Source organism: Salvelinus fontinalis, chromosome 13 (assembly GCF_029448725.1).
Source record: "Salvelinus fontinalis isolate EN_2023a chromosome 13, ASM2944872v1, whole genome shotgun sequence".
NCBI classification, from domain to species: domain Eukaryota; kingdom Metazoa; phylum Chordata; class Actinopteri; order Salmoniformes; family Salmonidae; genus Salvelinus; species Salvelinus fontinalis.
This window is the reverse complement of record NC_074677.1, coordinates 19,684,490-19,742,819: the sequence shown is the minus strand read 5'-3', so window position 1 is coordinate 19,742,819 and position 58,330 is coordinate 19,684,490. Positions and strand designations below refer to the sequence as shown.

At 42.7% G+C, this 58,330-nt stretch overlaps 1 protein-coding gene across 4 annotated transcripts; it reads right to left on the bottom strand.

The window, feature by feature from the left end:
* Positions 1 to 16,399: 16,399 nt before the first annotated feature.
* gabra1 (gamma-aminobutyric acid type A receptor subunit alpha1) lies at positions 16,400 to 49,098 on the bottom strand. Of its 4 annotated transcripts, none has more exons than XM_055941995.1 (10): positions 48,907 to 49,098; positions 46,452 to 46,551; positions 42,288 to 42,400; positions 40,976 to 41,043; positions 38,680 to 38,900; positions 37,787 to 37,869; positions 35,333 to 35,476; positions 32,250 to 32,402; positions 21,158 to 21,360; positions 16,400 to 20,657 (listed from the first exon to the last, which is right to left on the bottom strand). In XM_055941995.1, exons 2-10 carry the CDS (start codon positions 46,529 to 46,531, stop codon positions 20,331 to 20,333), a joined length of 1,392 nt encoding a protein of 463 aa, XP_055797970.1. In that variant the 5' UTR covers positions 46,532 to 46,551; positions 48,907 to 49,098; the 3' UTR covers positions 16,400 to 20,330. The 4 variants fall into 4 exon arrangements, with proteins under 4 accessions (XP_055797970.1, XP_055797969.1, XP_055797971.1 ...); XM_055941994.1 differs by lacking the exon at positions 48,907 to 49,098 and adding an exon at positions 48,161 to 48,878; XM_055941996.1 differs by lacking the exon at positions 48,907 to 49,098 and adding an exon at positions 47,057 to 47,076.
* Positions 49,099 to 58,330: the final 9,232 nt, after the last annotated feature.

Sequence of the window (58,330 nt, the reverse complement as noted above, 5' to 3'; positions counted from 1 at the left end):
ACTATTCATAAACTTGACTAAAAAAATACAGGTTGGCCATGAAATGAAAGATGCATTAGTTATTAATGCAACCGCTAAGTTAGATTTTTAAAATTAACGTTACTAGACATACAGTGTGCGTTACAGACAGACTAGTGCCGCAATAACTGCGTCACCATTTACCATTATTGAGTTTACATTTTTCCACATAAAAATGGAATAACATCATAAATAGCTCTTACTTTTCGACGAGCTTCCATCGGAATCTTGGCCAAGTGGTACCTTTGTCCAAAAGAATCGTTGCTTGGTTGTAAAACGTTGCATTCAACTTCTGATATAGCAGCTAACTATAGCTAACAATTGCTAACATTAGCTAACGTGTCCAAATCCTCAATACGCAATACTGAGGAAATTCCGAAAAATAGCAATATACTCGCATAATCTGATATAACTCGGTTTCAAATAGCTTCGTTATGATGTTTCTAACACCTATATCAAATTAAATTACAGACTGATATATCTAAAGTTCATTACTGAGCGCTCGAAAATGGCATGCCCAGGTCTCTCTCTGCGTAAAGTTCAACGTCGAAAAGATGGCGTACCTCACTCCTTGGTGTTTTATAACCTCTGAGAGATACCTAGGAAGCCCATTCCACTTCTCATTGGTTACTGACTTCCAGGGGAAGGCGGGTGCAGTTCGTGTCGTTCCATAGGATATACACACCCCTTTAAACTGAACTGAGATCAGAGCTTCGCTCTCAGACCTTCGCAAAACCTGTCATGGATTTCGCTGTAGAAAGAGTTCTGTTCCACTCAGAGGCATAATTCAAACGGCTATAGAAACTAGATAGTGTTTCCTATCCAATAATAACAATAATATGCATATTGTACGATCAAGAATTGAGTAGGAAGCCGTTTCATCTGTAGAGACAATTATGCTAATTTGAAACAGCACCCCCTATAGTCGCAAGAAGTTAAATAACATGTTATTCAATAAATCTATGTTTTGTTCGAAAAATGTGCATATTTCAGGTATAAATCATAGTTTACATTGCAGCTACAATCAGAAATTGCACCGAAAGCAGCCAGAATAATTACAGACACCAACGTCAAATACCTAATTACTCATCATAAAACATTTCTGAAAAATACATAGTGTACAGCAAATGAAAGACAGGCATCTTGTGATTCCAGCCAATATTTCCGATTTATTAAGTGTTTTACAGCGAAAACAAAATATAGCGTTATATTAGCTTACCACAATAGCCAGAAAGACATGCCATTTCCCAGTAGCAAAAGGTTAGCGATCGTAACAAACACGCAAAAGATATATCATTTTTGACTAACCTTGATATTCTTCATCAGATGACAGTCATATAACATCAGGTTATACATACACTTATGTTTTGTTCGAAAATGTGCATATTTAGAGCTGAAATCAGTGGTTACACATTGTGCTAACTTAGGTACTTTTTCCACAAGGTCTAAACAGCAACGATATTTTTCTGACACGTTTTCTGACACACATATTCTGACCAAATAGCTATTCATAAACATAACTAAAAAATACATGTTGTATAGGAAATGATAGATCCATTAGTTCTTAATGAAATCGCAGTGTTAGAATTCTAAAAAATAACTTCATTACGACATCCAGCTTCGGTATAGCTGAGTACCCAAACGTTGGGCGCCGACGACTAGTTCACATGCACGACAGATATATGAAATAGCATCATAAAATGTTTCTTACTTTTGCTGATCTTCCATCAGAATGTTGGACAAGGTGTCCTTTGTCAAGAACAATCGTTGTTTGGAATTAGAACGTTCATTTTCCCTCTTGAATTAGCAAGCGCGCTAGCCTAGTGGCACAAAGCTCTCCATGTCAACAAACGGAAGAGAACGGAACACGGCAAAACTCCCGAAGTTTTTTCAATTATCTGATGAAACTATATTGAAAAAACATATTTTACGGTGATATGGTCACATGTATCAAATCAAATCAAAGCCGGAGATATTAGTCGTCCATAACTGCAGCTAAACAGAAGGCAAATCCAAGTACCCTTTCGCGCCTCCAGAAAACAGGAAATGGGCGGACACGTCATACAAAGAGCCTGTATTCCACTTCAGACCAAGATAAACACTAAATTTCTTCTCTCGCCGCCCCTTGACATCCAGGGGAAGGTCTATGAAGTGCACGTATACTCTTACATATCATGCCCATTTATAGGCAGGAAGTAGAACAGAGCCCCAATTTCAGACTTTCCACTTCCCGGTCAGGAAGTTTGTGCCAAATGAGTTCTGTTTGACTCACAGATATAATTCAAACGGTTTTAGAAACTAGAGAGTGTTTTCTATCCAATAGTAATAATAATATGCATATTGTACGAGCAAGAATTGAGTACGAGGCCGTTTGAAATGGGCACCTTTTATCCGGCTACTCAATACTGCCCCTGCAGCCCAAACAGGTTAATTTGTTCTGCCCAGATGCAAATGCAGATGCATTGTTTTGTAATAAAACCTTTGATGGTGTCCCATAAAATCTGAGGATCATCGACTAAATGTTTGTTAATCGTTATGAGTTAATTCAATTCAGTTTCAAGTTGTTCACAGAAAGTAGGATTTTGTAGTGAGTAAACATTAAAGCGCCATCTTGTGTCTCTTTTAGGAGATTATAAAATGTGTAACTGGCAGTAGTAAGCATGATGATCAGATAGGCTCATATGTTGAATTTAGTTTTTCTTGATTAAAGAAAATAGAGGACTAGATAATAGTACTAAATGGAATGCAGAGAATATGTTGTGCCGTACGAATAGAAAATGTACTCTTTTGCTTTAGGGTTGTGAGCTCGCCAGGTATCAATGAGGTTGTAATCAGAGAGTATATGTTGGAGAGCCTTGGTTGTTTGTGGATTATAGTTGGTCTTATTAGATTTGTCCAGCATGGCCAGAATGGCATTCATGTCTGTCCCAATAACCAGTTGAATTTCATGTAAAACTAACAATATGCTGTTCAGAGAATCCAAAACTTAGGATCATATGAATTTGGAGCATACACATTAATAAAGGCAATTTTCTTCCTATTATGGATACATTTCAGGGAAGTGATACTGCCTTCCTAGTCTTCACCTTTACCAAGGTGTAACGGCTGTCCTCCTCTTCGGTATCCGAAGAGGAGCAGGGATTGAACCAAGGCGCAGTGGAGTTTGAATACATAATGAATTTATTGACAAGACGGAAAAACGAACACGAACTACACTTGAACTGATACAAAATAACAAACGACGTAGACGAAACCTGAACATAAACTTACATAACTAACACGTAACACTTACGGACAGGAAACATACTACATCGAAACGAAACGAAACGAACAACCGAAACAATCCCGTATGGTGTAAGACATAACACAGACACAGGAGACAATCACCCACAACGAACACTGTGACAACGCCTACCTAAATATGACTCTTAATTAGAGGAACGCCAAACACCTGCCTCTAATTAAGAGCCATACCAGGTAACCCAAAACCAACACAGAAACAGAAAACATAGAATGCCCACCCAACCTCACGTCCTGACCAACTAACACACATAACAACTAACATAAATAGGTCAGGAACGTGACATTACCCCCCCCCACAAGGTGCGAACTCCGGACGCACCAGCACAAAGTCTAGGGGAGGGTCTGGGTGGGCATCTAACCACGGTGGTGGCTCAGGCTCCGGGCGCGGTTCCCACCCCACCATAATCCATCCTAGCTTCCTCCCTCCAAGAATGTCCACCCTCTTTTTCCCCCCACAAAATCCTCTTAATAATCTACCTAATAAGGACAACACCGGGACAGAGAGATAAATCAAGACAGAGGGATAGATAAGAATATAGAGGTAGATGAAGATAGAGAGGGAGATCAGGATAGAGGGGCAACTCCGGACTGAAAGGCAGCTCCGGACAGAGAGACAGCTCTGGACTGATGGGCAGTTCTGGGTATCTAGCCTTTTCAGGCTGAAGGGCAGCTCATGGCTGACTGACGAATCTCGACGCTCATGGCTGGCTGACGGCTCTCGACGCTCATGGCAGGCTGACGGCTCTCGACGCTCATGGCAGGCTGACGACTCTCGACGCTCATGGCAGGCTGACGGCTCTCGACGCTCATGGCAGGCTGACGGCTCTCGACGCTCATGGCAGGCTGACGGCTCTCGACGCTCATGGCAGGCTGACGGCTCTCGACGCTCATGGCAGGCTGACGGCTCTGGCTGCTCATGGCGCTCTGACGGCTCTGGCTGCTCATGGCTCTCTGACGGCTCTGGCTGCTCATGGCTCTCTGACGGCTCGGGCTGCTCATGGCTCTCTGACGGCTCTGGCTGCTCATGGCTCTCTGGCGGCTCTGGCAGATCCTGTCTGGTTGGCGGCTCTGGCAGATCCTGTCTGGTTGGCGGCTCTGGCAGATCCTGTCTGGTTGGCGGCTCTGGCAGATCCTGTCTGGTTGGCGGCTCTGGCAGATCCTGTCTGGTTGGCGGCTCTGGCAGATCCTGTCTGGTTGGCGGCTCTGGCAGATCCTGTCTGGCTGACGGCTCTAGCGGCTCCTGTCTGGCTGACGGCACTAGCGGCTCCTGTCTGGCTGACGGCTCTGTAGGCTCATGGCAGACGGGCGGCTTTGCAGGCTCATGGCAGACGGGCGGCTTTGCAGGCTCATGGCAGACGGATGGCTCAGACGGCGCTGGGGAGACGGATGGCTCAGATGGCGCTGGGGAGACGGATGGCTCAGATGGCGCTGGGGAGACGGATGGCTCAGATGGCGCTGGGGAGACGGATGGCTCAGATGGCGCTGGGGAGACGGATGGCTCAGATGGCGCTGGGGAGACGGATGGCTCTGGCCGGATACGGTGCACTGTAGACCTGGTGCGTGGTGCCGGAACTGGAGGCACCGTGCTAATGACAAGCACCTTCCTACTAGTGCGGGGAGCAGGGACAGGGCACACTGTACTCTCAAAGCCTACTCTATCCCTGATGCGAGGTACCGGCACTGGTGACACCGGGCTGAGGACAAGCACATCAGGATTAGTAGGGGGAGAAGATACAGTGTGTTCAGGGCTCTGGAGACGCACAGGTGGCTTAGTGCGTGGTGCCGGAACTGGAGGCACCGGGCTAGATACACGCACTACAGGGAGAGTGCGTGGAGGAGGAACAGGGCTCAGGATACGCACTGGTAGCCTAGTGCGTAGTGTAGACACTGTAGGTACTAGGCTGGGGCGGGGAGGTGGTGCCGGAAATACCGGACCGTGGAGGCGTACTGGCACTCTTGAGCATTGAACGCGCCCAACCTTACCTGGTTGAATGCTCCCGGTCGCCCGACCAGTGCGGGGAGGTGGAATAACCCGCACCGGCCTATGTAGGCGAACCGGGGAAACCATGCGTAAGGCCGGTGCCATGTATGCCGGCCCGAGGAGACGCACTGGAGACCAGACGCGTTGAGCCGGCCTCATGACACCTGGCTCAATACTCAATCTAGCCCTACCAGTGCGGGGAGGTGTAATAACCCGCACTGGGCTATGCACTCGTACAGGAGACACCGTGCGCTCTACTGCGTAACACGGCGCCTGCCCGTACTCCCGCTCTCCACGGTAAGCCTGGGAAGTGGGCGCAGGTCTCCTACCTGCCCTTGGCCCACTACCTCCTAGCCCCCCCCCAAGAAATTTTTGGGAATTACTTACGGGCTTTTCGGGCTTCCGTGCCAGACGCGTTCCCTCATAGCTCCGGTTCCTCTCTCCGGTAGCCTCTGCTCTCCTCCGTGCCTCCAGCTCAGCTTTGGGACGGCGATATTCTCCCTGCTGTGCCCATGGACCTCTCCCGTCCAATATTTCCTCCCAAGTCCAGAAATCCTTGTTGCCCTGTCGAGCTTTCCCTTGCCTCCGCTGCTTGGCTCTGGAGTGGTGGGTGATTCTGTAACGGCTGTCCTCCTCTTCGGTATCCGAAGAGGAGCAGGGATTGAACCAAGGCGCAGTGGAGTTTGAATACATAATGAATTTATTGACAAGACGGAAAAACGAACACGAACTACACTTGAACTGATACAAAATAACAAACGACGTAGACGAAACCTGAACATAAACTTACATAACTAACACGTAACACTTACGGACAGGAAACATACTACATCGAAACGAAACGAAACGAACAACCGAAACAATCCCGTATGGTGTAAGACATAACACAGACACAGGAGACAATCACCCACAACGAACACTGTGACAACGCCTACCTAAATATGACTCTTAATTAGAGGAACGCCAAACACCTGCCTCTAATTAAGAGCCATACCAGGTAACCCAAAACCAACACAGAAACAGAAAACATAGAATGCCCACCCAACCTCACGTCCTGACCAACTAACACACATAACAACTAACATAAATAGGTCAGGAACGTGACACAAGGATTGTGATTTTTAGTTTCTGATGTATCGTTATGATTAAACCCTTAGTTTTATTTGGGGCTGATGAAAAAGCAACCAATTTGGTACAAATGGTTCTCTATTCCTTCCTTTTGGAGCAAATGTGTTTATTGGAGCATTGCTATGTCAATATGGTTTCTTAATTGAATTTGAAGATAGCTGGAATATTTGATAGGCGAATGTTGGCCTTTCAAATTCTAATCAAACACTTCATGAGAGCACATGAGCTCATATTGCGCAACATTTATATAGGGTATGCAATTGCGTGAGAAAACAGAGTGATGGCTTCTATTAAAAAGAGGAGGATTCCATCAGCTTTCTATAGGTTAGGCCTACCATATTTATATCTCAACTTTCCTAATATTAAGTGCATTGCTTGTCTTTAGAATAGGAGTATAGCCTATCTGGCTGGCACGAAAATTAACCACGGGGAAAGCATCCTCCATTTGCTATTTAAGTGCATAGATTACATGCATTTTTTTTTTACCTTGCTCCTGTTTTGATAAAGGTGCCTGATAATGGTCCATTCTAAATCAAAACACATTTCACACATATTATTTATTATATGTAAAAACAAGATTAAATCAAGAATAGTCTGATGAGTGACAATATTAGCCTATCACTTGTGAATTATATATTATCACTGAATGATGCCCAGCGTATGGCAAGAAACAATGCATACCTTTCTTTAGCAACTTTTTCAAATCATAGTCCCACACCTAGCCATAGGCCTATACGTTTTGATAAGGTTTGTATCACAACTAAAGTGGCCAAATAACTTCTTAAAATTAAGCACATTCATTTGCTTTACAATGTGTGTAGAGCCTAACTGGCATACATACGCAGCTCGTGAGTTTCAGGTTTGGGCTAGATCATTTTCACCATAAAAATGCACCTGATAATAAACGTATTACATGCATAATCGCATTAGGAACATTTGCTCTTATATAGTCTACTGCGGTGTGCACATTTCTGCACTTATAATATGAAGAAATAACCTAATAGTTTGTCAACATTTTAAGCTTAACATTCTGATCTGTTGCGTCAACCTCATTGGGTAAAAAAGTTTTTTTGTTGCTAGTGGTTGCTAGTGGGTGCTTCTACACCTGCATTGCTTGCTGTTTGGGGTTTTAGGCTGGGTTTCTGTACAGCACTTCAAGATATTAGCTGATGTACGAAGGGCTATATAAATACATTTGATTTGATTTGTATTAATTTGGGATCTATCGCATCCCACGTCTGTCACAGACTATTTTGGGAATATTTATTTCTCGCACAGAATAGAATAGGAAAACTTTTGTACTATGGAGGATAGTAGATTGACATAGGCTAGTGCTTTTGCTATTCGTTGGGCCTACTCATATTGTTGGCTGACGATTCTTCCAGAATCTTCAATATGCACCTCGGAATTGGATAAGGACAGTTGCATCCCCGACGTGTCTGTCATCACTTGTAGCCTGTGATAAAGACCCAATTATGTGACGGAGAGCCATGTGAGTGAGGGGTGCTTTGGGGCAGGCAGCACACAGGGAGAAGGGAATTAAAATTATTATATTCAGCCCAAGGGCACAATGGCCACTGGCCGTAAAAGGCATGGAATTTTTCAGGGGTAATTATGGCAACACATGGGGGATGCCCCCGGGAAATTCGAGGCATTGGGGCAGCAGGTAGCCTAGTGGTTAGAGCGTTGGACTAGTAACCGGAAGGTTGCTAGATCGTAATCCCCAAGCTGACAAGGTAAAAATCTGTCATTCTGCCCCTGAACAAGGCACTGTTCCTAGGCTGTCATTGAAAATAAGAATTTGTTCTTAACTGATTTGCCTAGTTAAATAAAGGTTAAATAAGTGAACTTATTGTCAAATTGTGAATGAGAGACTGATGAAGTGTGTTCAGCCTGAACAAAAAACTAAGCAGAGCCTTTCATGCTATTTTTTTCAAATCATCATTAGAGTCGCATCATGCAGCCTTAGAATGAATAAAAAATCTAAACATATACAGTAGCCCAACATTTCTATCACAACTAAAGTTACATAAATAACTCTGAATTAAGCTTCAACACCGAATATCAGCATGTGCACACTCCCTCAAATCGTTTGGAGAAAATATCCTTTCTATTTTATTCAGCTTTGTTCAATTGTATTCTTCATACTAAAAAATTATAGAAAATATAATAACTAAATTCTGAGCAAATATTGTGTGCTAAATGAGTGTAGCCCACAGCCATATGGCATATCCAGATCAGGACCTAACAACTCAGAGTATGCTATTCTGTTCTTCCGAAATAGACTACATTTTCTTCACGTCATGTTTCGTTAGACCTGTCTAAAATAAATAATGAATTTATTGTGAAGGTGTAGGCTATATTACATGGATTTATTAGACTCTTTAAAATGTACTGTAGATGTTCCAAAGGTCTGCATCAGTAACTTGTAGGCTCTGTGGAAGACAGGAGATGCCAAATGTGTTTATGTTAATTAACGGTCAATTAGACCTGCAGATATTTGCTTGACAGTCACCAATTGATTACATTTGGTAACCGCCACAGCCCTACACCTGGCACCTACTACCATACTCCGTTCAAAGGCATCTTTTATCTTGCCCATTTACCCTTTGAATGGCAATCCATGTCTCAATTGTCTAAAGGCAAAAAAATTGTTCTTTAACTTGTCTCCGCAGCTAATGAAGTGGATTTAACAAGTGACATCAATAGGGGATCATAGCTTTCACCTGGATTCACCTGGTCAGTGTACGTCATGAAAAGTGCAGATGTTCTTAATGTTTTGTATACTCATTGTATATTGCCATATTTAGCCCAAATGGATTCAATGTACTGTAGCCACACAAGAAAGCAGTCCCAGTACGTATGACACCTCCATATATGGTCCATTGTCCATTAGTTGGCATGGTGTCATCACTGTGTAAATGTCCTAGAACACAGGCAAAATAATTATAACAAGTTCAATGCTCAGCATCAATAGTTATATTGTTCTTTGTACCCAAACATGAGAGGTGTCCTCATCCTAGTCTTATACTGAGGGCAGCATCGTAGCCATAGGCTAGGCTGTGTGATTGTGCATGGATAGCATACCTGAATAATGAGCCAGCCATGGGGTACCATCTGTCAGCTTGTCCCCTTGTGTGTTGGGTTTGATGTGCTTCTCAAAGAAGTCTTGAGCCTCCTTGGCAGTGGAAAATGTGTGTGTTGTGTTTTGGAAGGTCAAGATTAGATTTGCCGGATGGATGAAGCCGCATCTTAGGTTTAGCTTGCGTCATATTTGACAGTTTGACGCAGTGTCCAAAGTGCCCCAATTACAGTGGAAATGATGTGGTTTTGCGAGCAGTTTGTAACTCCTTTTTTTTCTCCACATGAAAGCTCTCACTTGCAATTTAATGGAACTGTATGTTTTCTGATGCAAGCCAAACACATTTCAACTACCATCTGAGCAAATGGATTTTCGCACTGAAAACAGCGGAAGACATCTGAATTGGGATAAACGACTGGCACAAGGAAACTAAATGAATGTAATGCAATGATTGAAAAATAAGAACTTCTAATTATGTTACATAACTTCTGTTACATAAATGTAGCTGTAGCAGCCCATAAAAACAATATATCCTGGATGATAGAATTGCTTTTAATAAGGGGAATAGAGAGAGCAAAACAGAGGGAAAGAGCAAGGAGGGAGAGAGAGGATACACATGAGGAGGAGTTGGTGAGCCAGAATAACAGATTTTCCTTCGTCTTTAGTCATGTAAGCTCTGCTGTCGTGTTACACCTCCTCTGAGATGTGTCATATCATTCCCTGAGTATAGATGCCTGTGACATCAGCCGCATGCAGACACAAAGGCGGCAGGAAGCGGTGTAATGCCAAGGTCCTACGCCAATCTCCAGGCGGTTCTGTACACATGACAGCCAAATGAGTGGTAATCATAATGCGCGCCCAGTCTATTCCTTCCTATCCACATAGATGGTTATGTCAATCGACCATCAGAGCCAGAGTGATTTCCCACCAGTGTAAATATCATCAACAAAAATAGTGACAAAAATATTTGTCAAACACATATATTTTTTTAAAGACTAACTGACTAAATAGACCAAGAAAAAACTATACAATTATTTTTCATTTCTGTTAACTAAAAATGAGATAAGACAAAATGATCTCTGTGACTAAAATCTGAGAGCTTCTCAGTGATGAGCACAATTAATATTAACAGCACAGATGCGCAGCGCAGTTCTGTTCATCTGTTCAGCAGTAGGAAGGACTTACCAAACCCAGCACACACAGCCTACATTAGCTGGGAAGCTGCACGGGAGCAAGCGATGAGTGTGGTCAGACAGGCAGACAGGCTCCGCTCCGGCTCCGCCTCCGATTATACAGATTGCTCAGGTGACTCTCTTGCTTCCTCGTAGCTAACCAGTCACCACCAGCCTTCTAGTTAGCTACCTTCGCCTGGTTAAGAAGCACAAAATGCTTTACGAACTTAAAAACAATAGCAACGTTGAGTTTAATAATTAAACAACAGTCTTCCTATGTTTTCCTCTCCCTTGAGAGAGAGAAAGAGATATCTATGTAGGCTGAAATAGGAATTTATATGGGCAGATCATTTATATCTTATATATGTTTGTCATATTTCTGCTGTTGGGAAGAGAATAGGATGCTATGGAGGCTTCTCAAAGGAGGAAGGGGAGGATCATCCTCCTCAGTGAATAAAAACAAATAAAAAGTAAAATATTAAAGAAAGTTATCATTTAAGTTATCCTACTAAATATATTCATGTCACCAAATAATTGATTAAAACACACTGTTTTGCAATGAAGGTCTACAGCAGCCTCAACAGCATTCTGTAGCGTAGCACCATGGTGTAGCCAGAGCACAGCTAACTTCGGTCCTTCTCTGGGTACATTGACTTCAATACAAGACCTAGGAGGCTCATGGTTCTCACCCCCTTCCATAGACTTGCACATTAATTATGACAGAGAGAGATAGCTATACTTGGTTGTATTTTTAAAAACTTTCACTTAGCTAGCAAATGCAGCTAGCTAGTTTAGTCTACTCAAACACCTGGCTCAAACGGAGAGGGATGCTATGTTAGCTAGCTGACTATGATTATCCAACACTGGAGCTCTTCCAAGTCAAGGTAAGCTTTTGGTTTTATTAATTTATTGCCATTTATTTTTGCCTGGTCACAGACAGCTGATGTTTTGTGCATGGAAGTCCACAAACAAAGTAAAAAGGTGAGAGGATATAGTTGAGAGAAGGAATTATATATGCAAAGAGCAAAGTGATCATGTTGTTTTTATGTGGCTGATATGAAAGTGAACTGTGTTTGCGTGTGATCAGAGGTGTTCATTCTGCCGATTCTGTTGGAAAACATTTATTAAACGGAAGCTAACGGAACGAAACGGGGATAAACATACCTGAATTTGTCCAATAGAAACTCTCATTTGCAACTGTTGGACTAATGATTACACCCTAGATCAGCTAGATGCAGGCAAGAGTGTACAAGGCGGTATTGAATGCATCACTGTCTGTCTCCTTGATTTCTCAAAATTCTCTCGACCTGTGCACCTACGTTGTAAATTTTGATTCATAGGCTAGGTTGTAGAAACCTTATGGGTAAATTTGACTATCATATAGTAGCCTAAACCTATCGATATTACATTGACCTGGGTAAAAGGAATATGAATGACATTCATCCAATATGGTGTAATAGAAATAAGGCCATGCTCCCCAAAAAATTATCCTCCTCCCTCATCTTAAACGGCACCGGCCACCACTGATTGGTAGGACAAGGCTATGTATGTTTGTGCACATGGAAGTCAGTGATTTATGTTTACCTCGGGTACAAATGTGATGTGACTAGAATGTGACAAAAATGAAGGGCATTTAGTTTGCTAAAATGGCCCACAGTTGTTGTCATTTTGACAATAACTCGACTAAATAATTTTCAAAATTACAAAAATGTGACTAAGACTTAAGGATATTCTTAAGTCAAAAATGCTAAGACAAGACTAAATCTAAAAAAGAGTGGAAACATTAACACTGTTTCCCACACATAATGACAGGAAAATAACAACTTAATATTATTAGATACACACACAGGCATGCACGCATGCACACACAGCACACATAAAACGCACCCATTCTCTCAACCTTTCTTCTACACAAAAGGATTACAAAAAGTCACCAGTAAGTCCACTTTGAACAGGATGTGAAGTCATCAGTAGGGGACATCTCCTTCCTGTTCTCTACTTACGGCCTGCTTCACTATAAAATACTTTCTTGTTCTTCATCTCCCCTCTCCTCCGTTCCTCTTCCCCTCTCCAACCTCCCCCTATCTCCAGAGAAACAAGTCAATTACGGAAGTCGAAACAGATGCGATGTTTGAGCAGAGGATCAATGCAATCTGCCCCGCGGTCAGGCTGACCCAAGTGACAACTTCAAAAACAAACCACTGGCCCCAGAAGGAGAGAGGGCCTGTGCATTCTAATGCGAGGCACCAAGGACATACAATCTGCTGATGATATCATTACGGCCTACTGCCTGGAGGCTTAATTCCTGCTCCTCTCCTCTCCGCCCCTCTCCGCGAGGCTGACGAGTCTTGCTGTTGGCAACTTTTTGACTCGTTAGCTGATTGGGAGGCGCTGCAAAGTTCAACCAAGTAATGGGATGCCTATTTAGAGGGAGGGCTATTGAATGACTAACAGTACCTCTAATGCAACAACCCCCGTAGAGCAGCTCATAGGTTAATGTTGCTGTCCTGCACTGCCCGACACATCCGAGTCCAGCATGTCATTTTTTGTGGCATGTACTGTAGCATTATTGCCACAAATTCTAACACATCTGGGGCTTCTTACTTTTTGGGCCGCTAACACATTTATATTGGATTTGAAAGGCTTTAATTGTGTTCATTTTGTGTGTGTGTGTGTGTGCGTGTGAATGTGTGAATGTATGAATGTGTGTTATTAATGATCAACATCACCTCCTCTCGGGTAACATGGGTGTAAACGACACTGTTATCCCACTGAGGGATTTTGTCATAGTGTCTACTCGATTGGTAGAGAATGAGACAGAATTAAAGAGAACCCCTTCTATTTTGGATCAACTTTACAACCAACATAGGGAGTCCAATGCCCCTAAATCTGCATGGATAGAAATCTACATGAATATAGCACCTGTTTCATGCTTTTTCATACATTTCCAAGTCCATTCATTGGTTTTCTTGTGTGCTATCCAAAATGGCAGATGAAACTCCATGAGCTATATTGAACATAAATAAATGTCTATCCTAATACTATAGATGAAATAGGATCTATTGGATTACCGTATTGGGAGTTTGTATAAAATGTATATGTTGTATAAAACAGTTGGCATTTCTTCACACATAAAAGGTATAGATAAACAGTTTTTCCCCTCAGGCACAAACCGTTTTCAACAGACAACGCGATAAGCCCTTTTGTAAGGTGAAGGAATTTAGAATCAGTAATGTTGACCTATTCATGTATTCATTTAAATTGATGGGGAAAAACACATCACAGGTCCAAATATCTGCCAAAGTCATCTTTGATATGAGTGAAAGGGTAATGTCAGAAATAGAGAGAGCGAGAGGTCTGGGGTCCGCTCACCAACCAAGAATTTACAACATGGGACAAACACCAAATTGAGACTCTGCATGCAAAATTCTGCAGACCCAACCAAATCATGAGAAAACAAAAATAGAATAGAATACCTTGACACATTGGAAAGAATTTACCAAAAAATGGAGCCAACTAGAATGCTATTTGTCCGTAAACAGAGAGTACACAGTGACAGAATACCTGACCACTGTGACTGACCCACACTTAAGGAAAGCTTTGACTATGTACAGACTCAGTGACCATAGCCTTGCTATTGAGAAAGGCCGCTGTAGGCAGACCTGGCTCTCAAGAGAAGACAGGCTATGTGCTCACTGCCCACAAAATGAGGTTGAAACTGAACTGCACTTCCTAACCTCCTGCCAAATGTATGACCATATTAGAGACACATATTTCCCTCAGATTACACAGATTCACAAAGAATTAGAAAAAAACAACAATTTTGATAAACTCCCATATCTACTGGGTGAAATTCCACAGTGTGCCATCACAGCAGCAAGATGTGTGACCTGTTGCCACAAGAAAAGGGCAACCAGTGAAGAACAAACACCATTGTAAATACAACCCATATTTATGTTTATTTATTTTCCCTTTTTTACTTTAAACATTTGCACATAATATGACATTTGAAATGTCTTTATTCTTTTGTAACTTTGTAACTTTTGTGAGTGTAATGTTTACTGTTAATTTTTATTGTTTATTTCACTTTTGTTTATTATCAACTTCACTTGCTTTGGCAATGTTAATATGTTTCCCATGCCAATAAAGCCCTTAAATTGAAATGACTTGAATTGAATTGACAAAGAGAGAGAGAGAGAGAGCGAGAGAGAAAGCACTTATTGGAATCTCAGCACATACCCCTACAGCCGAGTGAATTAAGAGCCAAAGATTTGAATGTGGCACAAGGCGACTTGGAGCTGACAGAGAGATGGCTCATCCTTCCTGGCTTTTCTGGAGCCCAGTGCAGTACAGGGAGACCATGCGGACAGACAGGCAGGCAGGCACTTCCAGAGAGGGGAGAGAGAGCATCTCAGCCAACAGCAGAAGCCCCACATTACGTAACCGTCTCATGCTTTTGAGGAAGCCAACGCACGTTCCTCTGCACCTGAAAGTGACGGTGGTAGGGACAGGGGGAAGAAAGAGGATAGCCCATCACCACCACTTGAAAGACGTAGAGAAAAGCGAGCTACCTCCCTGTCTCTGTCGGGATGTGAGGTCTCAACCAATTAACTTTCACTCAGCATAAAACAGAATCAACAGACAATTTCCTTCTGAATTGAAATTAACTTTAGACTCCTATCTTAGACACTGCATATAATAAACTGGTATTTTTTCAGACTCTCTCTCTCACACTCTCTCTCTCACACTCTAACATTCCTGGTTAGTGAACGAAGCAGAACATTATTTACATGAGTGTCCCCACGGCCTGCTTGTATCTTTAAGAAAGAGACGGGGAGAGCTGTAAAAGGGGGAGTCAATCCCCATTGGTTAGTGTGTTTCCTAACTTCAATGTGCATTAGAGAGAGAAAGAGAGAAAGAGACAGGGACAGAGAGAGAGAGACAGAGAGAGAGAGACAGAGAGAGAGATAGAAAGAGAGACAGAGAGAGACAGAGACAGAGAGAGACAGAGACAGAAACAGACAGAGCAAGAGAGAGAGAAAGAGAGAGAGACAGAGACAGAAACAGACAGAGCAAGAGAGAGAGAGAGAGAGAGAGAGAGAGAGAGAGAGAGAGAGAGAGAGAGAGAGAGAGAGAGAGAGAGAGAGAGAGAGAGAGAGAGAAAGAGAAAGAGACAGAGACAGAGACAGAGACAGAGACAGAGACAGAGACAGAGAGAGACAGAGAGAGAGGGAGAGAGAGAGAGAGAGAGAGAGAGAGAGAGAGAGATAGAGAGAGAGAGAGAAGATAAGGAGGATAGAGATCATCATTTGGGTAATAGTAGGGCTCTAGGACCTTCTTCTGATTAGGATGTTGTTGGAGAGCTTTACAGTACATCAGTTTAACCAGAGGAGATCACTCTGTTATGTATTGTTATTTATGTCAACTTAGCCTTGTGACCAAAACAAAACTACCCCCTGGGACATACCAGCCATAGAAACATGAGGTGCTTATTCCTTCCCTTGCCTGTGCACAATTTCACTTAATTTCCCTTTGAGTCCCTGACAAATGTATTTGATGTATGTGTAATAAGCTGCAACGGTCTCACTCTTATGCATTTGACTTGTCCATTCCCCAAGAGACACATAAATCTATGAACTGTCAGTTCTCAAGTATTATCTTTGGTTGTAAAAGGAACAGAAAGCATAATACGCCAAGTCATAAAAGAACGATGTGTTGGCATTTTAATAATTTATTACACATTGATAAAAATGTCAACATGACCAGGTATATTTAAAGACGTATGTTGAGAATCAGATTCTACTGAGGGTCATTTTATAACAAAACCATACATTTACAGAAGATGCACCTTTTCATCCAATCCAACAGAATCCTTCCCTTTCTCCATCATCTTGTGTCATTTGTCAGATATTACATGTCAGTATGTGTGGATGCCTTTCATCCTCATCCATTATATATCTGCAACATTTGCGCTTTCGAAAATGTGGTTTTATTTCTGATTTATTTACATTTGTATGCCTGATAAATAAATGCACAAGAAAACAACAAACTCCCACAGGCACCTAATATTGATCAAAGACCCAACTTTGAAAAGCAACGATGGAGGATTCTCAATGGGGGATCACTTGGTCTTCAACATAGGGGATCGGTTTGAGGTGCTTTTACATGTTACAGCTGATGAATGTAAAAGGGTAAGGGGTTGGAAGCTCATGTTTGAAAATGTGCCACAGATTCCACAGCCAGTGCTATGGAGCAAATCCAATGCCTTACTAAATGAGTATGCCAGAATAACAACAAGTGGTGTGGGTCCACTTTCCACTATGAAATGAATTGTAGCTAAGGTTTTCATTTGCTAAATGATAGAGGAACCCTTCAGGGATTTAGTTATCTCTAAAACTAAAGTGCTAGCTATGTGGAAAAGAAAAACATGTATTTATCCAGTCTGCAATTCATCAGTCTCAGATTATATTATCACATCTGATTAATTTTATCCTCAAATAAAAATATTTACGTGAACTTGATATACTTTAGCTTGAGGTTTTCAATTGATTAACTTTATTACCATACCCCCCCCCCCAAAAAAAAATGCAATCGACATTCAAAGCCATCATCTTTCCATCAACCATAATTAGATTCAGACATGTACATCAAGAAATAATGGTAGAGTAATTCACAATCACTATCAACTTTGTGATTACCCAGCAGAAAAAAATGGTTAAACGGCTAAGTAGGTTGCATGGTTGATTAAAGAGTTAAGCGTTTTACAATACCTTTTTAATTGGAAACACAACAGTCAAAGAAAAAAGTGAATTAACGTGGTGCAAAGCTGTCCTTGCATAGCACAAAGCTGACTACATACATGTAAAGCATACTTCTAATGTGCAAAATGCATAACAATAGGTTGGTACAAACAATATTTATCATTATCTTAGCTAGTATGTTTTATGAAATAGTCATATATGCATTATGTATATTATATATATATTTATACTGTTTTCGTCATGATATTAAACATCCATACAATACGTTTGAATTTAGTTATCTATGTATTTATATTTGTACATTTCACACGGAACTTGTGTTCCTGACGCAGTTTGAAACAGACTACTCTGTGCACGGCAGAATGAACCTGTTCCTGACGCAGTTTGAAACAGACTACTCTGTGCACGGCAGAATGAACCTGTTCCTGACGCAGTTTGAAACAGACTACTCTGTGCACGGCAGAGTGAACCTGTTCCTGACGCAGTTTGAAACAGACTACTCTGTGCACGGCAGAGTGAACCTGTTCCTGACGCAGTTTGAAACAGACTACTCTGTGCACGGCAGAGTGAACCTGTTCCTGACGCAGTTTGAAACAGACTACTCTGTGCACGGCAGAGTGAACCTGTTCCTGACGCAGTTTGAAACAGACTACTCTGTGCACGGCAGAATGAACCTGTTCCTGAAAGCCCTCCATCTCCAGGAATGGATTCTGTCTATTGGTCATAATGCAACTGACTCTCTCCTTCTCCCTCTGGGAAACACTGACCTTTTCACCCCTGTGCACTGATATACAATACACTCTAGTCTTTCTACAAGGTCCAGAGATGTCGTCACCACTGCACAATGTCCATTACTATAAAACCCATTTACTGTAAAAACACCCCAACCCATGCTATGCAATACCCTCACTCTCAAATTGGATCATAGATTTCTGAAAGCAAGTCAGGTGCTGACGGCTTGAAAACCACAGAGAAGAAAAAAATATAAGCCATCGCTCGTGATCGTTAATCAAAAGATATTTTGGATAACAACAGTACACATGGAACTATGACTACTGAGGTCACCATAAAGCTACCATGGATATCACCCCGGACAATGCATGTTTTAAATTCAGATTTTCAAAAAGCCCTTGCTAATCAATATTGCTACAATAACAGAATTTGAGAAGGACAATTAACTTTAACTTGCCATATCTGGGAAAACATTGTCTGATGGAATGAGAAAATAAAAAGAAAGCAAACATGTTTTCACGTTTGGTTTAGAATCTGTTGGTTCTCTCTGAGGAGGGATTGACATCATGCTACAAAAATATAGATATTCAATAGTGTCAAAGAACTACAAGACATTTCCTATGCGCAGAACACAGCACCAGCCAATAAAGTTGAGTGCCTCCGCCTTCTTTCTCATCAACATCAAGCAGCAACAGATGCAGTCCAAAAAGAAGCATTTCTCTAACGGCATGTGAGACTAAAGGCAGCGTAGCAGCTACGTTTTACGTGTTGTCTAAAACATCGGCAACAGAAGATGGGAACTACGGAGCCATCACAGGGTCATGGAATAGAGCAGGATGGAAAACTTAGTGTCATCAATCATGGGAGTAGCCTTTCCTTTGTGGCACTGCTCTTCACTCTCAATGTGTTTGCCACTGCCCGCCCGGTGCAACGCTCACTGCTACCAGACATCTTAGAAACTTAACAATCTTGCTGACAGTCCTCTGGGCCCTGTACAAATGTCCCTTTAGGGGCTCATCTCTGCCACAGAAACCAGAAACCAAAGTAAAGAATAATAGTGTTTTTTAATTCTAAATATAAAATGCATTCCGACATTTAGATTTCGACATTTTTACATTCTTACTCATTACTATCCCAGACCTTGACACATTGTTGGTGTCAGTACGCACATACACACAGCTATGGAATTAGTTGAATATATATTAACTTATACTTGATAAGTACTTAATAACTTGATAACCACTGGCAACGTTGACCAGCGATCAGTGGAACACTGACTTGGTAAGAAACAGTCACTTTGGAGTGAATCAGTAAATACTCTCTTCATACAAACTATTTTTAATGTTTCATAAACAGTTAAAGAAAGAAAAACTTTTTTGTGTGCCAGGAGTTGTATATGTATACCATTAGTTACTCTTTGAAAAGCTTAAACATAATGTTGACATCTCTAACACATGATCATTTTTACAAAACAACTAAATTAATATTATTCCTAATGTTGCACATAGAAAAAATAAAACCATTTAGCTTCTTCTAAAATCGATGAATGAACGCCATTCTTTCCATTGAGACATGTTTTATTGCTATTGCTGAACCCCTATCTTGATTCTTTCAACAAAAGGAAATGAACAAACCCCAAAACATCAACTACAGAGAAGAGAGGAATATTTGATGAAGATTGAAGGTAGCATTTTGTCACTGATATCAAACAAACTGGTCCATGGGTGAAATAAATGTTGATTGATCTCTGAAAAGAAAAATGCCCAGTCCATGCAAAAACACAATTTTCTTTTACAGTGTTAAAAATGTAAAGCAAAACAACAACTGAACATATATCAGAAAACAAAAACGAATAATAGATCGTTAACAATTGTTGCGCTATGTGCATTTGTAGAATAGCATTCTCTTGTGTATATCATATATTATTTATAGCATATTTTCTTTAGTAGCATAATCCCTCCCCCCCAAAAAACAATTCCCATGAAATAGTTACCACATTGCTCAGATCCTAAGACCTTTACTATTTTCAATTTTTTTTTAAATCTTGGAAGGTATTTGACATTAAAGCAATGTGGCGACTGGGAATTCAACCAGCATGAAAACCATGTTTTCAGAAAATAAACATTTGGGGAAAAAAGAAAGGGGGATTGAGATTAGTGGGACCCCGGGGTCATACCCTGTAACTTAGGCTTTTTATTCAAGTAAGTTGCCCAGTAGACCAGGTTAAAGGTTCCAAAGAGTAACGGGAAGGCTATTCTGGCGATCCTGTCGATCTTGCTGACGCTGTTGAAGGTCTTCTTGGCCTCCGGTGGCTTGGGCTTTGGCTCTTCCTTGGGCTCAGTGGGGGGAGGGGGAGCGCTTTTGGCAATGGTGGCCAAACCAGGATCTCTGGCAATGTTTGGTGCGAAGGCTGTAGCGGTGGCGGCGGTGTAGGCGGTGGTGTTGTTCTTCTTCAGGAGGGACTCCTTCTTCTTCTTTTGCTGCATGAGAGGTAAACAGACAGTTCCTTGGGTTAGCTATTGAGAAACCAACCAACAAAGCACATTGACAAGCTAGCAATTTACATTTCGGGACAACCTTTACAGATAAGTATAACAAAACATGGCAAAACATTATGTGAGAGTTTGTCTAATACCACTCTCAGTGTTGTTCAGGAGAATTTGAAGACCACATAGCATAGTAATGTATTGTAGTTCTAACTGCACTGGTGACACAGTGACGACCTGAACACTATGGAGGAACACTAAACTATTCATGTTCTTGTCATGTCCCATGAATCTCATTTTCACTGAGATGAGCAAATGACATAAAACCAACCCTCCATGTTGTGCTCCAACTAACTGCTCTGGTTTTAGGTAGAACACTCCCGATCTTGATGTTTAGAAACAATTTGAGTTATTTTTATCTTAATATGTCACAAAATACGTAATTTATTTTAAAAAACAACAATATATTTTATGGGGGATAAGAGGAAGAACACCTTCTCTGGCACCACACTTTTTCCATCCCAGGCGTAGCCCCTCTTTGTGAAGTAGTTGACTGTAGCAAACTCAATGAGGGCAGAGAAGACAAAGGCATAGCAGACTGCAATGAACCAGTCCATGGCTGTGGCATAGGCCACCTTGGGGAGAGAGTTCCTAGCACTGATACTGAGGGTGGTCATGGTCAGCACAGTCGTCACTCCTGTATGGACAGAGAGGGAGAATGGGTTACATTCTAGAATGGAACAAAGCATGTTCTAGCTTGTTTTGCTTTCACATTGTAGACTAAATACACATATTACATGCACCAACGACACACTTTGTCCAATGTAGCACGTGTGGGCAGGTCAGAGTAAAACACACTGTTGTTGACATATGTAACACTCTTGAATCAGTAACAACATAATTGGTCACTGGGTAAAATTGCTTAAATGGATGAAGCATGAGCTACCATTATGTTGGCATCCTGAACATTACATTTTGATTAGCTGCCGCAAAGCTTGCCAACTTCTCCAAAGCATCCCTGATTCCAACTTCATGCATTACACGAAAAACGAGGCTGCAGCCCCAGAGAAATAGGAATTATCATGTAATGCCGGTAGAGACATCATTTAGGTTTGATAAAAGCACCAAAACACATGCGTTTCTTTTTAAGCCTGCATAATACCTGCGCAAGAAAGGTTGGATGAACTTAAAAACAGAAAGAGGGAGGGTGTTAAGCCTACAGGCTTATGTGAGGTCATCATGTCCTATAGTTGGGGTTTGTTAAAGCAGAGGTGAGAGCAGGGCTGTTGGAGAAGAGAAGCAGGTCAGGGGATGTCTGTCGGTGCATTGCTCACCCACACGGACTGCTGCAGATGTTTACACCACAAAACAATAACAGCCCAGCGGCTTACACAGAGAACTCGGCTGGGGCCAAGGCAATTCAAGGGACTGAAGGAGAGACTGGTCATGAACTAACCAGTATACAGAGTCTTCCTCCACCACCCCTGTATTATACTGCAATGGTACTGGCTAAAACAGGTATATAGAGAATGGATAGTGTTAGCCTTGTCAGCAGAATCAGAATCACTTATTCACGAATTACATTTACCCATACCTAGAATTTTACTTTGTGAATAGGTGCTGCCAGCAATAGACAATGTACAGATAGTATACAGACACACAGTCAACAAAGTCAACATACAGAATATACTGTACAAATACAGTGGACAAAAACATAAAACTCTGGAGTAAACAGTAAGCTCAACTCCAACATACGCTTCTAAACTACTGTTGTCTCTCCCTACTCCGCTCTGCTTGGATGACTGTGTTGACTGAGACCGAGATGGAGAGATTAGACAAATCAGAGAATCAGCCTGGTGTTTTAGAGATAGATTAAAACTCAGTGACTCCACTGACCTTGGTCCTGTGACTTGGTTTGACCTTGGTCCTGCGACTTGGTTTGACCTTGGTCCTGCGACTTGGTTTGACTTTGGTCCTGCGACTTGGTTTGACCTTGGTCCTGCGACTTGGTTTGACCTTGGTCCTGCGACTTGGTTTGACCTTGGTCCTGCGACTTGGTTTGACCTTGGTCCTGCGACTTGGTTTGACCTTGGTCCTGCGACTTGGTTTGACCTTGGTCCTGCGACTTGGTTTTTAGACAACCTTATTCTAATTAATCGTACTTCTTTTGAATTCCTTTTGTTGATGAGAATAGAAAAGAAAACGTTTTTTTCTCACAGTTAAATGCAGAATTATTCTAGATTTCACAAAGCTATCACGAACAAAATTATTCCCATGGTGGTGTGTGAGGCTCTTTGATGTCTATTTAACTCTTCTGACCTTACTACATAAAAATCATTTGTTTCAATCACAAATGAGACAGCACACGCACGCAATCTCAAAGCCACACAGGCATCTGGCAGTGGAGCGATCTCCTCTGAGCTCTGAATGTTATTGTTTGCCATCAGAATGATGACGTCCCTCGTTCTGGCGATGTGATGATGACTCATAGTCCTACATCTCATTCACGCTCATTCTATCCTGAGTTCATACAGTTACATCAGGCTTACAAAGTGATGCTAATAATACAATCACGTCAACAACAAATAATAAATCAATTAAAAATTCAATTGTCCCCAAAATATGCATGTTCACTCCCTTCCACTCCATTTGTAGAAGGACCACTAGATTTTGCAGATAGCCTTGTATAAGGCCAAGCTATGATATCATTTCTACTCGACTAGAGTACTATGACAGCGGTGGAATTACTTTGAAAGGTCATACTACTATCAAGATGTCTTTTCACTGCCATAAAAACAGTTTTGATCATAAAGTCGACCTCGGACACTTTCCTTTATTGTACGGTGTCAAATCAGCTTTCTATTACTGTCATCATGTGGGTCCATCATGGGCTTAGAGTGTTTTTGTGTCTGGACAGGGCTTTACAGTAGAAATAGCTAGGTGTCGTGAAAGGCAGCACCGCCAACATGACATTATCCCCTCAGCAGCTCAGTCACCTCAGTCTGATCATCACTGGCTGGATTTCCATGCTAGGAGATTTGCCAGGGGTGATTAGAAGTTGAGGTCTCCTACAAGCCACCCTTTTGTTAGGAGCTCAGCTGGAATCCATAGCCTGCAGGAAAACCCATCACAACTGCATCTAACCGTGCCTGAAGAAGATTTGCGGGGGGGGGTGGTGGTTGGATGGATAAGTGGGTTTGGGGTAGTGGGAGGGGCATGTGACAGCCAGTCATGATGCTGGTTTAAGGCAGCAGCCTCCGTCCTTCGTTTCCCCACCACACTCTTTCCCACTATCATAAATAAAGACAGCAAGCGATGTTGCCATGGAAACAACTCGCCGGCTCTAACTTTGTTACGTCTTCACAACCCTTCCCCCACCCCCCCCCCCAAAAAAAGTGGTAAAATCCCAAATGATGTGTGGAATGCAAACAAAGTCATGTGTTGGGCATGGTAACATCTACTTATTGAACAGAGAAACACTGTTCAGTATTCAGATTCCTTCTCACCTAAATGAGTACAGGGAGTGAATCATTAAATGACTCTATTTGACCAGTTGGACTAATAGACTGCGCGTGGTGGCCCTTACTGTTCCCTCTGGAAAGTTCTGTGTGGATTAGTAGTGGTTTAGCTTAGTTTTTGCTGTTGCTTCCACTCAATGTAGCTCCGTGTGCAGAATCACTGCACTTGATTCAGATCAACACATCATCTAACAAGGTCTGCCTCCACACACACAGTAGGTAGCAGGGAAGAACACTTTAGAGATGAAGAGTAATAGTGTGAAAAAGGTACACTGCAAAAATGAAATTAGAAATGTCTGGTGATAAGTGGAAAGGTGGGGCAATGAGACGGTCACACCTTGCTGGCTTAGATAGAAAACACTGTCACAAGGAAAATATGGATGAATCACAACCAATAAATCAAGTATATCAAATGAAATCTCAAATAAACTCATATTTAACTTCTTACCACTCCCAGCAGTGAAGTGGTCCTCTCTATTCACCTATCAGAGAAGCCTGCTGTGTCAACATTAAGGCTACTGCTTTATTCATGGCCTTATCAATAACTTAAACGTATTCTGCACATGTCTAACCATGCCAGTGGCACACAGCAACCCAGAAGATGTTGTATAGCGGTGCTCTGAGACTGTTAAAGAGGGGAATGGGGGGAACATTTGGGGGGAATGTTGCAAGAAAGACGTGTGCCAGCATCACATCTCCATAGCTGACTGGTCTGCCCACCCCCAGTCACTCTCACACACACACACACACACACACACACACACACACACACACACACACACACACACACACACACACACACACACACACACACACACACACACACACACGCACACGCACACGCACACACACCCACACCCACTGTCTCTCTCTCTATCTCTCTCACTCACTCTCTCTCATTGTCTCTCTCTCCCTCACTCACTCTCTCTTGCTATCTCTCTCTCTCTCACTCTCTCTCACTCTCTCTCAATCACGCACTCTCTCTCAATCACTCTCTCTCTCACTCTGTCTCTCTCTCTATCTCTCTCACTCACTCTCTCTCGTTGTCTCTCTCTCTCTCTCACCCACTCTCTCTTGCTGTCTCTCTCTCACTCTCTCTCTCTCTCTCTCTCTCTCTCACTCTGTTTCTGTCTCTCTCTCTCTCTCTCTCTCTTTCACATCCATTGTATCTTAATCAGCAGATACATCAAAAAGCAGCTGGGCACAGCACAGCCAGTACATACACTGTGAATGGCTTTAAGAGCAGGGAAGAAAGACAGCCAATCTTCTGAACACTGTTGATGTCTAGGACAGCCACAGAGAGAGAATAAAGGACAGGGTATTTGCTCCAAAATGTAATATAATGTAACATATTCATTCCATTTTCCTTTCAGAGCCATATAATCATTACCATATATGTATTTCATTTTATTTCGATGATAAATAAATAAATAGCAAATCGTTTTTCCACTGCAATAATCTGGCTCTGAATTTATCTGCCTTCTTTGATCGTAACAACAACAAATAGATAACCCTACCTAACCCACTGCTGTGTTTTAAATGGCCTATTTATCTAAAAAGGTGTGTGTATGCTGTGTTTTCTCACTCACACGGAACCTATTAACCAGGAGGCAATACATTACAATATCTTGTGTTAGTTAATATGACTTGATGAGACAAACACTACTACTCGAATTTCACTCATTATTTCTTAATGTCTTGAACAAGTTACATTTGAAGAGTTGATAAGACACGCTTGTTACAAACATCAGTATAAAACAATAGTACAGATACGGTACAGTAGAGTACCGATACAAGCTTGTACAGCTGATTATTGGAATCTTAAATTCAACTGTCTCAACTGAAAAACAATCAATAAGAATAGCAACCATAAACTAGCTGTTTGTCAATAGCTTAGAGCTGATTGAATCACCGGTGTGTCAATCTAAGTTACAGAACAAAACCATCCACATCAAAATCTTTCACTTTGAGATAGAGATACAGTGCCTTGCAAAAGTATTCACCCCCTTGGCATTTTTCCTATTTTGTTGCATTACAACCTGTAATTTAAATTGATTATTTATTTGGATTTCATGTAATGGATATACACAAAATAGTCCAAATTGGTGAAGTGAAATTTAAAAAATAAGTTGATTAAAATAATTAAAAAAATAATAATATGAAAAATGGTGTGTGCATATGTATTCACCCCCTTTGCTATGAAACCTCTAAATAAGATCTGGTGCAACCAATTACCTTCAGAAGTCACATAATTAGTGAAATAAAGTCCACCTGTGTGCAATCTAAGTGTCACATGATCTGTCACATGATCTCAGTATATATACACCTGTTCTGAAAGGCCCCAGAGTCAGCAACACCATTAAGCAAGGGGCACCACCAAGCAAGCAGCACAATGAAGACTAAGGAGCTCACCAAACAGCTCAGGGACAAAGTTGTGGAGAAGTACAGATCAGGGTTGGGTTATAAAAAAAATATCAGAAACTTTGAACATCTCACGGAGCACCAATAAATCCATTATTAAAAAATGGACAAACCTGCCAAGAGAGGGCCGCCCACCAAAACTCACGGACCAGGCAAGGAGGGCATTAATCAGAGAGGCAACAAAGAAACCAAAGATAACCCTGAAGGAGCTGCAAAGCTCCACAGCGGAGATTGGAGTATCTGTCCATAGAACCAATTTAAGCCATACACTCCACAGAGCTGGGCTTCACAGAAGAGTGGCCAGAATAAAGCCATTGCTTAACTTCTTGAGAATACAGGGGGTGCTGTTTCGCATTAGCATAATTGCCTCTACAGACTAAACTGCCTCTTATTCAATTATTGCTGTTACTATATGCATATAACCATATAGCATTGGATAGAAAACAAGCTATGGTTTCTAAAACCGTTCCAATTGAGTCTCTGAGTCAAACACAGGTCATTTCACAGCACTTTCCCTGAGCCAGAAGAAGATTGCAAGATGTGTATGCTCGCTTCAACGCTCTGCCTATATATGGTCACGCCACCTATGACCCGAATGACACTTCCTTCTTCTTCCTCTGGGTGTCTGGAAGACGTCAGAGGAGAAATTTTTTGTTTATCTTGTACTGACGTGAAATAAGACCTTTTTCTTTAGCGTGACCGACAACTTCCGGTTTCTGAAATGCGCGTTTTCAGAGGTGGCATTGTCTTTTGTTATGCTGACGTTACGGATGAAAACTATCTCCGTGTCGAAGTTTGTTTGATACATGTGACCATATCACCGTAATGTATGTTTTTTCAATATAGTTTAATCAGATTATTAGAATTTTTTTCGGGAGTTTTGCCGTGTTCCGTTCTTTGAGTTTTTTAACTTTGGACATGGACCGTGCCAGTCGACCAGTACCCAGGCTAAATGAAGAGGGGAAGTTGCCATTGTGAATGGATTGAACGACTCATCAGGACTAAGGACACCTTGATCAACATTCTGATGAAAGACCAGCAATAGTAAGACCCAATTTACGATGTTATTTCATATATCTGTCGTGCATGTGAACTGGTCGGGCGCGTCCAGCTGGTTTTGGCTGGCCTGGTTATGCTAATTAGCTAGTTATGCTAATTTCGCTATAAAACATTTAAAAAATCTGAAATATTGTTTGGATTCACCAGATGTTGGGCTTTCAATGTCTGTACGCTGTGTATTTTTTCTGAAATGTTTTAAGACAAGTAATTAGTTATATAACGTTGGTCTCTGTAATTGTTCTAGCTGCATCAGCACTATATCAGATTGCAGCTGCAATGTAGAACTGTGATTTATACCTGAAAAATGCACATTTAAAAAAAAAAACTATGCTATACCATAAATATGTTATCAGACTGTCATGTTATGAATTTGTTTGTTAGTTAGTGGCTATCAATATCTTAGTTTAGCCGAATTGGTGATAGCACCTGATGGAGTAAGAAACTGTTGGAGTAAGAAAATGGTGTCATTTTGCTAACGTGTTTAGCTAATAGATTTACATATTGTGTCTTCCCTGTAAAACATTTAAAAAATCTGAAATGGTGGTTTTATTCACAAGATCTGTGTCTTTCATTGGGTGTCTTGGACTTGTGATTTAATGATATTTAGATGCTACTATTTAATTGTGACGCTATGCTAGCGATGCTAATCAGTGTGGGGGGTGTGGGGGGTGCTCCCGGATCCGGGTTAGGTACTCTGTAGAGGTTAAAGAAAAAAGTAATCAAACACGTTTGGTGTTCTCCAAAAGGCATGTGGGAGACTCCCCAAACATATGGAAGAAGGTACTCTGCTCAGATGAGACTAAAATTGAGCTTTTTGGACATCAAGGAAAACACTATGTCAAGCACTAACCAAACCCTTCTCATCACCCCGCGAATACCATCCCCACAGTGAAGCATGGTGGTGGCAGCATCATGCTGTGGGGATGATTTTCATCGTCGGGGACTGGGAAACTGGTCAGAATTTAAGGAATGATGGATGGAGCTAAATACAGGGTAATTCTTGAGGGAAACCTGTTTCAGTCTTCCAGAGATTTGAGACTGGGATGGAGGTTCACCTTCCAGCAGGACAATGACCCTAAGCATACTGCTAAAGCAACACTCAAGTGGTTTAAGGGGAACATTTAAATGTCTTGGAATGGCCTAGTCAAAGCCCAGACCTCAATCCAATTGAGAATCTGTGTTATGACTTAAAGATTGCTGTACACCAGTGGAACCCATCCAACTTGAAGGAGGTGGAGCAGTTTTGCCTTGAAGAATGGGCAAAAATCCCAGTGGCTAGATGTGCCAAGCTTATAGAGACATACCCCATGAGACTTGCAGGTGTAAGTGCTGCAAAAGGTGGCTCTAATAAGTATTGACTTTGGGGGGGTGAATAGTTATGCACACTCAAGTATTCAGTTTTTTTGGTCTAATTTCTTGTTTGTTTCACAAGAAAAAATGTTTTGCATTTTCAAAGTGGTAGGCATGTTTTGTATATTAAATGATACCACCCCCCTGAAAAATCTATTTTAATTCCAGGTTGTAAGGAAACAAAATAGTAAAAATGCCAAGGGGGTGAATACTTTTGCCAGCCACTGTATTGCGTCTCAATCCACCGCATCTGGCAGTGTAGCACTTCCGCATCTGCGGTGAAAGGTGGCAGAGTTAGAGTGGTGTTTGTCAGACCGTGTCACCGTCTCATCACGAACATGATGGTGTTCTCTGGGACTCGTCTGAAGGAAACCAGTTCCGGTTTAAAAAAACGAATGGAAGTATGAAGGTAGTTTTGTTCCTACCCTAAAAATAGAGGTTCAATATGTGTAAACAAAAGATACATGTATATATTTCCTACGACACTTCAAAACCTTGCTTCTTATGATTAATTGTTTTACTGTCCTTTTTGTCATTTACTGTAATTTTTATCACTTTTATGGGCTTTAGTAGTAAAGGCCCAAATCAATATTTTATCAAATATATATATATATATATATATATATATATTTATATACCTAAAGGGATCCTACAATTCTAAATCAAATAGCTCAATGATCCGTAGTATAACCATCTGAAAACAATTCCATATGTCAGTTTATGCATCGAGGTCAACCTCATTCCCCTACTCCTCTCTCTGCCATGTGATGAACAGAACCAGGTAGGCAACAGCACCACAGGAACCCTGCAGCAAACATAGTACAGTCTAGGACTGGTGCTGAAAAACCCTCCTCCTTACACTCACATAAAGGCTGTATTATGGAGCTCGGAAAGCGCTTTTAATAAATACTAGGCCAAGGGAGACGCTGTCATGGGCGATGCTTAGGGAGAGGAGAAGGTCAAACAAGGACAACCCAGCTAGACAGTGCTCTGCTCTGCTAAGGAGAAGCATGCTTCAGACTGACCAACAAGAGTCTTCTTTTTGGACACTGTTGCGTACGAGCTGACACACACACAGCACTCTCTCTCACACACACGCGTACATCCACAGTCACAGCCACACTCAGACAGAATAGAAGTTGAAATTCCACTGTGAACAGACAGTAACACTCAGCCAGAATAGAAGTTGAAATTCCACTGTGAACAGACAGTAACACTCAGCCAGAATAGTTATATCCTTCCTGTTATATCCTTCCTGTTTGGCCCTGTCCGGGGGTTTCTTCGGATGGGGCCACAGTGTCTCCTGACCGCTCCTGTCTCAGCCTCCAGTATTTATGCTCCAGTAGTTTATGTGTCGGGGGGCTAGGGTCAGTTGGTTATACCTGGAGTACTTCTCCTGTCTTATCCAGTGTCCTGTGTGAATTTAAGTATGCTCTCTCTAATTCTCTCGTTCTCTCTTTCTCTCTGAGAACCTGAGCCCTAGGACCATACGTCAGGACTACCGGGCATGCTGACACCTTGCTGTCCCCAGTCCGCCTGGCCTTGCTGCTATTCCAGTTTCAACTGTTCTGCCTGCGGTTACGAAACCCCTACCTGTTCCAGACCTGCTGTTTTCAACTCTTAATGATCGGCTATGAAAAGCCAACTGAGATTTATTCCTGATTATTATTTGACCATGCTTGTCATTTATGAACATTTTGAAAATCTTGGCTCTCTCTAATTTTCTCCTTCTCTCTTTCTTTCTCTCGGAGGACCTGGGCCCTAGGACCATGCGTCGGGACTGCCGCCCGTGTTGACTCCTTGCTGTCCCCAGTCCGCCTGGCCTTGCTGCTATTCCAATTTCAGCTGTTCTGCCTGCGGTTATGGAACCGCCACCTGTCCCAGACCTGTTGTTTTTCAACTCTTAATGATCAGCTATGAAAAGCCAACTGAAAATTATTCATGATTATTATTTGACCATGCTTGTCACTTATGAACATTTTTGAACATCTTGGCATAGTTCTGTTATAATCTCCACCCGGCACAGCCAGAAGAGGACTGGCCACCCCTCATAGCCTGGTTCCTCTCTAGGTTTCTTCCTAGGTTTTGGCCTTTCTAGGGAGTTTTTCCTAGCCACCGTGCTTCTACACCTGCATTACTAGCTGTTTGGGGTTTTAGGCTGGGTTTCTGTACAGCACTTCGAGATATTAGCTGATGTACGAAGGGCTATATAAAAATAAAATAAAATTGATTGAATAGATGTTGAAATTCCACTGTGAACAGACAGTAACACTCAGCCAGAATAGAAGTTGAAATTCCACTGTGAACAGACAGTAACACTCAGCCAGAATAGAAGTTGAAATTCCACTGTGAACAGACAGTAACACTCAGCCAGAATAGAAGTTGAAATTCCACTGTGAACAGACAGTAACCCTCAGCCAGAATAGAAGTTGAAATTCCACTGTGAACAGACAGTAACACTCAGCCAGAATAGAAGTTGAAATTCCACTGTGAACAGACAGTAACACTCAGCCAGAATAGAAGTTGAAATTCCACTGTGAACAGACAGTAACCCTCAGCCAGAATAGAAGTTGAAATTCCACTGTGAACAGACAGTAACCCTCAGCCAGCATAGAAGTTGAAATTCCACTGTTAACAGACAGTAACACTCAGCCAGAATAGAAGTTGAAATTCCACTGTTAACAGACAGTAACCCTCAGCCAGAATAGAAGTTGAAATTCCACTGTGAACAGACAGTAACCCTCAGCCAGCATAGAAGTTGAAATTCCACTGTTAACAGACAGTAACACTCAGCCAGAATAGAAGTTGAAATTCCACTGTTAACAGACAGTAACCCTCAGCCAGAATAGAAGTTGAAATTCCACTGTGAACAGACAGTAACACTCAGCCAGAATAGAAGTTGAAATTCCACTGTGAACAGACAGTAACAAGATAATTCTACCAATCTGGTTTATTATACTGACTTTAGAAAACCAACCAATGTGAGTATCAGTGATACTTTTCCTTCGCTTCGACACAAACTCACTAATTGATGGGCAACAGACTTACTCTATCAAAATTGAGATATAGTGTAGTAATTGAATCCAGAGCTACATGTGAAGGGACGTTAGTAAGGCAAAGTGACGAGGATCACTCTGTTCCCATCACACTCTCAATGAAAGTGAAGGTCTGCTGTGGTTAGTTACCACTGAGTGTATGTCAACTGGTTTACGTTTGGCATGAAATAGTAGGGACTCACCGAACACAGTCCTGGCTGGGACGGACTCTCTGTTGAGCCAGAAGGACACCTGGGACAGGATCACCGTCATGATGCAGGGCAGGTACGTCTGGATGACAAAATAACCAATCTTCCTCTTCAGGTGGAAGTGTGTCGTCATGACAACATACTCTCCTGTTTTTCGGGAAGGTGGGAACAGAGAAACAGAGAAACAGAGAGTTGAAAAGCATGAGAAGGGTCTGTGTCCTCTGAGTTATAGAGCCACTTCATAGAGCTCTAGTGCTCCTGTGAATCCTAAATATTTGATCTGATATCCTCCAAAAATGTGTGAGAGTGCAGTTCTGTCTGCGTCAACGTACCCCCCTTCCAAAACAGAAAAAAATGCCAATTAGAAAAAAAAGATATGGAAAAGAATACATCCAATCAGTCTATGTAGTGTGCTGGTTTTGTGCACTCCATAATCCTCAGCTGTCGTGTAAGACTATTAAACCATACCGAAGAGGAAGTCTGTCTATGTGTGCTGTGTAGAGGTTAGTCATGTTACGGACATGGAGTAGTTTTATTGCCAGACATTTATTACTATTGTTTAGGCCTCATTTATCAACTAATTCAATAATGTGGCATGGAGTTAGTTGATAAAAACCCAATTCATCAATGCATTTAGAGCAATAACATATTGAATGCTCTGCGACAGCATTGGGAATGACTTAGGTCAGTGGTCCCCAACTGGCGGCCAGCAGGCCAGGTCTGGCCCGCGGGTGGATTTATTTGAAATACGTTGCCAAGTATTCCCACGCAGAGAGAAACGTGATTGTATACAAATGTTTGCAAGGTTTGAAATGATTATGTTTTAGTCAAATATTAGATTTGTTTGGGCTTCTTGCAGTCAACTTGCGTACAAATGATTTGTAATCATGTTTCCGACCCCCGACCATCGGCTCAAGAAACAATTGGCCAGTGTCTGAATTGAGTTGATGATCCCTGACTTAGGTAGTAATACATTGGCTCTTTATGTTTGACAAAGATTTAAACAAAGGAATCATTCAATGGTCATGCAACATTAATTACATTGGTTTGGTAAATCAATGGTTCCTCATAATTAGCAGATACAATTGAATGAGATAGGTATTGACACTATCAAACACAGACCAATACAGAAACACACAAATCTACCTTTCTGCCTGCAGTTAAATGCACTGTAAAGGGGCCACTGATTTTACTTTGTCACTACCTTTGCCAGTATCAATGTACCAAAAAGAAGGGAAAGGATGTGATGCTCACAAGGGAAATGACAAATCTGGGACATGTTCTTTAGAGTAAGCCTACAAACACAGAGCAGTGGAAGTGAGAGAACAGAGAGGGAAGTTTAGTGTAGGTACCCACCACATGACCAAAAGTATGTGGACATCTGCTTGTCGAACATCTCATTCCAAAATCATGGGCATTAATATGGAGTTGGTCGTTCACTTGCTGCTATAACAGCCACCACTCTTCTGGGAAGGCTTTCAACTAGATGTTGGAGCATTGATGCGAGGACTTGCTTCCGTTCAGCTATAAGAGCATTAGTGAGGTCCGGCACTGATGTTGGGAAATTTGGCCTGGCTCGCAGTCAGTGTTCCAATTTATCCCAAAGGTGTTCGATGGGGTTGACGTCAGAGCTCTGTGCAGGCCAGTCAAGTTCTTCCACAACGATCTCATCAAACCCTTTCTGTATGGACCTTGCTTTGTTTCTCTCTGCCTCTGTCTCTCTCTCTGTCCATCTGTCCCACTTGCTCTCTCTCCCTCCCTCCAATGTCTGTGAGCTTTACACCACTCCAGCCGACAGCATCGCGCATGGTGATCTTAGGCTTGTGTGGGGCTACTCGGACATGGAAATCCATATTATGAAGCTCCCGACGAACAGTTCTTGTGCTGATGTAACGGATGTGAAATGGCTAGCTAGTTAGCGGTGGTGCGCGCTAATAGCCTTTCAATCGGTGACGTCACTTGCTCTGAGACCTTTTTTTTATTTTTTTATTTTTTATTTATTTTTTTATCCCATTTTCTCCCCAATTTTCATGGTATCCAATCGCAAGTAATTACTACCTTGTCTCATCGCTACAACTCCCGTACGGGCTCGGGAGAGACGAAGGTCGAAAGCCATGCGTCCTCCGAAGCACAACCCAACCAGCCGTACTGCTTCTTAACACAGCGCGCCTCCAACCCGGAAGCCAGCCGCACCAATGTGTCGGAGGAAACACCGTGTACCTGGCCCCCTTGGCTGGCGCGCACTGCGCCCGGCCCGCCACAGGAGTCGCTGGAGCGCGATGAGACAAGGATATCCCTACCGGCCAAACCCTCCCTACCCCGGACGACGCTATGCCAATTGTGCGTCGCCCCACGGACCTCCCGGTCGCGGCCGGCTGCGACAGAGCCTGGGCGCGAACCCAGAGACTCTGGTGGCGCAGTTAGCACTGCGATGCAGTGCCCTAGACCACTGCGCCACCCGGGAGGCCCTGCTCTGAGACCTTGAAGTAGTGGTTCCCCTTGCTCTGCAAGGGCCGCGGCTTTTGTGGAGCGATGGGTAACGATGCTTTGTGGGTGACTGTTGTTGATGTGTGCAGAGGCTCCCTGGTTCACGCCCGGGTCGAGGGGACGGACTAAAGTTATACTGTTACACTGACGTTGCTTCCAGAGGCAGTTTGGAACGCGTGTTGCAACCGAGGACAGATTATTTTTACGCGCTACATGCTTCAGCACTCGGCAGTCCCGTTCTTTGAGCTTTTGTGGCCTACTACTTCACGGCTGAGCCGTTGTTGCTCCTAGATATTTTCATTTAATAAAAACAGCACTTACAGTTGACTGGGGCAGCTCTAGCAGGGCAGTAATTTGACGAACTGACTTGTTGAAAAGGTGACATCCTATGACAGTGCAACATTGAAAGTCACTGAGCTCTTCAGTAAGGCCACTCTACTGCCAATGTTTGTCTATGGAGATTGCATGGCGGTGTGCTCGATTCTATACACCTGTCAGAAATGGGTGTGGCTGAAATAGCCGAATCCACAAATTTGAAGGGTTGTCCACATACTTATGTACATATAGTGTATTTTACAAGGGAAACAGACCTGTGCTGGACTGGACAACCCCAGAGTCCACACTTTGCCCCATCAGATCATACTGGTTGAGCCGAGAGCCATCTTCAGCCACCACAACAGACTGGGCTGCCCCTCTCGTCCACACGTACACAACCTCAGCCCTGGTGTAAGCATCTGTCAGGAAGAAGAGAGAGCAGTGGTGTGTATTCATGGATGCCAAGGAGAGGCAGGCTTCCCCCCAAAAATACCAAGAAATAAACATTAAATAATTAATATTTAGTTTTTCCTTCAATTCGCAAGAGGCTGAATGTATCTCACCGGAGAAAAGCATCTCAGCGAGTGAAACAGCGCCCCTCTGTCTCTCTGTGTGTAGGCCATTTATTTGATGCTGTCTGGTCAAAAAGAGTATGACATTGTTGCCGCCCGTAGCATTGAATGCAAAATACAAAATAATAGCCAATCAGAGTTGCGCTCAACTGTGAATGGCCCTGGCGCACCAAAAAAAAGCCAGTTGGGATTTGGGATCACTCCAATTACATCACATCGAGAGCAATACATCATTGACAGAAACAACTCGTTGTGTTGTTGTCCTCCGGTGGCTAGCCAGAAATCTAAAATTGTCCCTTTCCTAAATTAGCCATGCATGGAGATAGGGATTTGGACTTGTGGTTTTACTTAATTCTTCGTACTGGCCAAAGATTAGAACAGCGATTCTGATCCAACCAAAAATTCAAACATTGTGCCTCTGTCCTGAGAGGATGGAAGTTCAATATGTAGCTAGATGTAGAAGGCTATTGTTAACTAGCTAACGTTGCCCATATAAGGAAGTTAGGCGAGCAAGAATTTTAGCCAGGTAGCCTAGGACAACAAAAACTAAAAGTGTGTACAATATGACAAAGTCATAGACCATAGGGGGAGTCAATATGGATTTTCTACTTGCACAAACGCACGCGCACACACACACACACACACACACACACACACACACACACACACACACACACACACACACACACACACACACACACACACACACACACACACACACACACACACACACACAGAATTCAGAACCATGGACATCCACAACATTTTTTAGGTTTCCGTTGATTAGACAAAATTGTTTTTGGTGTCTTTTAGTTGTCACTGTACTAGACTAAGCAGAGGTGATTAGATAATGTTGAAATGTTGAAGTTGAAATGGTTCTGGAATGGTGGAGGCAGATCCTGTTTTCTTTGCGACTTGCGGTAACTCTCTGTGGTTCTAAATCAATAGTTGTTTAGTAGTCAGAAAATGTGGGGAACATTAACTTATCATGCTGTAAGTCATTTAACTGTTTGTTACATGCAATTTGCATTGTGGACTCCACCAGACAGATGTTGCTCTCCAGTTTTGTGATGAAACAAAGGTGTGGTTGAATTTATTCTGCCACTGTGTGTTCTTACTGTCTCTGCCTTAGGCCTATATATCACAGTGGCAAGGCTGTGATACGAACAGGTTGTAGAGAAAACGACGCAATTATCACAACACATAGGTTGTAATATGGATTTTTTTTCTGGCTTCCCAGAATTTTACCCGCTACTGAGAGAGAGGGAAAGAGAAACAAACAACATCTCAATCTGACTGACCTTTAAACAACCAAGTCAGATTTTTTCCCACCTGTTGACCCAGGCAACACGTAAAGTGTTGCTTCAGCACGGTTGAGGATTTGTACTGCAGAGGAGCCTCATCACTGAAATATTTAGCGAGCCAGTTTAAAGTTGAGAGTTGGTCTTTATTCAAGGTGTGTTATGCTCATTATCGTTGGGCTTCTCCCTCTCTCTCTGTGTCTCTCTCTGTGTCTCTCTCTGTGTCTCTCTCTGTGTCTCTCTCTGTGTCTCTCTCTGTGTCTCTCTCTGTGTCTCTCTCTGTGTCTCTCTCTGTGTCTCTCTCTGTGTCTCTCTCTGTGTCTCTCTCTGTGTCTCTCTCTCTCTCTCTCTCTCTCTCTCTCTCTCTCTCTCTCTCTCTCTCTCTCTCTCTCTCTCTCTCTCTCTCTCTCTCTCTCTCTCTCTCTCTCTCTCTCTCTCTCTCTCTCTCTCTCTCTCTCTCTCTCTCTCTCTCTCTCAATTCAAATGGGCTTTATTTGCATGAGAAACATCTGTTTACATTGCCAAAGGTAGTGAAATAAACAAAAGTGAGAAGAAAAACATCAACAAAAAACGATTTATCTCTCTCGACTTCTCGAGGATAATTTGGGGTCAGAAGACCTGGCAGCAATGACCAGCTGGCACAATGGAACTGGACGTATGACAGGGAGTACTGCCTCCGATAAACAGAGGTCTACAGTATGCTGGCGGGTCTTGGTGGGGCCTGGCGGGCCTGGGACGCCAGGTCCTGCCTGAGAACAGCTGTTACGCCACTGTCAACTCCTATCAGGTACGAGTACTGGGTTTCCTGTTGGAAGGGAAAGACAAAGAGAGCGGGGGAAAACAGCGAATCACTCACAGCTGCCGAACTTCAGTGGGCAAGCATGGGCATCCATGGGGAAGTCCTCCAGGTGCATGGGACACTCTGCCCTTACGGTCAGTCTGGAGGGAGGGAGGGAAAGAGAGAGAGAGCAAGAGAGAGACACACACAGAGAGAGAAAGATAGAAAGAGAGAGAGAGCGAGAGAGCGAGAGAGAGAGACAGAGAGAGAGACAGAGACAGAGACAGAGAGAGAGAGAGAGAGAGATAGAGAGAGAGAGAGATAGAGAGAGTCAGAGAGAGAGATAGAGATGAGATACAACAAAAGCCTTTTGTAAATCTAATTGAAGGAATGGAGGGACACTGCTGACGCAGCCTGTTCCTGACAGCACAGTGAAAAGGGGAATGTCAAACGAACCATGACATGTCACCCATTCGTCATCTCTACGACATAAATATTAACTCACACTGTGTCCTTATCTGCTAATAAACATGTAAAATAATGTTTTATGGCCACCCTCTGTGACCCACACGTTAGATCCATTTTGTGGGCCATGGAAATTCACATCTGGAACCATAATTTATGATGATTCAGCTCAAATGAAAACTCACAGCGAGCCTCCACTCTACCACTCTAGTCTACACTACTCGCTCCACTCACTATGGTTCTTGGTGCTCTCCACTGCCACTCCTTTTTAAGGATAAATAATTTGCTGGATACCAACAGTATTTTCTAGAGCATAAATTACAAAAACATTATAATGTACTGGAATCACGATCATCGTGGGACTGATATGATGCTTATTATCTGTAGAGACAACCACGTTCTGCTTCCCAGTGAGGATTTCGACTTTCAGCGTTAAAAATACCTCTTCCTAAATCTAATATGAAGAAAGCAGACTATATCTCAGTTGGGAAAATGGTTCCTCTCACCTCATAGTATAGAGCAGAGTTCCCTCCTCTGTGATTCGTAGGAGTTTGTTGGGCATAGTCATGTTGTGGGCCACAGACTTCTTGCCATTGTGAAAGAATGTGTCAGGGGTCCAGATCTTACTGGCCATCAGGTTGTTCAAACGGAGAACCGCCATTGGCCCTTTAAATTTTAGCCGCTCGTCCTTCCAGCTTTGACGGAAGAACACATCAATGGTGTATTCCTGTAAGAGAGAATGCAAGATCAGCACCTGGAAGAGGTAGGTTGTCCTGCCCTAATCGTCCTATATCTGCCAGACATGTTACAGACCACATGCTGCTGAGTAATGCACACGCCCACTTTTCACCACTTTGCTTCTCTCTCACGTCACTCAGGCTTCCATGTAGCAGCAACGGCCTATTTGTCCTGCTGGTGACTGTCTTGTCTTGTCAAGGAGAAGGCTTCAACAAAGGTAGATCTATCTAACTGGTGGAGTGGCTTCCGTCTCAGTCTTCCAGCTTGTCCTCATGAATGTGTCCTCCATAAACATGAGGAAGAAGCACAGTGCTCTAGATTTTAGCGCACCAAAAAATACAAACACTGGCATGATATATCACTCTAACATGCACTAATCACTATGGATAAGCATGTCATTGTTTCAGAATGCCTGACAGAGTTAGCTAGCCAGTGAAATTAAAAGGCGCTTCTCAGTTTTCTCCCGACCGTGAGGTAATTAGTTTGAACGGTAACAGAGCAGTGAGTTAATTAGTGTGAACGGTAACAGATCAGTGAGGTAATTCGTTTGAACGGTAACAGATCCGTGAGGTAATTAGTGTGAACGGTAACAGATCCGTGAGGTAATTAGTGTGAACGGTAACAGAGCTGCAAGGTAATGGAAGTGGACTGGGAAAGGGAAGTGGTAGCTACTGTAACTGTTTCTTCTGACCAGACCATTCCGTTACCTACTGTACAGTAGCGCAGGCCCATATGTTAGAGCATGAACAGTAATAAACTCATATTACATCAAATACAAACGGTTCAAGTGCATAAATATTGAACCTTCATCAAGATCAGAGGCAGAAAGAGAGAGTGAGAGAGATATTCACACAGAGAGAGAAAGAGAGAGACAGACAGAGAGACAGACAGAGAGAGACATACAGAGATAGAGAGAGACAGAGAGAGAGACAGGCAGAGAGAGAGACAGAGAGAGAGACAGAGAGATACAGAGAGAGAGAGAGAGAGAGAGAGAGAGAGAGAGAGAGAGAGAGAGAGAGAAAGAGACAGACAGAGAGAGACAGAGAGAGACACATACAGAGAGAGAGAGAGAGAAAGAGAGACAGACAGACAGAGAGACAGAGAGAGAAAGAGAGAGATACAGAGAGCGAGAGAGAGACAGAGAGAGAGAGAGAGAGAGAGTTTCACAGATGTCACAGGACGTGTTATTTCTGTGTACTTTACACGGATTCAGATTGATAATAGTTGTATATTATTGCTACGATTCATCTACAGTGGTTAAAGACGACGTCCCAACCTAAAAATCATTAACAAATCAATCTCACATTAGCCATTCAATAAAGAGGACCTATTCAATACTCTACATTATTTTTCAAATGGTAGGTACGCTCACTTTTGCTAAATGAAATTACTTTTGTCTAATTTGAGGAAGACTAGCCTAATCATTCCTCTGTCAGTTATCTCAATGTGATTATGATATCCATCCAATCACATGATCCAGTCATGATAGACGTAGGAAGGGTAATGTCTCTAGCCATGACAACAGCATCTGCTCTCTGTGTTAGCATCCCAAATGGAACTCTATTTCCTATATAGTGCACTTCTTCTGACCAGGACCAAGAGGGTGCCATTAAAATGAGTCAAAAGTAGTGCACTAAGTAGGGAATAGGGTTCCATTTGGAACACGGACTGGGGCTTTGCAATCTAGTCCCAAGCACCTGCTAATACACTGTACATCATGGCCATGTCTAAAGACCAAGGCTATACAAGATCCAAAGTCCTTATACCTACATCAATACCAAGCCTCTCCGCTTGGGTCATGCCATGCAATACAAATTGACATACACGTGTACTTTCATTTAAGACTACAAGCGGCATTTATCTAGGAAATGACTGAGCCAATTGGTCTAATAACATTTCCTTGCTTGTGACATTTCATTTATGTCGAAAAACTAATGGGGGGCTGATCAAATCAATAAACACTTTACCTTTGGAACCACATGAAAATGGGTTAAGGGGAGAACAAGGACACAGAACTGGTGACATTTCAGAGAGGGGAATAACAGAGAGGAAAGACAGGCATACCATGTCATGGTCCGAGACGGGCCCAATACTCGTCACGAAAATGTCAGTCTTGACTTCAGTTACACGCTCTGTTGAACCAAGAAATTAGGAGAGTGAGTGGCGATCAGGGCTCCTCATTAGCTCTAACTAGCTCGTAATCCTGGGGAGCATTTCTAGCCCATTGATCGTTTCATTCCCCAATTCTCACAGAGCCCCCTTCCAAAATGACACCTTACAATCCCGATTTTCACATCAATAACCATTTCTGAGTTCTCCGTTTCAGTGGCAGGACCTTTACTGACTCAATCGCTTCATGAATTTTCAAATCTCTTGGCTGAGATCAAATTCCACCTGGTCTTTATGTGGCTGATGTATTTACAGTAACTTTGTCTGCTGTATAGAGTTATGTTTCTTGAAGAATAACGGAAACATGATTTACATCAGGAATGGTGTCAATCATAATGTTTAATTTCTCTCCATTTGCCACTGAAAATATACTATTCCCCTGCCTGTTTGACCTTCCACTCAGTCAATTCCATCAGAATCCCCTTCACGTTCCAGTAGGCCTACATATCTCTCCAAAACTCTGTCAAGCTGAGTCGAATATAAATCAGTATACACAATAACTGTCTGGCACACAGTGCACTTCCATGAAAAGTGACAAAACTACCCAAGGTCTCAATGAGAATATCCTACATACACTATTCCTCAAAAGAACAAGGGGAGTTATTTACCGGGGAGCTTTAATTTCAGTTTGCTTTCGTTTTCAAAAGATACTAGTTCTTGATATCATGCTTCTAAGGAAACAAGCTAACAGTAAATCACCCTCCTGTAGATTCCTCTGATACGAGTGGAAAGGCAGAGAAAACAAGATATGAGCATACTTGTGACGATACGCAAACACATTGCAGATGTATTTTTCATGAAGCAGGACAAAGGACTCCAGTCTGTAGTCAATACGCATGACTGTAAGTCACTTTGGATAAAACCGTCTGCTAAATGGCGTATATATTCTATTATATAATAGTATTTTATATTATATTACTTGAAATTATGTTTTGATGTGCTCTGGACTGCTATCCTCCAAGTAATGGTATTGGAAAACCATCCATATTAAACCAACAGAGTGCTGCAACCTGGTGCCAACAATTCCAAATAACACAACAAATGATTCAGGAAATGACTAGCTGGAAAATACTTGACAGCATCATGCAATAAACACGTTATTGACTAAATCCAAGACACTCATCACCACCCATCTATCTCCAATCACCTCTATTTCCCTAAACTTCAGAATGATGAGTTGGTGAGAAACCATTGTACAGTACTGTACCTCCCAACCCTGGTCTGAGACGATTGTCGTAGCCATCTAGAAGACTGTCTAGGATCCGGGTGAACACTGTCGTGTTGTCTTTCTGCTCGTCCGTCTGGCCATTCTGTCCAGAGCTGACGAAAAGGAAGAGCAATTTTGGAAAGTGAATTCGGTGAATCGATGCAGGAGTGTTGGAGCAAAATCCCAGCTGAGCAACTTCTCTCGATCCTTTAAAATCTACTTCCTCTGATGATACAGAATTGTAATAAAGCCATATGAATGTGAGAAATAGGTTTATTTTATCCACAGGGCATGAAATTGTACACACACAGGACTCATAATGAAATATGTATACCTTAATGTGGTCTTTTAACAGCAAAGGACTCATTGAGTGTGCTCTTTGAGCAACATGAAACAAAATAGTTAATTCAATCTCAGAACACCCACAATCAGTAATTGTGTGAGTGGAGTAAACATCGCCACTCATTAATATCTCAGCACAATAATCAACAGCAATACAGATTTCAATATGTTGCAAAATGTGTATTTTAACAAATGGAAGTATAGGTGGAGAGGGAAATGGTCCGCTTGGGAAGGGGGGGGGGTTATTTTCTCTCTTTCAAAAATAATCACAGGAAAGGCTTTCTCATAAATAATCACAGGAAAGCCTTTCTCATGAATAATCACAGGGAAGCCTTTCTCATAAATAATCACAGGAAAGCCTTTCTCATGAATAATCACAGGAAAGCCTTTCTCATAAATAATCACAGGAAAGCCTTTCTCATGAATAATTACAGGAAAGCCTTTCTCATAAATAATCACAGGAAAGCCTTTCTCATGAATAATCACAGGAAAGCCTTTCTCATGAATAATCACAGGAAAGCCTTTCTCATGAATAATTACAGGAAAGCCTTTCTCATAAATAATCACAGGAAAGCCTTTCTCATAAATAATCACAGGAAAGCCTTTCTCATAAATAATCACAGGAAAGCCTTTCTCATAAATAATCACAGGAAAGCCTTTCTCATAAATAATCACAGGAAAGCCTTTCTCATAAATAATCACAGGAAAGCCTTTCTCATGAATAATCACAGGAAAGCCTTTCTCATAAATAATCACAGGAAAGCCTTTCTCATGAATAATCACAGGAAAGCCTTTCTCATGAATAATTACAGGAAAGCCTTTCTCATAAATAATCACAGGAAAGCCTTTCTCATAAATAATTACAGGAAAGGCTTTCTCATAAATAATCACAGGAAAGCCTTTCTCATGAATAATCACAGGAAAGCCTTTCTCATAAATAATCACAGGAAAGCCTTTCTCATAAATAATCACAGGAAAGCCTTTCTCATAAATAATAGTTTTCCTCTGAGCAATCATGTTCCCTTTTTACAACCAATCGCGGACCACACTGGTTTGATTGCATGCTAAATAAACAGTCCCCAGTGTTTGGAAACGATCTCTGCTCAGAACGCAGCTTCAAGGAGAAGGGGAGGTCATCAAGATAAGTTAGCATGGACTTGCAAAGGGAAGGGAAGGTGGGAATCTGAAATGGCAAGTAGCAGGAGGATAGAACAGAACAGCCGAGAGAACATGCATGCAGGCGGCTGCAAATGAGCGAGAGAGAAGGTGGGGGCGGGGGGTTTAAATGTGAGCAGGTAAACGATTCTTCTAAATAAGGACATGCTGCTTTGTTAAAAAATACTTCCTGACAAAAATACTTTTAGGAAATATAAATAAGACAAATAATGAGACAAGCAATTGGAACAAGCGTCTGATATCAAACAATTCCACAGTTATGAATCTCTATCTTGTGTGAAACTTTAAGAAATGGCTAAATCTTCCATGCCATAGCTCAAGAGTCTAGGCCACCAAAACAAAGATCTGAGGAACTGCCGGGAGGGTCATGTGAGGCTGAAAAACTCTAATCTGAATAACACACACACATACACACACACATGTATTTTGTGCTTGCTGATACAATGAGTGAACACAACATGACGAAGGTTTTGGATTGTCCCCAGATACAGTAGATTAGTTAATTATATCCTCCTCCCAAAAAACACAACAGGAAACGTGCAAGGATGCCTCTTTTTTTAAATTTCACCTTTATTTATCAATTAAAAACAAATGATTTTTTACAATGACGGCTTGGCCAGTGACGACTAGGAAGTGCGGTGCAATTATTATTATTTTAAAATGAAACATTGAAATCACAGGACAGTACAGACATCATAACGCAGAAGGACAGGGACATTATGACAAACACAAACATCAATACAGAACACTTAAAGCAGCAGGATAGCTGATATCACAGCACAGCTGAACAGAAACACATGGCAACAACATAACATTTAGTAAAAACAGTAAGCCAAGCCGAGAGGTAAATGAACAAACAGAGCACACGCAGCACATCATGCTATGCTCACTCCGTCACACTAACACAGACTTACACTTACATACACGCCTCGGAGTTCTTTCAAGTGAGGAATAATTCAAATGCACTTGACATAGAATATATTTGGGAATGGGAGGTGGGGACAGAGGATGGGAGAGGCAGAAGGAGAGAGAGAAGGGGGGGGGGGGGGGGTGCAGATAAGCAGAGAGCAATGGACTGGATGTTTATGAGCTGCTGGGGTCACTTCCTCATGAAACATCATACACCACCCCCATCTACAGGTCCTCTGAACAGCAACAGTACTGCTCACTGCTGCATGCCTTTTATTTTATTTCACCTTTATTTAAGTAGGAAAGTTAAATAAATGCTGCTGCCTCCAGCCTCCCTCCCTCCCTGCCTCCCTCCCTCCCTGCCTCCCTCCCTCCCTCCCTCCTTGCCTGCCTACCTCCCTCGCCTTCCTGCCTCCCTCCCCCTGCCTCCCTCCCTCCTTCCCTCCCTCCCTGCCTACCTCCCTACCTCTCTGCTTCCCTCCCTACCTGCCTCCCTGCCTATTACCTTAAAATATCACAACACCAATATCAACGTGTGCTCCTGATTATTGCGTTTGTTCAAAAACCCTCCATGGTTTGTTTTTGAGTTCTGGAGGTCAATACAGTCAATCACAAGGCAGTAATTACACTGCAGTTTATGGTGACAGTTGTAAGGTGGAGCAATCAGGGAAGGTGTTTATTGGTTAAATGGTCCATCCTTGAAGCAGTGCGGTTAAGATACATTAAACTGTCTGTTGATTAATATGGAAAATGTCACAGCTCACGGAAAATAAATCCGTAAATGGCAATTTCATTAGACTGATTAGATGTGGATGCAGCTCGGACAGCTCTACTGAATTATTTAGGCTAGCAGAATAGAAAAAACCCAAATTTCATTCATTTAATAGTCAAGCATCTTCATGCTATGTAATTCCACATGATCATATGCACACAAAGTTATATAAGTATATGCGGCTTCGTTTGCAAATAGTGAATCCTTGATATTTGCATATGTTTGGTTCAATGTCAAACTTCTCAATGTTAATCCTAAAGACTGGATTAGCATTGAGGTGTAAATGCAAATGTCTATCATTTCAATGGTGGGATTAATAGTGTGGTAATCACATGTCAAAACCTACCATCTCTCAGCCCATCTCACTGTGGTACTGAGTGTGTGGTCCGAGCACAGACGCCATCTGTATTCCCAAGCGGGACTTTTTTTGTTGGACTAACCTCTACTTAAACAATGTGACTTGAAACACACACATCCTTTGAATAAACGACAGAATGTCTGAGACATGCACTTCTCTACTCTGGTTGAACATTCTGTGTTATCCTATGTGGATGCTTAGCATATGGAAACTATAACACAATATTTGCTATTTTGGGCAAATCTGCCCCAGCTCCTCTTATTATCACAATTACAGTGTGGAGTCTTGAAGTGATGCCCTAATTACTGCCATCAGAGTCATGCACAACATAAAATATGATCAGTTGGCAAAATATGATCATTACAATCATACCTTCTTCTCCAGGATAATCAGGTGTTTGCTCTCAGACTGCCAGTGAGGGATGGATTCCAACATGACATGATTGCAGATCACAAAATATATTCTAATTCCACACTGTTGGGGACTTAAGAGACTAGCATATTGTCTCCGTAACTAGACCCTAGAACAGAAAACAGTGATTCTCTTTTCTGGGCCAAATCTAGCTTGACAGTGAATATTTTGTTTGTGTGGTCGAAGCCCACCTTACCTTTTCCCACAAAGCACGTTGGCCACCAGCAAACAGGCCCACACACATAGCAGTATGGCCGTTCCTGTCCGTCCACCCATGGTTGGAGAGTGGTTTGTCACTGAAGAAGGAAGACAACAACTACACATCAGAAAATAAAACGAAAAATAAAATACCACATCAGAAAAAAAGCAGTACCGTTGACAAGACTGGCTCAAGAGACAATCAAACACGACACAAATGAAGAGGTGAGTGATTCTGAAACCAAGAGGTTTCAGAATCATAAGAGACAGGCAAGGTTCTAAGACCAGCCTTTCCCAAGAACAATGTTGTATCTTTCAGTTCATATTAGTATCCAGCTTTTGTACACACAAAAAAACGACTTACATTAAGATGTGGTGATGGGTCGAACCTCAAAACACTAAATATTTCACAAAACAGCCTATACAGGCTATCTTGAACTGAACTTTAACGGAACTGCATCCGTAAACTCATATGTCACAAATCAAACCAAGCGTTCTCATCACAAGTCAGATGTCTGTTGACACATAAACACACAGCCGTTAAAGCCATCAGATATTATTTAGTGTTTTCAGTTTACTATATATTACACTTTATATAATTACCTGAAAAGAAGGATAGCGAGAGCGCGTCTGAATGAATGTGATACACTGGCGGCGATGTATTGGTTTCTTAAAAAAAGAGCTACATTCCATGAAGAATCGATTTCGGATGATCCGTCGACATACATTACATTACGCATGCATATTGCATAAAGAATCAAACATGTTACGGGTTACATAGTCTTGTATGTCATTTGTTTTCATAGCACTTGTATAGCCTACTTAGTTTATTCATAGCCTGCAATTAAAAGGCGTATGAAACCGCATATTAAACCAAATCCTCTTAGATTCACGCATTTTCACCTTCGTCCGAAATCATAATGTCATCCCACTTTCAGAGGATGTAAGTGGTAAGATAATGTTATTGCGTTATGAAAATACAATTGTTGGCCAGATGCCCGTTTAACGGAACCATAAAAAAATAAATATATATATATAAAACGATGTTTCCCACGGCAGCAGCAATTAATTACCCACGCAAAGGTATTGTAATCAATAGCTACACCATTATCAAACAAACGACTACAATAACCTGTAAATTAAAGATACATACTGTAGAAGATGCGGCGCCTAATTTCTCCAAACTGAACTGGAATATAACGCAAACGAAGCGTATTAATAAACGATGTGCAATGTTCTGTTAAAATGTCGTTAGTTGACAAGGATTTGATAAACCAGGGATAATTCAGCTTAATGGGGGGGGAAATCACATACACCACACTTTCTATATTATTCCGTGAAATGTGTCCCCAGTATAAACATCTTGAGTTCAGGGAGGTATTGGCATTTCTCAATGCTCACCTTAAACATTAGTGTGTGGCGAGTAATTAAGCAACTGTATACTGCTACATTCGGAGCGCTGTCCAGGGATGAAACAACTTGGACAAAACCATGTCATACCACAGCAGATGCCAGAAAATCGTCTTCATTTTCAATAGCTAACTCCACATCCTCCACTCCCCGACCGTTGCAACTCATATACCATCTATTTGAACTGGATTCTGCCTCTGTTAGGCTGAACACAACTCACTGCCGTTCGAACTGCAAGTCAAATTCCCCGACTCCCTTCTGCACCGAAAAAGACAAGCAAAATGAAAATTCACTTACAGCGATATTCCAGAGATGTTCGAGGCTGTCGTATTTTCAAACTTTTATGGATATCTTTTCTACACGGATTCGATGAGAACAATCCTCCCAGATCTCAGATCTGACGAAATGTAGCTTGAGTCTCGAGAAGCGGCAGCTGACGATGCTGAGTATGCGCAGGTCTCGCGCACTGTTCAATGGTGTGGGGAGTGAAACTCTTCTCAGTCCCCAACAAATTGACAATCTAACTACAAAATCTACTCTAAATACGGAGACTGCAGCCAAATAAAGCTTTACTTTACCAGGATAATGGTAACATATCACTGTGTAAACCGGATGTGAAATAGGCTGTGACTTCAAGCCAGGGCGATTTTATTTTAGAATGGAAGGTGGTACCAATGTCTCATCTAAAGACCAATCCGCCCATTGTTTATATTCAGCACAATGTAACTTCCACTGCTGTAGACTTAATCTTTTTTTCAGTGGCTGCAAAATCAAATCCTCTTACATTTTCAACCAGCTCCCTTGCCCCCCGCTCCCTTTTTCTTCCTGATTGATGTTTGATGTTTTCCGATAAAAACGGCGTTTCACATTTATAGAATTGGTTATATCAACTAACACGAGATTTCGCTCTGACCAAAACGAAGACCCCCAATCGATTATTAAATTATTATCTCATATCAATGAAGAAACAATGCAAATAAAAATAACACATTCATTCACACGAAGACATTCTTCCCAATGTTAAGAAATGCATATTCCCTCACCCGATATATTTGATGAGACAAGCCTCACTGGAAATGAACTTTAGTCACTCACTGTACCCCAAAAGCCCAGGATTCGCATCGAGATAACAAGACCGCCTGTTTACTGTCAATATTATGCCGCTATCGCCTGCACTCCACGACTGAGCAGACAGAGCTGTGCTGTGCTTCTGCAAAATCTGCCTGATGATACCGAGCGTATATTTTTGTAGTCATCTGCGTATTTCAAGTTAAACTACAAACCAGAAGACATTTTAATCATGATGAGATATGTAATAATGGAACATATATGTAGCCGGTTTATTGACCTCAAAGCAAAATACACACTGATATTTTGGTTTGTTTGAATACGTTTACAACACGCTATGATGACATCTAGACTACTCGTCCTTCATGTACAAATCATAACTCGTCAATGAGATATTGGCATTGGGTTTTATTTACAAGACTACGGAGACTGTGATTCCTCTCGTTTGAAATGGAACCGGACGTATGTGTTGCTTTATATGTGGTTATGTGCATGTATGAGTTATGGGTATTCAGTAATGTTTCTGTCGCCCCCGTCTCTGTCGCTCTCGCTCTCTGTCTCTCAGTCTCTCTTGTGCTTTACACAGATAGTGAGGTTGCCTAGTCTACATGCATCGACCTTAGTTTGATGCTGCAAGTGCATAACTCGTTATTCAAAACTAAACGCCGAATTCTGACCAGACTTAAAGTTATTGTAACGTAATGTCTAGTTCATTTGTTTGTGTGTGCGTGTGGGAACGCGGGAGGAATATATATATATATGTATCTTACTCTCTCTCTCTCTCCCCCGCGTCCCCACATATATATATATATATATAGAGAGAGAGAGAGAGAGAGAGAGAGAGAGAGAGAGAGAGAGAGAGAGAGAGAGAGAGAGAGAGAGAGAGAGAGAGAGAGAGAGAGAGAGAGAGAGAGAGAGAGAGAGAGAGAGAGAGAGAGAGAGCCTACAGTGCAGTGTATGGCGAACTGTCATTTCAGCACCATGGGCAGTTAAAAACCGGACCGCTTGTGGCCAATCAAGTCTATTTCCAATGAAAATCACACCCTTCACGGAGTTCGAACAAAAAGACAATGGCCTTTCCTCATTTAGATTTGCTCACCTCCTACATCCTCTCTCCTCCATCTTCTCTGGCCTGCTTTTGAAAAGTTCAAGGGTAATCGAGGAGAGGCGGCGAAGACAGGGAAAGTAGACGAAAATGTGCTTGCATGAAATGACACTTCTTCTCCAATCGCGCGTCATCAGGCAAATTACGTTTACAGGGTGCAATGCAAAAATAAATGTATAAAGTGATAAAAACAAATGTAGCTAGATGTGCAATACATTTTATAGATAAAAGGATAAATAGCATATCGTTTTTAAATGTTTGCATGCTTTTCACCTTCGAGAAAACAATAGCTGATTCAAAGGGGGTGCGGCAGATTTCAAAACTTTTTAGTGAAGGACTCAGGTAGGATCATAGAGATAGATAGATGACTCATATTTTTTATCTGTGCCATTATACCGTCTGTGACTGCATGGGCAGTCCCACTGACACTATCTCCATTCTGAAGTACTACATTTTCTTCTTCAGTATTGGCTGATCCCTCCTGATATCCGGTTGAACATCACTCCAACAGGTCACAAGGAGGGATCAGCCAATGAAGTTGGAAGTCCCACCCAGTTGACTACATTAAAATGGTACAAGCCCTCAATGGCGCTGGCCAGCCTTTTGGCCACTAGAGGCCTCTATCATTCTCTATGGGTAAAATACATTTGCGCTTCTTCGTCAAAGGGAGGCTATAGAGGAAGAGACACACCTCTTTCGTTTGCATACTAAGGAATTGACACAATCTTCCACCACTCGACCACTTATCGGTTTTCGGGCAATGGAGGAGAGGAAAGAGGACAGACTTTCGCCCAAACGAGAAAATCCCAATCTCTGAGAGTTGCATGTTGTTTCCTAATGAAGGAGGAGCAGTGGTGTAGTGTGGAGATAAAGTAAGACTAAACATCAATGTGATGGATGACTAGCATTTATGTAAGTGCCTTGTTTGATGTGCAGGTTACAGAGATATAATCACTGCTTCTAAAGTAAGGTTTTGAATGGAAAGTACATGAGTATAATGATCTACTACACAATAGCCATAGCCAGTTGCCCAGTGAATTATGTCATCTTTCCTTGCTGTTTTATTACATTATCTACATTCCCCATAAGTCTTTTGTACAATATAGGCCACCTAACAGCATTTTCACTATCATTCAATATCCATATATCTTGTGTGTGTGTATGTATGTATCTATGTGTGTTTCTGCGTGTGTGTGTGTGTGTGTGTGTGTGTGTGTGCGTCTGTATCTATGTGTGTGTGTGTGTGTGTGTGTGTGTGTGTGTGTGTGTGTGTGTGTGTGTGTGTGTGTGTGTGTCTGTGTGTGTGTGTGTGTGTGTGTGTGTATATTCATATTAACCGCCTGCTCACATTGTTCCTCTAAAGTGGTCACCATTGTATCGTTGAAAAGCACAAAGACATGCGTATGTCTTCTTTATTAAAGGATGTTGAGGAAAACCTTCATAGCTGTCACGCTGGACGACTATATTTCTATGAAGCTTACACACGGGAAGATTTTGGGACTGTCCCAAATGGCACACTATTCCCTATGGGCCCTGCTTAAAAGTACTGCACTGCATAGGGAATCACTGAGGACAAACTATTTCTCTATGAAGCTACCTGCCAGTACCAACCATGGTGAAACGTGCACTGTCTGCATGAGCATCATTTAAAAAAAAAAACTTTATTTAACTAGGCAAGTCAGTTAAGAACAAATTCTTATTTTACAATGACGGCCTACCCCGGCCAAACCTCCCCCTAACCTGGACAATTGTGCACTGCCCTATGAGACTCCCAATCACGGCCGGTTGTGATACAACCCGGGATCGAACCAGGGTCTGTAGTGACGCCTCTAGCACAGAGCCTTAGACCGCTGTGCTACTTGGGAGCCTTAACTGAGTCTGGACTCAATCACTCAGTTTTAGGAAGCAACCAGATTCCCACTGGTGGTGAAGGAAGGGGGTTCTCAGCAATCAGCCACAAGCTGACACTGTCTGTGACTCATCCACAGATCCACAGTGAGGCGGAAAGAAGTTTCAGTGGGGATATTTTCTTCATTAATTAAGTCATTAGGTGTATAACGTTCCATCTTGGTGACTTATGCACTAAATGTATGATCAACAAACTGTGGACACATTCGACTGCAGAGCTATGAAACACATGTGCAAGGTAGGCAAGGGGTCATTCACCAATAGTTCCTCAACCATCCACCTTGAGATACAACAGAGTCCGCTTGTCCTCACCTGCCTCAGGACGATTGTCTGTGGGTCCGTTCTCAAGTGAGTTTACCTGAACGTTTCGTGTCATTCTCATGCCTTCACAACTTATGTTGTTGAACATATTACTCACCGTTACAAATATACAAGTTCTAATGTAGCATCTTGATATCGGTGTGTTCAGCAGAGGGAAAAGAAAACATCTTCACCGCGCAAGCCAGAAATAAATCAGTTTAGCAAAACATATGAATGCATATATAATGCATCATTGATGGATAATGTCTCCTGTCAGCAGTCTTTTTGGAGTGGGTGATTCAGGAAGAGGGCTGCTTGTACTGAATAATAGTATAGGGTTGATTTTATGTTGTGTGCGTAGGGAGTGCAGGCAGACGGCGCAGGGTATCCAGTCCGCAGTTTACATAACACTGATTATAACCCATAGATTTACCAAAGTGCAACAGTTTGGCTCCGGCATGAAAACCTCCACTGGCCATCTGTTCCTTCTCTTGTTTGCTTTCTTTCAAATACTTTCCTTCCATAACAACTTTTATTGGAACAACAATGTGCACCAGTTCAGAACTCAAGGAAAAGTATCACTTATATGCTCTTTTTGTCAAATATACTATGAAAATATATGAAATCACAGGGAGGTTGAATCCAATGCTTTAAGAGTCATGACACTTACTTTGTCTGTTGTGTACCTGGTGTAATTAATTGTGTATGTGCTTTGCATTCTACATATGGTCAATTTGATGTTCCTATAAATATTTACAGCATAGTTATTGACCTTTCTCTCTGTGATGAAGGCCAATCATTTACTGTCATAGATAGATATTTCAGTTACTTAGACATTCCATGAGTCCAATAAAACTCTCTCTCTCTCTCTCTCTCTCTCTCTCTCTCTCTCTCTCTCTCTCTCTCTCTCTCTCTCTCTCTCTCTCTCTCTCTCTCTCTCTCTCTCTCTCTCTCTCTCTCTCTCTCTCTCTCTCTCTCTCTCTCTCTCTCTCTCTCTCTCTCTCTCTCTCTCTCTCTCTCTCTCTCTCCTCCCCCACCCGCTCCCGCTCTCTTCCCGCTCTCAGGTTACATTGTATTCAATAAGAAGGCTTTACAGGTTAGAATATTGACATTAAAGGCACATAAAATCCACTTCCCCTCCTCAGGCTGAAGCAATACAGAAATTGTCAGGGCGACATCATTAACTATGAAAGCTTTATGGAGTAACAGTAACCATAAAATCAATCCCAAAAATAGAGAGGAAAGGGGGAGTAGGAAGAGGAGGAGGAGAGAGAGAGAGGCACATTTCTGTTGTTAGCACTGTAATGAAACACTGAAAAGGTGACATTATCAACGCGAAAGGCTGTGTGATCCAACGTTTTAACAGATCAACACTGTGAAAGGAGACTGTCTCATTTTATTGAAGAAGTGCAGGTGTGTGTGTGTGTATGTGTCTGTGTGTATATGTGTGTGTGTGTGTGATGAACACAGTGTAACACAGTTATCAGGCCCCTGCTCACATGTCCCAGTCCTACTTAGATCCAATCATATGACTCTCGAGCAGAGAGCTCCTGTTCTGGCTGATCTGCCATCAATACCTGTCTGTCTCAAATTACATCAGTCCCCAGGCACACACCCACACAGGGACTACTTCATGAGGGCCCAGACAGAGAGGTGTGAAAAACATGTCTGTTCATTTATCCAGCCAATTTTACACAACTGTGGGAAGCATTGGAGTCAACATAGTCCAGCATCCCAGTGGAACATTTATAGATTCTAAACAGAACTCATACTTTAGCATTCAGAATAATGAACCATAATGTGTGTGAATTCTCTGCATTTAAGTGGGTACCTCCAGTGACCACAGGGTGTCTGAAGGACTTGGGTAGATCCAATCCGGTATGTGGAGAGAGCTGTCCTTGGTGCTGAAGTCTGTCAACACTCCTAGGCCACACTGCTTCTCCTCTCCTCTCCTCCACTCCATCAACATCTCTATTCTCCTCTCCATCCTCCTCTCCATCAACCTCTCCATCCTCCTCTTCAACAACCCCTTCATCAATCTTTCCATCCTCCTCTCCATCCTCCTCCAGGTGAAAGGGGCCATTGCTTGAGTAAACTGGTGCATTTGAAAGTAACTCTCTCTCTCCATCTCCCATGGCTGCAGAGGAATTTATGATAGCAGGGTGTCTATCGGCACTTGTTTTTGTTTTCATAAAGTACACTCCCATATAAAGTTCTCAGTAACAGCATGAGAGAGCACAATCAATTCTTAACACTGTTATTTCCTCTGCACAAATAGATTTGAGCAGTAAAAATACTATTATAAATTATCTAAAACAACTAGAGAGCCTGAGTGGAAGACTTTCAGCTCAGTCATTTCAGCTCAGACATTTCAGCTCAGACATTTCAGCTCAGACATTTCAGCTCAGAAAATGGCCTCATAATCAATTAGTGTGGAGGCATAATTTTGGAGAGTGGTCATTTAGGAAATAGTGCACAAAAATATCACTTACCATCCAGACAGACAATCACCGACCACTCCCACCTGGGTGGGTGTCTAGTCAGGTCCACATGCCGCGGGCATCAATCATCATCACCTTACTGACCTTGTGGTGACCGGACTCTACCACCTGGACACGAGCCACAGGGCCTCTCTGCATTTCGTGAAGGCTCTGCCTCACCCTGGGCCCTGCTACGTGGCTCCTACCACAAGCCAACAGAGCTTGTTTAAAATGATGAATGACAGTGAGCCCACATGGTGGAGAGCGAGAGAGAGGGAGGGAGAGAGAGAGTGAGAGAGTTGAGAGGGAGAGAGAGAGAGAGAGAGAGAGAGAGAGAGAGAGAGAGAGAGAGAGAGAGAGAGAGAGAGAGAGAGAGAGAGAGAGAGAGAGAGAGAGAGAGAGAGAGAGGGAGAGAGAGAGCAACCCTTGTCTCCCTCTCCCTCCTTCCCCCACCTCTACCTCACCCCTGTCTCCCTCTCCCGTCCAGTCTGACTGCCTCATAAACAGTGACATGCCCTCTAGTGTGCACTGTACACTGCCTTCACTCAGGGTTGGAGCTGAACACTTGGGACTTCAGCATTGACAGCATGACAAGGCTGCATGCAGTGGCAGATTGGAGACACACTGTATGCATCCATATTAGACACAGATGAGCAGACCAGCATCTTCTGGTAATGTGCTGTTTTAATCAGAGCCTTGATCTTTTGTTGCCTGGCTACCTAAACTCCTTGCTTCAGCCAGATGCTACACCAAGCCCACAGACGATAGTTTCTCCTCTGCAATGAGTCTGGATCTGAGTACCTCGCTGACCCTTCACCAAATGCAAACACATTCGAGGCCGTCTAATTGGTCCAGAAACTGATGGGTTGGGCCAGAGCCAGATACACATGGGCTTTGCTACTCTGATTGGTTAGAGACGATCCAATCACTGATGACTTTGTTTTGTACAATGCCCCTCTTACCCCTCATCACCACGAACGACTTCAATGATGGCAGTCTCAGACTATGTAGCGAACGACGAATGTCGCGAACAACTGAGCAGCGGAAGAGTCTCTTTGAGTAGCTGATGCTAGAATCTACTAATTTACCAAATTTTCACATTCATAGTTCATCTTTTGTTTTCAGAACATCATGTGTGCCATGATTTCCACCCACTAGCAAAAACATCTATACACTGAGTGTACAAAACAATAGCAACACCGTCCTGATATTGAGTTGCTCCCCCTTTTGCCCTCAGAATATTCTCAGTTCGTCGGGGCATGGACTCTACAAGGTGTTGAAAGCATTCCACAGGAATGCTGGCCCATGTTGACTCCAATACTTCCCACAGTTGTGTCAAGTTAGCTGGATGTCCTTCGGAGAGCATGCTATTTTGATACACACCTGAAACTGTTGAGCATAAAAAACCCAGCAGCATTGCAGTTCTTGACACAAACCAGTGCGCCTGGCACCTACTACCATACCCCATTCAAAGGCACTTAGATTTTTTTCTTGCCCATTCACCTTCTGAATGGCACACATACACAATCCATGTCTCAGTTGTCTCAAGGATGAAAAATATTTTTTTAACCTGTATCCTCCCCTTCATCTACATTTAACAAGTTACATAAAAAAGGGATCATGGCTTTCACCTGGATTCACCTGGTCAGTCTATGTCATGGAAAGAGCAGGTGTTCCTAATGTTTTGTATACACAGTGTACATTTCTGAGACAGGAATGAACAGACATATTTTCACACCTCTCTGTCTGTGCCCCCATGAAGTAGTGGTTGTGTGCCTGGGGAGTGATGTAATTTGAGACAGACAGGTATTGATGGCAGATCAGCCAGAACAGGAGCTCTCTGCTCAAGAGTCATATGATTGGATCTAAGTGGGGCGGCAGGTAGCCTAGTGGTTAGAGCTTGGACTAGTAACTGAAAGATTGCTAGATTGAATCCCTGAGCTGACAAGGTAAAAAGCTGTTGTTCTTCCCCTGAACAAGGCAGTTAACACATTGTTCCTAGGCTGTCATTGTAAATAAGAATTTGTTCTTAACTGATTTGCATGGTTAATAAAGGGGGGAGGGGAAAAAGTTGGACTGGGACATGTGAACAGGGGCCTGATAACTGTGTTACACTGTGTTCATCATACACACACACACTATGTATTGACAAAAACGTCAACCTTGTGACACGCATCTTTTCCTATTGAATGCAATATATTGAGTTTTCCCCTTTTTGGAAAAAACGTGCCTGGATGATGTTTTCCTATGATATCATGTTGCAGTCTTTCTCAAAAGACAGTGGGTGGGCTTGGAGATGTCCTATAATAGCCAAGCAGACTGAAGGGGATTGAATGTATTTTATGTAACAAGGAACAAGGAACAAGGGGTTGCAGGGCTGGATTGACTTTCAGTTTCCTCCCAGTAGGCCCTCTCTGCACCACCGTCATTCTAGTCGGCCCTCTCTGCACCACCGTCATTCTAGTCGGCCCTCTCCGCACCACCGTCATTCCAGTCGGCCCTCTCCGCACCACCGTCATTCTAGTCGGCTCTCTCCGCACCACCGTCATTCTAGTCGGCCCTCTCTGCACCACCGTCATTCTAGTCGGCCCTCTCTGCACCACCGTCATTCCAGTCGGCCCTCTCTGCACCACCGTCATTCCAGTCGGCCCTCTCTGCACCACCGTCATTCCAGTAGGCCCTCTCTGCACCACCGTCATTCCAGTCGGCCCTCTCTGCACCACCGTCATTCCAGTAGGCCCTCTCTGCACCACCGTCATTCCAGTCGGCCCTCTCTGCACCACCGTCATTCCAGTAGGCCCTCTCTGCACCACCGTCATTCCAGTCGGCCCTCTCTGCACCACCGTCATTCCAGTAGGCCCTCTCTGCACCACCGTCATTCCAGTCGGCCCTCTCTGCACCACCGTCATTCCAGTCGGCCCTCTCTGCACCACGGTCATTCTAGTCGGCCCTCTCTGCACCACGGTCATTCCAGTCGGCCCTCTCTGCACCACGGTCATTCCAGTCGGCCCTCTCTGCACCACGGTCATTCTAGTCGGCCCTCTCTGCACCACCGTCATTCCAGTCGGCCCTCTCCGCACCACCGTCATTCCAGTCGGCCCTCTCCGCACCACCGTCATTCCAGTCGGCCCTCTCCGCACCACCGTCATTCCAGTCGGCCCTCTCCGCACCACCGTCATTCCAGTCGGCCCTCTCCGCACCACCGTCATTCCAGTCGGCCCTCTCTGCACCACGGTCATTCCAGTAGGCCCTCTCCGCACCACCGTCATTCCAGTCGGCCCTCTCCGCACCACCGTCATTCCAGTCGGCCCTCTCCGCACCACCGTCATTCCAGTCGGCCCTCTCTGCACCACGGTCATTCTAGTCGGCCCTCTCTGCACCACCGTCATTCCAGTCGGCCCTCTCCGCACCACCGTCATTCCAGTCGGCCCTCTCTGCACCACGGTCATTCCAGTCAACCCTCTCTGCACCACCGTCATTCCAGTCGGCCCTCTCCGCACCACCGTCATTCCAGTCGGCCCTCTCCGCACCACGTTCATTCAAGTCGGCCCTCTCTGCACCACCGTCATTCCAGTCGGCCCTCTCCGCACCACCGTCATTCCAGTC

Excerpts from the sequence above, each read along its gene's own strand:
- gabra1 (XM_055941995.1), bottom strand. The coding sequence starts at position 46,531 with ATGGGTGGACGGACAGGAACGGCCATACTGCTATGTGTGTGGGCCTGT. Across the intron at positions 35,477-37,786 it reads CCCACTGAAGTTCGGCAGCT|ATGCTTACACCAGGGCTGAG; the intron begins GTGAGTGATTCG and ends TCTTCCTGACAG. Across the intron at positions 32,403-35,332 it reads GGTTGTCCAGTCCAGCACAG|GAGAGTATGTTGTCATGACG; the intron begins GTCTGTTTCCCT and ends CCCGAAAAACAG.